The sequence below is a fragment of the Cannabis sativa genome, chromosome 9 (assembly GCF_029168945.1).
Source record: "Cannabis sativa cultivar Pink pepper isolate KNU-18-1 chromosome 9, ASM2916894v1, whole genome shotgun sequence".
In the NCBI taxonomy this organism is placed as follows: Eukaryota; Viridiplantae; Streptophyta; class Magnoliopsida; order Rosales; family Cannabaceae; genus Cannabis; species Cannabis sativa.
Window position 1 is genome coordinate 55,535,236 of NC_083609.1, and position 72,089 is coordinate 55,607,324.

Here is a 72,089-nt window from a genome sequence, read left to right on the forward strand (position 1 = left end):
TTTGCCTTAAGCTTTCCACTAATTTTGTTGGTTGTGTTTTTTCTGGTATTTTCTGATCTTGTAATTTTGCTGCCTATAATGTGGCTAGGTGGGCCTTTATCCATAAACAGTAGGGTTAATTTCACAAATGCACAAAAACAACAAAAAATTAACAAAAATACGGTTTCACGAAATTTTCAATATTTTTACGATTTTTTTGATTTTATTTACATAAAATATGGTCTTTTCATGTTGAAATTTTGTTCATTTGTTGTTAATTTTTTGTTATATGTATGTTATTTTTTGTTGTTCTTTTCATGTTACTTTTATGTTGTTTTCTTGTTGATTTTATGTTGTTTTCAAACCGTAAAAATGTAAAAAAAAAAAAAACAGTCTTTGAACGTAAAAATGTAAATATTTTACAAAAAACGGTGCCTTATGTAATTATTCCTAAACAGTATGGTAACTTGTCTATATCGTCAATTCCAACAAACTTATTTTGTAATGACCTTGAGGTCTAATTATAATCAAAAGAACGCTTTATTTAAAAAAAAAAAAAAAACTATTATCCTCTCCATTCTATTACACTATCCATCTTTTCAACAGTCCTTTCACGCAGGCTTAACCTTGGGTATAGGCGGGCTAGGCTTGTGCCTAGGGCCCACCTAGCCTAGAGGCCCAAAAAATTTTCTCTTTTTAAAATTACATAATTTTTTTTTACTAATTTTAAAAATTACCATATATATATTTTTTCTAATTTAGGGTCCGAAAATAGTTTCTTTGTTGGAATAATTACATAAGACATCATTTTTTGTAAAATATTTACATTTTTACGTTCAAAGAATATTTTTTTATATTTTTACGGTTTTTCAAAAAAAAAAAAACACAAAAACGACATAAAATCAACAAGAAAACAACATAAAAGTAACATGAAAATAACAGCAAAAAAATAACAAAAAATAACATACATATAACAAAAAATTAACAACAAATGAACAAAATTTCAATATAAAAAGACCGTATTTTATGTAAATAAAATCAAAAAATTCGTAAAAATGTTTAAAATTCCGTGAAACCGTATTTTTGTTGTTTTTGTGCATTTGTGAAATTAACCCTTTTTTTTTATGGTCCATTAAATTTTAGGACAGCCCTACTTTCACTGTACCAAACATAGCCTAAAAAAAGAACATTTTATATAGGTTAGGGTTATTCAATTGGGCTTTTTCTTAATAGCCCATTTAGTGTGACTTTATTATAACCAACTCAATTGAGGTTTGATTCACTAAACAATATATGTGTGTCCAAACTCTCATTACATGACAAATTATAATTATACAATATGATCATCCAAATTATGCATCAATACAATATATAATATTTTTATAGGGAATTAGCTATAAGTTTGCCAACATTATAATACACCTCTAGCTGTTGGATATGGTGGTTAGACTTAAAGACAAAGACTTTGACTATATCAACCGACCCAAGCCCAATGCCACATATATAATACACTACACTACTATACTACTATGGTTTAGTACTAAAAAAACCTAATAATATGCATGAAATATTAATGACCTAAAAGACTAACTTTGACTCCATAAAATCAGGTTCGTCCATTGCCTTGTACGTAAGACATATAAATATAATAATATTATGTATATATATGGCCCCCACGTATAAACATTATCATAATATATATTTGTAGTCCTTATATGAAAGATGGGTCCCACTAATCCACTTAAGGCAGCAAAATGTCTTTTTGAATTAGGACAGTATCTTTTGAGGAAGTTAGGATCCATTTTCCTTTGAGGGTTTGGAGACAATTTAAGTTTATTTTGGTTCTATATGTATGTTCCTTATTGTATTGCTCAACAATCAATCTATATATACGTACAACTAATACGTAAAAAATAAAAGAGGATGATTACAACTTTCTTTTTTTTTTTTTTTTGGGATTAATAAAGAAGAAAAGGACTAACTATTAATTGAAGTTGACAGAGGAAGTATCAAAGAATTTGGGTTTCTAAAGCGAACAAGATTGTCTTCTTCACTTTGAAATAGTCAAGAAAATACACTTTGTATACATATAAAGACGAGACCTATGATCTCTTTTATTAATTATTTACTTTATCTATTTTGGTGGATTATAAAGCTATCTTATGAAGTTTCCTTTGCAGGTACGAATGTCGAACTATGGCTAGCTAGGTTAAATAAGGGTACTTCGTACGGATGGATATTAATATATAATTATTAATTTGATCATCACATCTTCATGATAAAATTAATTATTTGATCATTTTTAATAATTTATTTTGTGTCATTGAATGGTACATTGTTTTAACATTCATAAAAAATGGTGTGCTATATAGTACTTGATTTATAGCTTAATTGGTCATTAACTAATTTAATTTCGTGATAGAAGTAATATATATATTAAATCGGGTTTATACTTTTAGACCATTTATATGGTCCACATTATTAATATTAGTTTGGACTTTGTGCTTTTAAAAATTAATGTTTATATTTTTTGTATACCAAAATTAAGATTTAGTTAAAATACATATTCCGACAGTTGAAAAAAGTTGATGAGCTCTAAATTCGACAAAATATTTTGATAAAAATCGGGTCTACAATTTTACGAAATTGATTTCAAAAATTAATATTTTAATAAAACCTCTATTAATCTGTGGATTAAGATATTAATTAATTTTCCACAGCTCACTGATTTTTAGTAAGGAAATATAATTTCTAGCAATGCCTGTCAAATTAGTTAGAGTACGTAATTATATATAACCAACATTGATAATGACATCAATATAAAATTAAAATAATTATACGTCATTATTAATCAATAAAGGGATAGAACTTCAAGGGTGAGGTGTGATATCAATATATATAATAATAAATTATTTATTTATATATTGATTGGTATTATTTCTTTCTTTATATATTAAGTTACGTATGTTATATGCTTACTATATATATATACCATAAATATAACTTGCAAATGATCAGTGTTTCCATATATTAATGCTAATTTGTATTAGCAAGTAAAGTGTTTTTCTTTAGAAAAATATTATAAAAGTTTAATTAATATATATTAATTAACAGTACTAATGAGTAATTGGAGGTGAAATATTTTCCAACCAAATATCAATAAAATTGTATTAAGTTAATTTAATTAGTTAACATGCTTTAGTATAAATTACTAGATATTTAATTTAATCGCCAAATTTATTTAGCTCAATATTTGACACATGTACAGGTCTTTTTCTTTATAGTGGTTTTTTTTTTTTTGTTTCAAAAGTGTTACTTTTGGTAAAAAAAAAATCAAGATAAATTTGGTGAGGTAATATATAAAATGATTATATATATATATATAAATGTAACAGTAGGTGACAAATTATACGTTACTCAACTACTTATTGCCACTGAATGTTTTTGGTTTTAGCTCATTAATTAACTTTTTTCTTTTCACTTTTTTTTACAAAGAAATATGGAAAATAAAAAGGGCCTTATCACTAACCAAAAATGTGCAAGGCAATCTTTTTACCAGCTAATAAATAAATTCTGACCACAAATATTATAGAACACAACAAACAAGAGTCACAAGAGTTATATATACCTACCAAATTATTCCTATATAGCTATATATATAGACCATATAGCTAGCCTAATTAATTAGTTGAAATTAATTAATGCATGGTTAATAATATATATGATTTTATTACTTGGTTTAATTGGTGATATTAATTAAACCATTCATTTGCACATAAATAACATGTAATTACGAATGGAAGGCAAATGTTGTTGATACAATTTTGATGTTACTAATTTGGTGAGGAAAATGACTTGAAGAAAACTATACTATTAATTAATTACTCTGGAGTCTACTCACTAATTGCAATTTTCATTCTACAGATTGACCTACCTATAGCTATAAATATATATATGAATTTGTGAGTCAGATCTAAGCAATGTTTTACTTGAAAAAATTACAGGTATATATACATATATATCTTTTATTATATATATTGGGGTTTTACGTAAATATTTATTTATTATTTTTGCTATTTTTATATTTTTATTGTTATACTTTTTTTTTACTAATTGGTAAAATTAATAACTTAGTTTTAAGTTAGCTAGTTGGTAAGATTAATAATTAAGATTTAAAGCAGTTTATGATATTCTTTTAGTATTGCTACAAGACAGTAAGAAATCAGGCTGATTAGCACCACTTAGAAGTGGCGCTTTGCGATTGGTTAGTAATATTCTATAAAAGTTATATTATAAATTATATAAGACTCGATACTTAATTGTATCAGTAAAAAATATTAGCAAAAATTAGCAATTTAACATTTCTCTCTTTTTTGTTTGACTGTTTTTTCAGAAAAAAAAATTAGCAATTTATGGTATTTGCTAATTATAATAGATAGATATTATTTCATACAGTTCTGTAACAATTTGTTACAATTCAGTAAATATTGTTTTACAAAATTAGAATGTATTATTGTGTTATAATATAAACTTGTACATTTTTGTTAAAAAACATCCATTTCACAAAATTTGTAAAATTTTGTTATCAGCATAATAAGCATATATAATCTTTTTTTTTCTTTCTAAATTCTGTATTTTTGGTATTCTTTCTCAAAAGTTTTGATATTTTTAATAACCTTTCCATAATTATATATGCTTGTATATATAGTAACATATATTCATGAAGGAGAAGATATACATGCATTATAAATTGTGCTATGTTATGTATTTATGAAAGTACATGCAATAATTTATATATGCTAATTAATTAGTAGGGTATACTAATAAATAATATATATATTAACCTCTCTTAGGTGCTTCTTGTATATAAATACTGGAAATTACAATATTACTATAGAGGAATATATATATAATATCCTAATTAATAATAACCTATTTCTTCATTAGTTTATGTTATCTTTTCAATATTTTCATGTGATATCTACAGAACACTACACATGCACACTATACCATATATATCTTACTGCAATATTTAAAAAAAAAATTATGAATACACAAAAACACACATTGATATATCTATACTTATAATATATAGATCTAGTAAACTCTTATATATAGGTAGAGTTATATAACAGACAAAAAGTCTTATCTATTATAAGGAATAATACATAACTTATAGGTGTTATAAATTCTTACTTATTTTAGGAGATAATTAATGATACATAGCAGTGGATTTTGGCTTTCTCTATACTCTTAATATTATATACATAAATATTAATTATTATTTATAAATTTGTATATATACATATATATCTGTATAAAGAATTTGTACCTCTCTTAATCACTAATTTGGAAATCCTGCAAAAGTGGTCATATCTAGAGTAAAATTAATGTGATATTTTAACATTTAGCTCATAGTCATGCATATGTAGATATATGTATAATGTATATATGCATATATATATATATAATAAAGTAAAAAATACGAATAATTTATTAACTATATATAATTATATATTATTGGAATCCTATACGATCATCATCATTCCTTGTATATATTAATTATTTTAGTTAAATGTTAGTTATTTGTGTAATTTTTCTTTAATTAATCAGAAATAATTATCAACCCTTCAAATTTAAGTTTGTCATTTTATTTTATTTTCTGTTTAAAAACTCGATTTGACTGTTAATTGCTATAATAGCAAGTTAATTATAAAGCATTCATAGTTAAAGTTCATGTAAAGATCATACATATAATTAAAGTATTAGTTCAGTAATTTTACAACTTTGAATATTTTAATTATATACATAACAGGACAGAAAATACGACAACAAATCAACATCGTAATTGCTAAGGTTAAACTGGACACTACTTGCATGTACATGAATATATATATACATATAAATTAATGTATTAGATATATTTATATAGATAAATTAAAGAAAAATGACCGATAAATATTTATAGATATATTAAGAAAAAAAAAGTGTAGAAGAGAGCATCTTATATCACAATCAAGACAGATTTTTATTTATATAAAAAACAATTATTATTATTATTATTACAACAAGTGTGTTGTGTGTGTAGAAGAGAGACCTTTATTTTCATATATAATTATCATAAGTAATAATTAATTAAAATAATGTGTGAAAGTACCAAAATACCCCTTGGGGCGCGTGCAAAGACGCGTTTGTGTATAGCATGGTGGGGGGGTGACGGGAGAGAAAGGGTTTGTATTGTCAGGACGTTAAAAAGAGAAGAAAAGTGGATACGAAATAAGAGAAGGAGAAATCAAAGTAATATATACTATAAGTTACAGTAACTAATTAAGTACTACTTTATCAGTTGCACTAACAGTAACATTGTATATTACACTCATATATACCTATCAAGTTTTAACCTTACAATAAGAATTTGGTAATTTATTTAACAGTATCTCTAATTTTACTTTCTAAACATACTTCTTAATTAAAATAAAAAGTTAAACTCAAAAAAAAAAAAAAAAATTAGATTCAACCATTAAAAAATTAGCTTTATAATATAATAGAGAATTAATAGGGAGTTTCTTATTTTTTTGCTAATATTTTAACTAAAAGTACTATTATTACTTTTCTATTATTTTATAAAATTAATTTATATTTAACAAATTTAAAATATAAAATATTATTAAAATAATTAAATATAAATTAAAGTAGGGAGTATAATTGCAGTAATAATAATAAAAATACTCTCTATTTTTAGTTAAAAAAATAGAGAGTAGAGATGCTCTAAGTGTGTAATTAAAATTTATTAAAAAAGTAAACGTGTGTGAGTGATTCATATAAAACTCATAATTACCTAGTCTTAACTTCATAATAAAATTTTGGTAATTCCATTAATAATTTTATGTGTGTAATTGAAATTTATTTTCTTTGTTTATATTTAAAAGAACTCAGTAATTGGAAAAGCAATAATAAAATGCTAAGAGAAATGCTATAGCAAATTAAGTATGATATCGTATATTTTAATTTAATAATTATTATAAAAACTATATCATTCGCTTAAAAGTGTCAATACAGATATTGGACATTATTAGTGGTTAATAACAATATTCAATATTGTAATAATATGATCTAACACTCAAAATGAAATTAAAAAAACAATTAATTTTTTTTCATTTCATTACCCCAATAAAACAAACCCTAATGCATTTGATTATTAGTTGTAAGTAACATTAGAATGGAAAAGAATCAAATTTCATTGCAATTCTTTTTCTCAAATGCAATGAAATTTAATATTCTATTTTGGCGGAAGATGACAAGAATTTATGGGGTTTCATTTCAAAACCAATTAATATTGAATGAAATCGCTCATGTTCTTATATATATAATATATAACTCAATATTTTTACAATTAGTCTATGTAGGACAATATTATTCAATAAAAGAGAGATTATTTCAATGCATATTATTATTATTTTTTTATCTATTTCATATAACCACATTAAATCAAATTGAATTTCATTCTATATTTTTTGCAATATAAATATAACATTTATGCTACATTGCACTATATTTCTACAACGTGAAAAAAACAAACAAACATTATTTTTCAAAAAAAAAATGTAAGAAAAATAATTGAAAATACAACATTCGTAGAAATGTAAAAAAATATGTAAAACTATACGATTAATTTGAGGTGATTTTGTGTAAAAATATCAAATGGTAATTGTATTATTAGAAGGAGTGGCCCCCAATTTGTGTAACGCAAATCCCATTTGGGTTGGGCTTCACATAACGACACATTAGGCTGCGTGAGATAGCTGCCTCAACAGCGACACCCAGCTAGCAGGCGCCTCCACCAATTTATATATATAGATATATTATAATGAATTATGACTATTATACTATTCGAAACAAAATAGGGAAGAAATATATAATAATAAAATAATATTTTGATTTAATATATATATCAAAAAAGAATTTTCACAAATTAACAGAGAGAAAAGAAAAAAAGAGAGATGGGTATGCATATGGTATAGACATGTATACATGCTGTGTATATACATGACATATATAAAAATGATTGATTATGAACCAAACAGCTAGCTAGCTAAGAAGAGAGAGCAAAGGAAAAAAAGAAAAAGAAAAACGCCTATATTATTGATTATTCTTATTTATAATTTTCTGAATTCTTGTTGTCTCTCTATATTTATTTATCTATCTCTCTTCTCTCTTACAAATGCTTTGATTTTTTTTTTTTTTGGAGCTTTTCCCATAGTTGTTTGGGAAAAATTTGAATTGATCTTATCTTATTATTATATATATATTCTTCATCTTCATCTTCTTCTTCTTCTTTTTTCATTCCCTAGAAGAAAAAAAAAATCAGGGAAAATTGAGATGGCGGCTGGTTCATCATCGGTGAGTTTTTATGGAAGTAGTAGTTTTAGATCAGAACAAGAAAATCAAAATAACCAAATATTGTTACAACAACAACAGCCTAATTCATCAACTACTTTCACTACTGCTACTACTACAACAACTTCTTCAATTGCTTCAACCACAGCTCCTCCAAAGAAGAGAAGAAATCAATCAGCTTCAAGCAAGTCATCTCTCTCTTACCTTTATTATTATTTGTTTTATTATTATTGGCGAATTAAATAAAGAAAAAAAGAAAACCCTAATTTTAAAAATATATGTGTGTGTGTGTGTATAGATTCTGATGCGGAAGTGGTGGCGTTATCTCCAAAGACTCTAATGGCGACAAACAGGTTTATATGTGAGGTTTGTAACAAAGGGTTTCAAAGGGAACAAAATCTTCAGTTACACAGAAGAGGACACAATCTTCCATGGAAGCTTAAGCAGAAGAACAACAAAGATCCACCTAAAAGAAAAGTTTTTCTTTGCCCTGAACCTACTTGTGTTCACCACGACCCGTCTCGGGCTTTGGGAGATCTCACCGGAATTAAAAAACACTATTCCAGAAAACATGGTGAGAAGAAATGGAAGTGTGAGAAATGTTCTAAACGCTATGCTGTTCAGTCTGATTGGAAAGCTCATTCTAAGACATGTGGTACTAGAGAATACAGATGTGAATGTGGCACTCTCTTCTCCAGGTAATAATTATTTTAATAATATTTACATATACATTTCAACCCAGAATTTGTTTGATGAAATATTTGTATTTTATTTTGAATTACGGTTACAAGTGTAGTTTTTTGTTTTTTAAAAAACATTTGAGAGTTATTTTTCGAATTACAAAGTGGGAAAAGGAAGTAGTGATAATAAGAAAAACAAGAAAGGTTATTATTATTATTATTATTAGGTTTTTAATTTTGTTACCTCGAAAACACCGCTCTCTTTTGATGTTTTCTGAGGTTCACGTGTAGTTTTACACAGATATATATATAAATTAAAAAGAGAGAAAGCATATTGTTGCTGGCTTTTGTTCTCATATGGATTGGACTTGTTCTTGTGGGGCTTTGTTTCTTTCTGGGTTGCCTATACACATATATACATATATCTATATATATAAATATATAGACTGGACTTGATCAGGAACTCTTTCAGTTACAACCTCATCTATCTTCACACACAACATTAATTAACCTCATCATCTCACTCTATAAAAATATATGACATGCTTTTCATCCATGACAGTTCTATTATCTCTCTCTCTCTCATGTGATAAATCTTATTTTTTTTTTCCTTTTTTTCTGGGTGAAGTGATAAGCCACTCTGTGTGAGTAGTTACTAGGTAAATATTCTTAATTGGTACGATAAAGGCCAATGATTTTACTACTAGCTTTTGAAGTCACTTTTTGAAGTCATCACCATTAGCAAATTGTAATGATTGACTTTTGAAATTTTACACTGTTTTCCTTTGTAGATATTAACTGCATAGTTACCTAGTCCGTGCTATGGGAAATAGTACTAGTACTACTACTGCTACTTTTTTTTTAATTTATAAAGACAAAAAATAATGTGATGAGTTGGACTATTCATGGTTCTCACCTAATTATAACTCAGTGTTAAATTCTAAAATTAGCCTTGGGTTATTATCTAGAGTTCATATATGTCAATGTTTCGAAATTAATATTTGTTACATGCAAATATATAATATTATATTTATCAGTAAGTACGTACATTTTATAATTAGCTATATATATATACTCTTTTTAAGTAAGACTTAGCTAGTTTTTTTTATTTTGATGAGTAAATTTTCAACGACCACATGCATGGTATACTTTATTATATATGTTGTACAATTAAAACAAAAGAAGAAAATTCCTTTTAGTATTTATTAATATTAGAATATATGTTATAGTAACAATATAATTGTTAAGAATTTGCGTTATGTTATAACAGGCGTGACAGTCTAATTACTCATCGAGCTTTCTGTGATGCATTGGCTCAAGAAACTGCAAGGCATCCGACGAGTTTGAACACCATTGGTGGTCACCAGCTCTACGGTAACAGCCATGTGAATTTAGGACTGTCACAGATGGGATCCCAATTTTCAAGCCTACAAAATCACCCATCTGCCAATAACATGTTAAGGTTGGGACATAATATTACTACTCCAAAAATAGAAAACCTCATTTCATTATCCTCATCAAACCCTAATAATAATAATAATAATAATAATTCTTTTGGGAACCCTACTCAGAATTATTCTCCTTCCACATTTTTCCTCCAAGATCATCATCATAATAATCAAGCTTATCATCCATTTTTGAACAAACCATCTCATTCCCTTACCCAACTTCCAGATCTTCAATCCAACAATAACAACAACAACAATTCATCCGACATTTTCAACCTAGGATTTTTCTCCAACAATAATGGAAACATAAGATCTGATCAGTTCAACCTTGATCATGGTGGTGGTAATAACACAAATGGAATGCCAACAATGTTCTCTAGCATAGCCGATCATATGGCGGCCGGTCATGGTGGTGCCGCCATGTCATCTCTTTACGGGGGCGGTGGAAACAGGCAAGATAACAGCAACAACAACAACAACAACAACAGCCTCTCCCCTCATATGTCAGCCACCGCATTGCTTCAGAAAGCCGCTCAAATCGACTCGACTACTTCTAGTCTAGTCGACGCGCCTTCTTTGCTTAGAAGCTTGAGAAATTCGGCAGCTAGGGTTTCAAATAATAATCATGATCATCACGATGATCATGATCATGATCACCAACTTGAAGGGTTAATGAACTCTTTAGCCAACAATAATGGTGGTGGTGGCGGCGGCTCGTCCAATCTTAATGTTTTCGGAGGATTTATGAATGCCCTAGGTGGTGGTTCAACTACTACATCGCTTGATGTTGATGATCAACATGGAAATTTGTGTGATGATCAGCTGGATCATCATCATCACCATCAAACCAACAATTACAATAAGTTTCATCAGAATAATTTGGGGGTGAGTTTTGGATCGGGTTCGGATAAATTAACGTTGGATTTTCTTGGTGTTGGAGAAATTGTGAGGAACATGCATGGTGGTGGGATTAGTAGTAATGGTAACAACAATACTATTACTGCTTCTCTTGACGCTCAGTTGAAGTCAACGCAGCAAAGTCAACTATTTGGTGGGACAACTTCGACCTTGCATTAACAAGAACTATATATATATTTATAAATAATTATAATAATAATAGTAATAAAGTAATATTTATATCATAAACTTTAGATAAATTAATCAGACTGTTTGTTTAAATATTAAGGTGAGTATACATGAACTTGGGAAACTAGCTAGTCTAGCCAGCTTAATTCATTTTTAATGTTTTATGATCATTTGTGCAAGCCTTAAGGCTTACATGTTTAGATCCATTAATTTCATATTCAGTTATAATAATTACTTGAGTGATGATCATATATATATATATATATTGATTAAAGTATGGATTGAATTTGAGGCATATATTCTTTGTTCTATGTGCATTATTGATAAGTTGATGATCAAGATAAAATATCGAGAAAACATATAGTAAGATATTTTAAAATAAATAATATTATATAATATTTATATATGCATGCAGATTTTATTGAAGTAACTTATAATTATATATATCATGAAGTAAGCCATGTTCGAAAGAATCAAAACGTCATATATATAGACATGGATCGATGCAGAGCCATACTTGAAAAGATTCTTCTCAATCACTACATTCCAACATGTTCGACAAGCAAAGCTTTATAATTTATTATTATTTGTCTCGACCTGACCCTATATATACCTCCATATATTATATTAATTCTGGTTATTAGTTGAACAAGATATATATAAATATATAGATATATATATATTAATATATATATTTTGCATAACCTAGAGAGGCAGGGGAAGAAATGTACGTGTTGTAAATAATTCTTTTTAAGTATAAATTAATGAAGAGATGTTTGGTCTCCTCCAAATTTAATAATATTAATACTTGGAATTAATTTTATGATTTGCAAGTTTGATTTTGTTCCCAAATTTTCACAATAAATATATTAGAAATATATTAATGTTTTGTACTCTACCATATATAGATTTAGTTATTCTAACTCCAGAATGAAAAGCTTGTGTGTATAATTTATAAACTATATATGATCATTTCTCTTTTGCACATGCATTGAATAAATACATTGCATGAAAAAACATTCTATATATATATTGACTTTTTAGACTTGCAATTGACTTTCTAGACTTATATGCATTGGATTATACCTACATATATATTATTTTTTTTAACATCAATATTGAATTAATTTTTGATAAATTTTTCCTACTAACAATTAACACCACACGGCCAATACAGAGTCTACTTTTATAAGTAACCAGATTTGAGATCATTTATATCTTAATTAATTAAAGCTAGCTGAGAAGCTTGCAATTAAAATGGAGATGTGTTGTGTTGACAACTACCTTAAACTTGATCAGTAAACCTAAAAAGATTACAAACATACAAAACGAACCAAGAACAGTACATGGAATTAATGAAAAAAAATGATCAATAAATGTAAGTGCAGAAAATTTAAAGTAAATTATATAACACAGAAATTTTCCAATTTGGAGCTACTCCTCTCGAATGGGGATTCCATATATCTTCACTATATTAATGGTATGTTACAATATGAACTGGACTTTTGATGAATTACACATAACAAACTTTTCCCTTAAACAAAGTCTTTGAATGAATGAATTGGTGGAGAACACCTTGGAAATCCATTGAATAAGCACAGCCCATCTTCCCTTGATCAATAACTTTCTTCTTCCTCTCACTCAATTATCTCTTCGATCCTTTCATCAATGCAGTATATTGAATGCCATGTCATCAATCCGTATAAATATTTAGGATTTACTTAAGATCTGATACAACAAATTCCCCAAAAACCAGTATTAATTCTAAGTTCTAACACTTTAGCCTTCATCAATAAATTCCAAGCATAGCACAAAATTAACTTGCTAAGTGTTAGAAGTTTGGTTCCCATTACATAAATTAATTTTTGTAAACTACCCAAACCAAGTTGAAAAAATCATGATAAAAAATGCAAACAAAAAAAAAAGGACAAACCCAATTTTTATATATATACCTATATATATATATATTTATACTAGATGAGAGTTACGTGGCGAGCTACGTAAATATTAGTTTTATATAAGTTCTAGTAATTTTTGTTTAAGAATTCAGTAACTAATTGTAAATTATTTTATAAACGATATGTTTTATATAACTAATTGTTAATAATGTCATAATTGTGTATATAAACCTATAATATACACATTGTTATTCAAATGTTATAATGGGGATTTCAATCCATCCCGCTATACATCTCCCACACATTCACACACCCAATCAATTGAGATATCTCCAAGTAACTACACACTTAATTATTGTACTCAAAAGTCAAGTAATTATAGATTGGACATTATAATTAAAGAGAGAGCACAAAAGAAGAAAATACCAGATACAAATAGATATAGCTTATTAATTATATCTTTAGAATTTCAAGCTTTATTTTACTTTCTAATTAAGCAACAAGTTATTGTTATTAATGAGTATCTAATTAATTAATTACCAGGTAGTAGCTTTCGAATGTCTATATGTTTTATGCATATAAATATTCTATTAGTATCTATTTATATCTCTTGTCTTTATCGCTTTAATTCCTCTTTTGTGTGTTTTTTGTTTTTCAAATATTTACTTGGTTATAGATATGTGTGTGTTCAATGAGATGACATGAAGCTTGAGACTTGAGTTAGCCAATTAAATGAAAAGAAAATAAAGCAAAAAGGATCAGCTGATTAATATGTTTTATACATTAATTATAAATAAATAAGCAAACAATACAATTACCATACTTGGATTTAGACTATAAAGATCAGATTTTTTTTTTCTTTTTTTCGTTTTAAGCTAATAGTAAAATGTACATGTTTTTGGAATCAATTTCGTACAACAAATTAAACCCCACTTCTAGCAAATAATAATAATAATAATAATAATAATTAAACTTCACTCTGATAATTCACAACTGAAATTGAATAGTCGATATATGATAAAAACATTCTCTGGCTTTCATCTCAAACACTACTTTCAATAATTTACAGACTAAAAAATTAAATAAACAATTTTATTATTATTATTATTATTATTATTATTATTATTATTATTATTATTATTATTATTATTGAAAAGGAAAGAGCAAAAGGTTACCTTTAACGAGTTAGTGAATTTCTCGTGTCCAATCTAGTTGAGCTACCTTTGACTTAGAATTCTCCCAGTTATGTTCTCGCGAAAGAAATTAAAACCCAGAAAAAACAGATCCTAAACATTGGCTAATCCACATCCGAATTCATCCCAACTCAGTGAAATTATCAAATATGCTCGAGATTCCTCCAGTTATTAATTTGAAACATATCCATCCAATCACAAATCAACACAAATACACACACGCAGAGAATAAACTTTGCACCGATGGGTTGGTCGAAACGTAGCTCACCTGAACCCAATATAGCCACCCGAGCTGAGTTTGTCGCCAGTATTAGAGCTTAGCTTGATCTGAAACCTTAACCGCCAATTCTGCGGAGAATATCGGGTTTGTTAGAGAAATATGTGGTTAAGATGATTTTTTTTAATTTAAAAAAAAAAGATTGTTTAATTTTTTGGTTTAATTATTGGGTTTATTTATTTGTTAACGGAGATCAAACCTATTAACATCGTTAAATTTAACAAAATATTCTTAAGTATATTCCGTTAAACCAAGAATTGCCGTTAAATAGGCACTTTTAATATATAAAGATATATGCGGATGAAAAATAAAACCAATCCACATAACAAACCCGAACGACTAACTTAATTAAGAGCTTTCTTTTTATATTTTTATTATACATAATTATATATTATATATTATATATAGAGATTTTTTGGTCTGCTAACAAAGCTGCGGAGTGTATGGCACGTGATGCTTGTTATTGGTCAGGTCGTCTATTTACTGAGAGTGAGGTCCCCCTTGCTCTTCAACGCCCTTTGTTTTAGAGGATATTTCTGTCTAATAAAAATTATTTTCATTCAAAAAAAAAATATAGATTTATATATAAAAAACCATTTAAATTCATTAATTTAAATTTTAGATTAAACCTATATTTTTTACATTACCAAATTGAACCAAAAAAAATAACTATTGGTGGTTGGTTTGAAAGGATTAATCCAACTAAATCGACCAACTCATTAGACGGGTTACTATTTTTTTTTTTTTTTGACAGGTTATAGTGTTAAAGTTTTTTAACCCGCTCTTTATATTAGATTGAATAAAATATAGTTGCTACTACAAAAAGTACTACTCTTGTCGACCCTCAAATCAGTTTTTTTAAGAACCGTCGTTAATAAAAGTACGTGAGTGTTTAAAACAGTCGGCTATAGTTGAGTATTTCTAACAATTTTAAACTATCGTTTAGTATTTCTGACGGTTAAAATAGCTACATTATTGAAATAGGGTACTTCTAAAAATGAAATCTCTGACAGTTTTAAAATGTCAGTTATACTATAGCCGACAATTTTAAATTATCCGCTTTAGTACAATCGATATTTTAAAATTATCCCCTATTCCCTATTCACATGTTATATAAAATCTAAAAATCTCATATTTGATATTTAATTGATCATTCCAATATCGGTCTCTCTCACTCCTCTCTCTCTCTCTCTCTCTCTCTCTCTCTCTCTCTCTCTCTCTCTCTCTCTCTCTCTCTCAGGCAAACCGGTACCAAAGCTCCACCACCTCCAATGACTCGAGCCACCACCACCATCTTCTCTCTCTCTCTCTCTCTCTCTCTATCTCTCACCTCGTTGACGACCACCCCACCTCCTCCCTCTGTCTCGTCTTTCTCTCCCTCTCATCGAAGACCACCCACCACCTTGTCTCCCTTTCATCTCATCTGATCAAAGCCCACGACGAATTCAAACTCGAAGGTTTTTCTCTCTTGTTTCTTTATTTATTATTATAATGATAATTATTTTTTTTATTTTACAGATCAGCTCCGATGAGCTATTAGTTAAGGCGGGTGGTCTCAATTTGAGGGTTTTTTTTTATATAAATCTATGGTTATTTAGCGTAAATTTTATGGTAATTTTTAGTGTATTATTTAAAGATTATTTTGAATATGTTGTTTTTATATATTGCGGGATCGTATACTGCTATTTATTTTGATCTGAAATTGTAGTTATTTCTTTGGGCTTAGATTTAAAATGGCCGAATATATCAAAAAATTGATTTTTTTTTAAATTTTTTTACTCTTTCAGGAATTGTGCAAAACCATCGACAATTCTTCCTATTAATGCCGACGACTTTTAACTGTCAGTAAATCTTGTTACTGACTATTTTCCACGGATACCTATTACACTCCTAGTTCCTAGGGGTGAACATCGAACAGGTGGACCAAGTTTAGGGTTAGTGAATTTTAGATTCACAGGTTTCGAATGAAAAAAAGTGAACTCGCATCAGCCCGTTCACGTGTGGCGGGCTGCAGGTTTGCAAGTTTGCGGGTCCTAATTGGGCAGGTTGATCATGTCAACAAATTAGACATACATAAATATAAACGTACAACTAAACTCGAAACACTTACCTAATTATATATAAATATATAATTAAACCATTAGATTTAATAAAATATATAGATATATAAATTTTCAATACTATGGTTTATAATATTTTATGAATAATTAATATTCTTATATTAGAGGTCCAATGTATGTGTTAGGTTTTTATTAGCACTCACTACAAGAAAAGGGCTTTTTGCCGGCGCATTTGGTGACATGCGCCGGCAAAAGTTGTCGACACAAACAAATATATGGAATCCCAATTTTTTTTTGGGTTTACTTTTGCCGGCGCATATGTGCGCCGGCAAAACATATCTATACCGGCGCTATCAAGTTAAATGCGCCGGTAAAACTTGAAAACATTAGGCGCGAGAATTTGCCGCCTTTGATTTCATTTTTGGGGCGCATTTATACTTTTGCCGGCGCACATTTGCGCCGGTAAAAGTAACCAAATTTATTGGAGGAGAAATTCCCGCGTGGGTTTTATGTGGTAGGTGGGGCCACTTTTGCCGGCGCACTTATGCGCCGGCAAAAGTGTTAAGTGAAACGCACGTTTTGGGTTTAGGTTTACAAATATTTTTTTAATACTTTTACCAGCGCAATTGGATGCGCCGGTAAAAGTATTAATATGTATCAGGGGCTACGAAGCCCCCCCTTTCTTCCCCCCACTTCATTTTCTGGAAAACAGCCGCCCACTTCATTTGCAGCAAACTTAGACAAAAATGTCAATTTGGATACGGGCAAGATTTCCGGGCTCAAATCACATGATTGTCATGTCTTGTTACAACGTTTACTACCGGCAGGTATCCGTAAGTTCTTGAAAAAAGAAATTCGGGACACAATCATTGAGCTGTGTGTGTATTTTAAACAATTATGCTCAAGAACACTTCATGTTTCGGATTTAGAAAAAATGCAAACAAATATTCTAACTATTTTGTGCAAGTTAGAAACAATTTTTCCACCGGCCTTCTTCGACATAATGGTTCACGTAGTTATGCATCTCCCTAAAGAAGCTATACTAGGTGGACCAGTGCAGTACAGGTGGATGTATCCCATTGAGCGCTCAATGTCTGTGTACAAGCAATATGTCAGGAATCGTGCCCGTCCGGAAGGCTCTATTGCTGAATCTTTTGTGGTTAATGAGGCATTAACCTTTTGCTCAATGTACTTTCGGGAAGTGGAAACTCGATTCAACCGTCCTGACCGGAACAATGACATTGTCCAAAACATGCCAACTCGACAATTTTCTGTATTCAAGCATGTTGGCCGACCCCTCGGTATGAGGACAGTCGACACCTTACCCATGCAAAGCAAGCGTAAGGCGGAGTGGTACATTTTGAACAATTGCACAGAGGTTGAACCGTATATCAAGTAAGTATAAATTCCATAAACACAAACACACAATAGTTGACTTCATCTAAAAAATTCTTAACTTACTAATAAGTGGATTACATTATATAGTGAGCACAAGGAGTTGCTTCAAGCAAGGGGTGTAGGCAATATTGAGACAGTGCAAGAGACTGAGTTCCCTGAATGGTTCAAAACTCAAGTAAGCCTTGTTGCCTCTCAATACTGTTAATCTTGTTCTCAATAACTGTTCAACTTTTCTTAATTTAATATTTTCCCTGATATGTAGATTAATGAACTACGGTTGAGCAACCAGGGTGCAGTGTCAGATGAGTTGTATGCTATCGCTAACCCAGCGAATACAGCAATTTATTTTTATCCAGGGTGCATAGTGAACGGTATTAAATTTTTGGTCAAGGAAAGGGATGATAACCGCAAAACACAGAATAGCGGTGTCATGGTCCCCGGTGAAGATGGCCAAAATTTTTACGGCACACTTGAAAAAATTATGGAGTTCACTTATTTGAAATATTGCAGTGTTCTCTTATTTTTTTGTAAGTGGTTTGACACTAACGGGAGTAGAATGGATAGTGACGGTGTTATTACTAGCATCTGCGTCAACCGACAGTGGTACCAAAATGAACCGTTCATACTTGCATCTCAAGCAAAATTGATCTACTACATTCCTGATTTAAAGAACGGTAAAGACTGGCTGATTGTAAATGAGTACATACCGCGCAATGTTTGGGACTTCCCGGACACGGATGGGGAGACACCCTTTGTACAGGAAAACAATTCAATTGAAACCGAGTTCGTTGTTCAACTTCCACTGTTGGATGATGTTGACTATGTTTGCCATGATGTCGACCCAACTGAAGTTGCAAACATCCATCGTGTGAATTCACAGCCTCAACAATTAGATGATTTCATTGTCGATGATGACAACGAGGGTCTAAATACCGAAGAAGACAACTCCTTAGAATTAGAGAGTGACAGTGATGATAATGCTGTATATGTAACTGATGATGAGGATGATGAATTGTAATTGACATAGTGTTTTAAATAAAATAAAAATTACAACCCTTCTTCTTTAATATGTTTGCAATATGTTAGTTTATTTTAAATAAACAATATGTGTTGTATATGTAGTATGTCTACACCAGGTGGCAGCAGTTCGAAAAAGAAAGGCGTCAGAGGTAAATACAAGGGCAAGAATGTTGAGGAGGAGCTCTCCAAAACACAATCTGCCAAGTTACCGATTGAGGTGCACGCAGAGACTGGCACCCCCGTAGGCAAGAACGGAAAAAAATTCAACAATATGGCCAAATGGATGACTCGGATGTCTATCCCCATTAATAAATTCAAATGGGAAGATGTCAGTAGAGCTGACATCAACGCACTGTGGGATAGACTTGAGGTATGCCTTACTAATTTTTTTAATTTCTAAATTACTATACTCTTATTAAATTGTAATTAATGTATTAATGTGTAACTTTTTGCAGACCAAGTTTATCCTCCCACGAGATAACCCTACATTCGTAGACTACGGTGAGTACGAGATGTCAAAGGGTTTACGTATTTGGAGGGCAGGCTGCAAGAAGAAGTGGATACAAAACATTGAGGAGCTTGGACGGAGAGGGCCGACATGTCACCTCACGAGGGAGTAACTCAAGAGGTGTGGAGTGACTGCATCGCTTATTGGAGCACAGACAAACAAAAGGTACATTTTTTAAAATTTTAAATTTTGGTAATGTTTAATTTATATAGTCAATAATAAATAATTAATTGTTAGAAAAATTATTAATTTCAGGCGAGAGCAGCGAAAAATAAAGAAAGACGGGGTAAGATGAAATTTTTAGGAGGCTGGGGCTCCAAGCCCATTGTTTCACATGTTGTTGAAGGGGTAAGTTTATATTTAACTATCATTCATTTAACTTTTTCTATTAAAATAACACTACTAATATATTTTCTCTTGAAAATAGGCTAACCCCGACATAGGAGAACTGCCAACTGCGGTGGAAACTTTTCAAAAGTTTCACCATAAAGGCAACGATTGGCGCAACGAGTTCGCGCAACAAGCTTACGTAAGTTTACGTTTTAATTCAATTTTTATTTATTTCTTTCAATTTATTTTGTGTTAAAATTAACCATTTAACTTACTTGTTTAATTGTTTTAGGAGCAAATGGTTGAAATAGCGGCAACTCAACCAGCGCCCACTGCAGATGAGCCCGAAGTGCCTGCTGTCAATCCTACACAGTAACCCCCACACTAAGCTGTTATGACGCAAGTACTCGGGGAACGATCTCGGCATCTTAGAGGCTTTGGTCATCTCCCAGGGCCCGAAGGGAGTTGGGGCCAAAAGAGCACCTGCCACGCATCCTTCAGCCCAACCGACTGTTACAATGGAACAGTACGAGGCTTTACAGAAAAAAGTGGAGGAAGCGGAGCAGACAACTCAACATACGAGGCGAAGATGAGACACAACAACTCTACCTCGGACGATTCCAAGATCGGTTTGAGTATCTTTCTCGAGCCGTGCGGGTTTCAACTTGCCTCCCATGGATCTTCCACCATTGCCCACTCTGGTGCTTTGGATCATCGAGCTCGCTGGCAGGTGTTTGGATCGTCATCGCGGCCTCCCAAGACTCAGAGAAACAACGATGACGACATTACCCGCCTATAGAACTGTACTTTTTTTATTATCCAGTTCGAACATTTAACATTTTGTTTATATACTGATTTTAATAGTAATTAATGTTGGTTTATCTTGTAATGTAAATTATGTTGGTTTATTTTGTTAATATAATATTATAATTATTTAAAAAAATATAATTAATTATATTTAATTAATTAATATTAAAATTAATTAAATATAATTAATTAAATTTTTTTAAAAATAAAATTTAATACTTTTGCCGGCGCAATAGTGCGCCGGTAAAAAGTGGCAAAAACAATTGGCGCCAACAGCCAGATTGGCGCCAATAGTTTTGCGGCGCCTACATGCGCCGGCAAAACTATTGGCGCCAATCTGGCTGTTGGCGCCAATTGTTTTGCCGGCGCACTATTCCGCCGGCAAAACCTAATCATAGCAGGTTCAAGGCGGATAAGGGCATTTTTTAACACCGGCGCTTATTTATTGCCGGCGTTATTCCTCGCCGGTAAAAGGACGTTTTACCGGCGCAGTTAATGTACGCACCGGTAAAAAGTCCTTTACCGACCAAGCTTCCCAGATAAGCTTTGCCGGCGCACAACTGCGCCGGCAAAGCTTTACCGGCGCATTCAGTGTACTTTTGCCGACGCAACAATGCGCCGGTAAAAGCTGGATTTCTTGTAGTGACTATTTTTAGGTTGATTTTAGTGTATTTTTAAACAAATTTTTCTCTAGTTTTGTACAATTTTACGTTTTTGGTAGATGTTATATTAAAGGTTTAAAATAGAATCTAAATGGAGTAATATTGAAAAAAATATGAGAACATGGTCAAACAAATCAACTCTGGGGGCAAGAGCATCTGAAAATTAATTCGAGGAAAAAATTCAGAAATTTTGGTGCGATTAGAGCTCTTGAGGCGAAGAAATTACAAAACTTGGTGGAGCGCCTCAACACTAAAAATCCATGCCAAGGAATTAAGGGCTAAAAATGGCAGAGAAGGTCGAACTGGAACAAGGCATGGGCGTGCCTCAACACTAGATCTTAGTGTTGATGCAAAAACTCGTAAAGAGCTCATAGCCCAAATTTAGGGGCGTTATGCCTCGACACTAGCTTTTAAAGTTAAGGCCCATGTTTAAAAAATATCAAGGGAATATCTTATTCGAGCACATGGGTCGCAACACTAAGAATTCAGTGCCGCAGCCCGCCCCCCTAAAAGCTGATATTTTTCCATTTGTTTTATCTTTTTTGGGCAATGAAAAGAGGTGGATTTTCATATTTTTCAGGAAGCAATCAGAGAGTACAAAAATTAGAGAGCAGAAAGGACCGAGAAGGCTTTTTTGATGGAGTTTTCAATATTCTCTTCTTTTCTGCTTTTTTTCTTTTGTTCTTAATTGATATGAGTCGAGTTGTTATGATGAACAAGAGTAGCTAAACAGTTTATTAGAGTATTGATGGATATTGTTTGACATCGATTTATAATTTTTAGTGTGATTTAATTCTTCCCCAATTTTCTATGTATTCTATTTTATTCGTACTTAATTACTTTAATTGTCTAATCACTAATTAAATATTAAGTATTTTCATACGAGATATGAGAAGTAAGTGTCAATTATGCTATACTGAAGTAGGAACAAATTTCTATCTAGGATGAGAGTACTTATGTGGTTTGGATAGCTTATAGGATTTTTGTGTTTAATATCTTTTACATGTTTAATTTATCACGAAAGTAAAAAATTTGCATGTAATTGAGATTTATATATCTGAGAAGACTATAAATTACTTGAGTAAACCTGCTATTACATAGAATTAAGTATAAGAATTGAATCATGTTAGACCATAATAGATAGATACAATTGAAATCAATAACCCTAACTTTTAATCATCGTTAATTTTCATATATCAATTTACTTGCATCTTGTTTCCTTATTCTATTGTCTTTATTGCTTTTCGTTCTAGAGTTAATCTTTTCTTAATTTTGAACAACCAAATAGAATTATAAATTTTATTTTAAAGTACTTAACTACAATCCTTGTGGGATCGATTTCACTCTTTGTGAGTCTATAACTTGTTAACGATACGTATACTTGCATTAAAAAATATCACATCAAGTTTTTGTTCTACCTAATAACTTAACAGGGGTTAGATCATGTATAAGGCAATCTGCAATTGAAGCCAATAATTTTGAGATCAAGCCAGCCATATTATGTTCAGTCCACAATCCAGTTTAGGGGACTGCCATCAGAAGATCCCAATATGTATCTTGCATATTTTGAAGACTTATGCTAGACATTTATGATGAATGGGGTTACTGATGAAGCAATACGATTGAGGTTGTTCCCATTCTCATTAAGGGATCAAGCCAAGAGCTGGTTGACATCTTTGCCACCAAATTCTATCCACACTTGGGAGGAATTGGCCCTGAAATTTCTCTCCAAGTTCTTTTATCCTGCTAAGGAAGCAAGATTGAGATCAGAGATCAATAATTTCATGCAACATGACAACGAGTCTATATGTGATGTCTGGGAAAGATACAAGGACTTAATCAGAAAGTGTCCTCGTCATGGAATAGAGAAATGGATACAACTTTACAACTTCTATAATAGATTGACCAACACCAATCGTACCCTTGTTGATGTTGCATCTGGTGGAGCTTTCATGAGGAAGAGTGCAAATGAGGCATATGCTTTGCTAGAGGAGATGGCCTGAACAATCAAAAGTAGCCACCTGAAAGAAGTCAAGCAAAGAATGTAGCTGGTATATAAGAAGTGGATGCCATCACCAAACTAACAACCCAAGTGGAAGCATTGACAAAGATGATGACAACCCAAGTTAATTAGACTCAAGTGGTTTGTGAACTATGTGGTGGGCCTCACACCTATGAAACTTGCCAAGTAGATGTCAACAATCTTCCAATGGAGCAAGCTCAGGCCATTGGATATTCAAAAGATGATCCTTATCCCTACCCTGATGGACGTCGTCAGTATCATGATCCATAGCTATCGAGTTATAATCATCAAGGCTTCATCAACTAGAGATATAGGCCACCATTCCAAAAGAGTACTCAACAACCTGCCCAACAACAGAACAATAGTGGAGGATCTAACATTCAAGCAAATCTATTGCTCCAATTCATGATGGAGACTAGAGCTTCCATTAAAACCTTATTAGAGAACCAAGTGGGACAGTTAACTGCTCATATGGCCAACCAAAATTAAAATTAATAAGATAATTTGCCTAGTACTGCAAAGGTTAAATCAAAAGAACAGTGTCAAGAAATTTTCTTGAGAAGTGGAAAAGAATATGAGGGGACAAGGGTTGAGCAACAAGTAGTTAAAGAGAAGTAGGATCGACAGACATAGGCTGAAATAGATAAGAAGCAAGTTGAAGAGAAAGTTACTGATGACATGTCGGGTATTGAAGATACATTGCCTATAAGCACTGAGCACCATATAAAAATTACTTATCCTCAAAGGCTCCGCGAGAATAAGCTGGACAAATAATTTTTCAAAATTCTTGAAATATTGAAGAAGATGGACATCAATGTTCCATTCACGGAGGCCTTGGAACAAATGGCAACTTATTTAATGTTCATGAAAGATATTTTATCCAAGAAAAAGAATTTGGAAGAATTTGAAATGGTGCCACTTATTGAGGAGTGCAGTGCAATCCTGCAAAAGAAACTACCACCCAAGCTTAAAGATCTAGGTAGTTTTTATATTCCATGCTTAATGGGGGTTCGGTGAAAATGAAAACTCTATGTGATCTAGAGGCTAGTATCAACCTGATGCCTTTGTCAGTATTTTAAAAATTAAGATTGGAAGAAGTCAAGCCTACAACAGTTGTTGCGGCTGTAGTTCTACTTGCACCCCCCCCCCCCCCACTTTTTCAATGCGTGTACGCCTCCCTTAACCTTTTTCATGCATCCAACTGAAGCTACAAGTATTTCATGAAACACCATGAATTAACTCTTGAGATTCGATAGACGATGGATTGCGTAAAGCAAAGATCACCTCCAACTTGGAGAGTGAGGACCCACACTTAGCCAAATAATAATCTATGGAGAATGACATTGTGAGACGCCAATGGACTTGGGGAAGGTATGGGGGACCACTGTAAGCATGCCATATACTCCCTAAGCCATCGCACTCAAAAATCAATGTAATCAAAGGGTAGTACTGTTGGAATTTATTTTACCAGGATCTTAGATCTACTCACAAGTATGTTGTTTAACACCCTAAATATGAACTTTCTAAAACGATAATTAAACACATATAAAGTTAAGAAAACCTTACATTGATGGCAGCGGAATAATGTCTCCTTCCACTCAGATCTCTAACCCTTGTATCCTTTTTGTCGCAGAGTATTATCAAGATCTGAGCCCGAATGTCCTTCTCTTTGTGTGTGATCCTTCACAGTCTTCCAATCTATAATTGAGGTACCACTTGTTGTGTGTGGGCACTACTCTATCACTAAGGTTCGAAATTGAGAAGAGGAAAAGAGAGAGGAATAGGGTTGGCTATAGAGAGAGAAGTGGAAGGCTCAGTTTTTCTGAAAAGGCAATCTCTGATTTTCTAACCAAAAGGCATATGTTGAACTGAGCCATCACTTTCTATTTATAGGCAATTACTAGGTTTAGGTTAGCAATTATTTTGCATTAAAATAATGAAAATATCAGCTGAAAATATCTGCTTAAGTGGCCAGCCACAGGTGTTATTGGGCCCCACTTGGATTTTGCAGTTTTTCATAATTTTATTTCTATTTTCTCAAAAACGCCAATTTTCTAATTCTAACCTTTTAAATGTCAAAACTAATTATTTAATAACTAAAATAGATTATTAAATAATATTGTCATTTAATATAATTATTAATTAGACATATAGAGTCTCTTAATTAATAAATAAACCTAGAATCTCTTTTCTTTACAATTTCACCCCTGCTTAGTGAAAATTCACAAATTAGACATAGTCTAACTTTAGAATTAAAATTGATTAATTACAAATCAATTATTGAGTCTTACAAGCAGTATAGTCTCAACTAGAATGGGGACCATGGATCTATATGCTGAGCTTCCAATAAGTGAACCGAATTTACTAAGTAAATCCCTACTTATTAATTCCTCGTTGAATCCACTCTTAGAACTTAGAATTGCACTCTCAGACTTATATAGAGCATATTATATGTTCCACGATATAGATATGCTATCTCATTTAACCATTGTTATAATCTTATTGTGATCAAAGATCCTCTATATAGATGATTTACATCGAGATGGGATAATTTTACCGTTTTCACCCCTCAACGTATTTGGCCCCTTAAAACACTTAGCTACCTGTAAATGATGTTTTAGTGATCTAAGAAATAGTCACTTAAACAAGAGCTCATCCATTTACTTCTATTTAGCTAATCTCGAAGGGAATCATCACTTGATTTCTATACACCAGTAGAAACTATAGATTCCATATTTATGTTCAGCACTCCCACTCAATCATACTGTCATGTTCCCAAAATATACGTATCACTCTGACCCAAAAGTAGGCTTAATTAATAAATCAAAGAACATGAATAGTACTCATGAGTTGAGCCTTGTTAGGATATTTTTAGTATTAAATTTAGGTTAATTTTAGCACATTTTTCGGTTAAGTTTAAATTATGTTTGGAGCAGTTTTACGCTTTTATCTTTTAATTTTACAGATTTAAAATAGATGAAGAGTTGGAAAATACCAGTAGAAAAAGGATAAAACATCGCATAAAAATATCCCGGGGGAAAAGATCAAATTCGGATTCGGAAAAAAAAGATAAAAGCATGTGGAAGTTGGGTACAGAGAACCACACGGGCCGCGTCATGGTATTAGCATGCCACGGCCCGCCTACATGGAAAAAGTCGAAGGAGCCCCTCACTTGGCCACACGGGCCACGGCATGGGTTTAGCATGCCGCGGCCCGCCTCTTTGTCAACAGAGAAAAAATATCTGGCGTGAGGTTTCCCAAAAAAAAATCAAATTCGAATGGAATTTAAACATGTGCGGTTTTCCATCTTTTTAGGACCTGGATGCCTATATAAAGAGCAGAAGAGAGTTGATTTCAGCAAGCAATTTCAGAGAGAAAAAAAGTGAGAGTTCAGATACAGAGTAGAGAGATCAACTGCAATACTGGAGACATACTGCTCAAGGTTTTCAGCATTCTTCTTTTCTTCTTTTCTCTATTTTTCATCTCTTTTCTATCAGTTAATATGTGTATTTGTGCTTCAATGAACATGAGTAACTAAACACTTTATTAGGGTTAGATGGATATTGTTTTTATTGAATATGGCCTAATATGATTATTTTCCTAATATTAATTCCTATGCAATAGCAGGTTTACTAAGGTAATTTATAGTCTTCTCATATATATAAACCTCAATTACATGTAAACTTTCTACTCTCGTAATAAATTTAACATGCAACAGGCATTAAACACAGAAACCCTATAAGCTATCTAAACCATATAGGTACTCTCGTCCTATATCGAAATTCAGTTCTATTCTACTATAGCATATTTGACACTCACTTCTCAGATCTCGCATCAAAATCATAAACAGTTAGCATATCAAGATTTAGATTCTTTTAATCTTAAGATCAACTACTAATATTGACTTGGAAAGATACAACGGTAAGTTTATAATATCTTAACTAAGTTCAATATCGGTCCAGTCCAATGTATACTCCATACATTCGAAACTAGTATACTTTACTAATGTCCTGGAAAGAACATAACACTTACTCCAAAGTACACATCATCGCTGATTATCACATCACTGTATATCCAAAACACTGATGAAACAGGGATTTAGTCTTTTGAATCATATAATCACAATCACATTCCACTGTGTTGACAATACTGTAATTGTGAATAAACATATGATCTGGACTTAACAGATTTTGTGTATAAACATAATAAACATATTAAACCATAAGCATGTAAAATTCATGCAAACATAAATCACTTCAAATTTCTTGTATTGATAACTAATCAGATTGTAATGGGTTTTATTTAGGGCACAAAACCCAACAAACTCCCACTTGCACTAAAATAAAACAAATTGTGCAATTTAATCAATCTGTTGTCTTGATCTTCAGATCAAGTGTAGTATATTTGAATCCACCCAAACTTCTGGAAACAAGTTCATAAATACATTTACAAAACATCCTTTACTATATGCATTACTCATCAAGGGATACTGAAATCCTTTCTGTTTAAAGTACATCTGAATAAATAGAAGACATATCTCTCATATTTTAAAATATGGAATTAAGATAATACAGCGTAGAATTTTCTTCAGTAAAATAACTTTCTAGTAATTTTAAATTTACAAAGTTATAAATCTTCTCTGGTATAGCTTGAATTATTATAGAATAACTCCTCCACCCCCAGAGTAACCACCACCTCAAAATTTTGAATGAGTTTGGGTAGATATAAGGATAACTGATATACAGTTCCTTAATATCTAACATATAGATCCCTTTCATAAATCTTTCTTGAATATCTTCTGAAAGTCCTAATTACTACCAGTTCAAATTGATGATTCTTAGCAGATTATTTCTATGTTGTGAATTAGAAATTAAAAACAATGAACACAGAATTTACAAGCTTCCTCTGCATTGGAAACGCATTCCAACCGAGTAGTGCTTGGGTTCCCTTGAACCGGGTACAGTAACTTTCACTAAACAATCAATTCAATTACAATAACCAGTTCTGATTCTTCAAATCAAACAATGTAATCTAAATTGACTTTTATACAAAGTTACCAAGTGCTTGAACAACCTCAAGCTTTGAGATCTAAACACATTTAGATCTCAAACACAAGAAACACACAGCTGAACTACCTTCAGCAAAGAATCTGAACTCCCTTCAGATCAAGCAGATTTGAACTTCATCTTCAACCTCAGGAAGATCTCTCGAACTTCAATCTGCACAAACAAGAGCAAAAACAGAAAAATATGTTGCCCTAGCAGAGCAAGAATCAAGAAGAAGATTCTAACAGAAGAGAGTTAGTTAGTGCAACGGTTCTGATCGAATTTATATACTAAAGATAATAAACCAGACTAACTAACCAACCAGCAAAGTACAGCTGGCACACCCTAACAAACTAGCAGAAAGCTGACATGGCACTAAAATGATATTAGTGAAAACAGATGCAACTAACTACAGAACAGATGTTAGAGACAACAAATACTGAACAAAAGCAATATCTAATTTGCCACACCAAACATGACACTTACAATCTCCCCCTTGGCAAATTATGATCAACGACAAACCACATTGAAATCATCAACAGTTTAGACATACGCAATACTAAAACACAGCCAGTATCCACAATATTAACACAACCCCAAAGAAAACTGTGTACAAAGTTTATATCAAAAGGTAAGAACAAAGTTTATATTCAAAAGGTAAGAACAAAGTTTATATTCAAAAGGTAAAATAACTCCCCCTCGATGATCATAATCAATCACTGCTGGAATACGAGACCAGAGGAGCACCAAGAATCCTTGAGTCACCACCATCTGGAGCAGAGACCGGAGCCACATTGGAAGTCTCCCCCTGAACAGCTGCCACATTTGAGGGCTCCCCCTGGACTACAGCAGTGTGTGACGACTCCCCCTGAATACCAGTCCCAATATCCTCGCCTTGTTGAAACCATGAATCAATCTCTTTGTCAATGCCAGCTGATGAAGAAATACCCTGAGCACCTTGAACATCAGCAGATAAAGGGACGGGAGTGGCTGCAGACATTTGAGGCTGACTTTGATCAGCAGAGGGGTCTATGGCTGCAGGAGATGGAGAGAGACCAGGAGCAGGCTGATGCTGATCAGATTCATCTGCAGAAGAGCTAGACACAATCCCCTGAGAGTGAGCAGCTGGAGAAGCTTCAGATTCCTTGAGGACATTGGCCATAGCAGTGAGAACATCAATGACCGATTTTTCAAAGCGACGTTGCCTGAGTTGATCACGAGCATAGGAGGTGGCCAGATCAGTAACTGTGGTGAGCAATTGAGATTGCCAAGGAGTGGAAGCAGCACCATCTCGAGAGGAGGACGGACCAGTTGATGCAGATGGTAAATCTTCCATAAGTGATGCCCCAACAGCAGAGACATCCATTACTGATAAGGGAAGTGGTTTGCTATGCACTGGATTGAAGGATTTACCAATGGATGGGACAGGCAGGATTTTATCTTGTTCATACACAACTGGAGAACCTCGTTTAACTATTCTGTTGATCAAGCTGGGATAAGGCAGAGTATGTTTGATACTCTTGGCAGAGGCAGAGCTCATAATCCGATCATACATAAGAGTTGGGAGATCAATACTCACACCAGTTCCCAAGGCATACAAAAATCGAGCTGTGTTGTAGTTGATCGTGGAGATATGTGAATTAGCCCACCAGTTGGACATAGCTATTTTATGGAGGACTCTGTAAAATTCTGAAAGTACAGTGACAGGTAACTCCTTCCCATTCCAAACAAAATTAGGATTGCCAGTAATCTCAGCTCCTACAACCTTAAACTCTGGTTTATATTCATCATTAAATGTGGGATGGGTGATGGTTTTGATTTTCAGGACACAACTAATGGTGGAGGGAGCAAACCGAAACCTATTACCTCTAATATAAGCTAGATAAAGAAACTGACTCTTCCTATTGAGAATGCTTTCATCAAGGTTGGCATAAAACTCTCTCACCAGATTCTCATTTGGGGGTTGGAGATGAGTAACAGACAATGACCACCCACGAGACTCAATTAACTCCTTAATTCTAGGAAAATGCTTGAGCTTAACACGGTATTCAGGCCACAATGGGCGACGACATACATTTTCTTGAAATCTAAGCAGTTTATCATTAGAGTAAAATGGTGCATTGGACAGGTTTTGCTCAGACACACTAGGTTCAGGAATTTTGAATTTCTTAGGCACTGACGAAGGAGTAGCATCAGAGGAAACATGTTTCCTTTTTGGGTGAGACTTTGGCAGAGGGGGCGGAGACGAGTCAGACTCAGTGGGAGGCAGGGGTGAAGTGGTGGATGAGGGTGGAGCCTTAGTCGAGGCAAATGGAATTGACATTGACCTAGTAAACCTTCGTGGAAGACTTACAGAGGAAGAAGGCTTACCTGGGATTGGTGTGCATGGAGGCGATTCTGACCTAGTGGGGGACGAGTGGGGTTGCACCGGTGGGGAGAGAGACGACGAGCCATCGCCAGTTAACGCAGACGTTTTCACGAGACGCCCAGCCTTTTTGCCAATTGTTGCACAGCCAATACACCCCAGAAACAGTAAAACCCACAGAGAAGTTGAACTGAGCTTAAGAAGATGAATAGTTTGAGTTGACAAGTTTGGTGAAATCAAATGATGGTAAAAATAGATATTTATTACCATTTATTGAAAAAGACCAAAATCCCCTGATCATTATATAGAATGAAGCCCAAGCCCATTAACAATAGAACAAAAAACAACAGCCCAAACTCGAGATAGGCAATACGTACCAAAAAAAAAACGACAGGGAGGAAAAATTGTGAAAATTACCACATGTGAAAACAGACACTCAATTTTTTTAAAAAATATAGCTCTTCAGAAACAAACACCAATGCTTTGAGAGACAATCTGTAGAAGGACACCTACACAGGACAACAGCACTTAGAGCACAGGTAAGTTAGTCAATAAGATTTGAGAACAACAGGGATCAATATCATATGCATGAGAGGATAACAATTGACATATGAGCAAGGATGAATCACCCAACTACCATTTGTGTGTGTAGTGACCTCATGTGAAGCACCAAGAAGTTGATCAAGGCACTTCACTCATCTCAAATAAGACACTCAAAAGAGAAGAGAGAGGACTGTCCCCAGTTTTTTTGTTTGTTTTTTTTTTTTTAAAAGTTCTTTCCCTTTTTCTAATGATTGATAGACACACACTCTCTGGGTTTTTCCAACCAGTTGAGGCTTTCACTCTTTCAGGGAGATGTAGCCGTCATCCTTTAAATTTTTCTCTGAGAGTGACTCGAAAAGGAGCAAACTTTCCTAGGCACTCAAAGGTACAAGGATAGCTCTTCCCATTTCATCCAAGAAAGGTAGCCTTTGCAACTGGGGTAGTGAATGATTCTTCCCTAGACACAGCCAATTAATAATCCAAACACCATGTGAACTCCCTAGACTTAGAATATTGACCAACTTACCATAGCCAGAGGCAGTTGCCTCGTGTAAGATGCAACTTCCACAAGATCAGATGGTGCAAACTCCAATGGAGTTGCGAAGATGAGCAAAGGTGTGAGCATCCAGAGCCTTGGTGAATAAATCAGCAAGTTGAGCACCTGTAGACACATGAGTAATAGTCAACAATTTAGATTCAACCATATGTCGAATGAAATGATAACGTATGTCTATATGTTTTGTACGTGAGTGCTGAACTGGGTTTTTGGAAATGTTAATGGCACTTGTACTATCACAATAGAGGACCAATGAGTTCTGTGGAAACCCATAATCAGTAACCATTTTATTAAGCCAGATCAGTTGAGTACAACAGCTTCCAGCTGCGATATACTCAACTTCTGCAGTGGAGAGGGAAATGGAGTTTTGTTTTTTGCTTAACCATGACACAAGGTTATTTCCCAAGTAAAAACACCCCCCCCGACGTAGTTTTCCTATCATCTAAGCTCCCAGCCCAATCGGAGTCACTGTATCCAACAATGGACATGTTGGTATCTCTGGAGTACCACAAGCCAAACTCTGAAGTTCCAGATAGGTATTTAAAGATACGCTTAACAGCAGACAGATGAGACTGTTTGGGATTAGCTTGATAACGAGCACACAAGCCTACACTAAAGCAAATGTCAGGTCTACTGGCTGTCAAATATAGAAGACTACCTATCATGCCTCTATATAGTGTGGGATCAACAGACTCACCAGACTCGTCTCTGCTAAGTTTGGTAGTAGTACTTAAGGGAGTAGGGGCATGTTTAGTGTGATCTAAGCCAAACTTCTCAAGCATTTTTCTAACATATTTGGATTGTGAGATAAAAATACCTTGATCAGTTTGCTTAATCTGTAAACCTAAAAAGAAACTCAGATCCCCTATAAGACTCATTTCGAATTCACTAGTCATGAGATCAACAAATTTGACAACTTCCTTTTCACAAGTAGACCCAAAAATGATGTCATCAACATAAATTTGAGCTACAAAAATACCTGGTTGCAAGAGCTTAATAAAAAGAGTGTTATCAGCAGTACCTCTGGCAAACCCATTTGCAAGAAGGAAGGAGGTTAACCTGTCATACCAAGCTCTAGGAGCTTGTTTAAGCCCATATAGAGCTTTCTTGAGTTTATAGACATGGTCTGGGAACTTCGGGTCCTCAAATCCTTTGGGCTGTTTCACATAGACCTCCTCCTGTAGGACTCCATTGAGAAAGGCACTTTTGACATCCATTTGGTGAAGTTTGAATTTCAGGAAACATGCCACAGCTAACAGTAACCGGATAGACTCAAGTCTAGCCACGGGGGCAAAAGTTTCTTCAAAATCAACCCCTTCCACTTGATTGTAGCCTTGAGCAACTAACCTGGCCTTATTTCGAACCACTGTCCCGAACTCATCAGATTTGTTCTTGAAGAGCCATTTGGTGCCTATAATGTTTACTCCATCAGGTTTAGGAACTAGGATCCACACTCGGTTTCTTTTGAACTGCCCCATTTCATCCTGCATTGCATTGTTCCAGAATTCATCCAGAAGAGCCTCAGTTACATTTTGAGGTTCTACCAGAGACACATAGCAAGCAAATGCAATAACATTTAGCACCTTGCGACGAGTGACCATAGTGGCATTTGGGTCCCCAATGACAATTGTGGGAGGATGAGCTTTTTGAATCCACAACGGGGGACCCTTCTTATATAATCGAGAGTGAGGTGAGGACACTGCATCCTTGCTGATGGGCTGAGGTGCAGAGATGGCTTCATCTCCCATAGAATCAACAGATGAGGTACCATCATTCTCAGATGAGACTGGTTGGTTGTCAGATGGTGTTATCTCTGGTGTTTCTTGATTAAGTGTAACCAGAGGGAGTGATGGGATACATGGGATACATGGGTCATGGGAATCTTCCTCTCCAGATCCAGACCCATTGTCTGACACCTCCAAGTCGTCAAACTTTACATTCATTGATTCCATGACTGTAAAAGTTCGTTTGTTGTACACCCTATACGCACGGCTGTTAGTTGAGTATCCAAGGAAAATTCCTTCATCACTCCGAGCATCAAATTTTCCGAGATGATCACGATCATTGAGTATGTAACAGGTACACCCAAATATATGTACATGGCTCAGATTAGGAGTCTTGCCTTTCCACAGTTCGTAAGGAGTTTGAGATGCACCAGTTCTCAAATGAACTCGATTACAGATATAACATGCAGTATTCACAGCTTCGGCCCAAAACCAGATAGCCACACCCTTTGCACACAGCATGACCCGAGCCATCTCCTGAAGAGTTCTATTTTTGCGTTCCACGATCCCATTCTGCTGTGGAGTCTTAGGTGCAGAGAACTCATGGCTAATACCCATTTTATTACAGAATTGAGCAAATATGTCGTTTTCAAATTCCTTCCCATGATCGCTTCTGACCCGATAAATCTTGCCAATGGCGACACCCTTTTCATTTTGCAGCTGCAGACAAAGAGAGGAGAAGGCTCCAAAGGTATCTGACTTTTCTTTAAGGAAGTTTACCCAAGTGTATCTTGAGAAGTCATCTACACACACCATCACATACCGTTTCCCCGCAATGCTTGCAGTTTGCATTGGACCCATTAGATCAACATGAACTAATTCCAGTACTTTGGAAGTAAGTAGGGCATTTATAGGAGGATGAGAGGACTTAATTTGTTTACCTTCTTTGGCGGGGACCACACACCCTATCTCTTCCCAATCTGAATTCAGGGATCCCACGGACAGCTTTGATGGAGACAATCTTCTTCAAGTCTCTGTAGTTTAGATGTCCCAGTCTGTAGTGCCATAAATCAGGTTTATCCAAGAACACCCTGTGACATTTCACTTGATTGGTCAGAACATAGCAGTGATCAGCCGTTCTGTTCCCTGTGAGAACTGTTTTCCCTTCAGATGAGACTAAGCATTGTGTCTTGGTGAAGTTCACATCATAGTTAGCATCACATAGTTGACTGATGCTAATTAAGTTTGCTTTCAGTCCTTTCACGAATAGCACGCCTGTCAGAGAGAAGACATCGAAGAGATCTAGATCACCCTGCCCCATAATCTCCCCTTTATTTCCATCACCAAAGGTGACAAAACCTTCTTTGGATGAATGAAAGTTCTTAAGATCATTGCAGGAACCTGTCATGTGTCGTGAGCATCCACTATCAAAGTACCAGCAGTTATCTTTCATAGCTGACAGGGAGGTATGAGCAACAAGAGCCAGATTTTCACGTTTGGATTTCCTCTTCTTCTTAGTTCCTTGTTGAGGGGCAAAAGGGAAGTTACCGTGGCCAGATTTCCTATTGATAAGGTTTGTCAAGTAAGTTCGGAGTTTGTAACATCTTGGCCTGATGTGTCCTCTTTTATTGCAGAAGTGACACGTTGGAACAAATCGATCAACCTGTTTGTCTCTTGATTTTTCACTCATAGGACCTCTTTTGACAGAGTTGGGCTTAGATTCATCAGGTTTTATCTCTGGTTGATCATCCTTGATGGTAGTAGAGGCAGACACAAACTTTATTTTATCACCAGAGGATGAAGCTGAGTTATCTTCAATAGTCAAATCATTCCCTTGATTGTATAACAGTTTGTATCCAATAGATGTTCTGTCTCCATACGGCTTCTGATTTTGGAGAGCTTGATTCAGTGCAGCAGTGCCCGAGGGAACATGAGAAAGGGATTGCTTTGCTCTCACAAGTTCAGAAGTCAATTTGTATATCTCACTGTCTTTGGAACACAACTCCAATGTCATCTTCTTGAGCTTATCTTCTAGTTCACATTTACTATCATCAAGAGCTTTGTTCAGATCCTGTAGTTCCTTCACTCTCTTAGCCATATAGCCCCATTGTGCAAACATTTCCTCATAAGCCTTATTTTTCTCATCAACTGTTGATTCAGAATCAGACAAAGAGTCATCTCCCTTAACTTCTTCAGGGACAGATTCCCTGACCATAAATGCCATTACAGACTTATCATCCTTCGATTCATCACTAGCCTCTTCTTCTTCACTATCACTCCATGTGACAGCCAAGGCCTTCTTTTTCTTAAGTGTATTTGCACATTCTGCCTGTATGTGACCAAAACCTGAGCATTCGTGACACTGAATCCCTTTTCCTTTCTTTTCTGATTGTTGGGATTGTCGGTTAGGACCAGGGAAGTTCCTTCCAGCAGAATTTTCCTTATTACCAGGATTAGGTTTCTTGAAGTTCTTTTTTAAGAATCGGGCATAATTCTTTGCCAGAAGGGCCAGATTCGCATCTGTAAAAGATTCAGACAAATCAACTTCCTTAGAGTTTTCTTCCTTATGGATGAAAGCAACTCCCATTTCGATCTTCTCCTTCTCAGAACTCTTGGTTTTCTTCCCTTTCTCCCATCTCTCAAGAGTTAACTCATAATTTTGGAGTGACCCAATCAATTCGTCTAGATCAAGTGTTTCAATATCTCTGCTTTCTTCAATAGACGTTACTTTGGACATGAATCTTTTTGGAAGAACACCTAGTAGCTTTCTCACCAATTTCTTGTTGGAGTAAGTTTTGCCAAGAGCATAGGATTCATTGGAAATGTCACACAGCTTAGCATGAAATTCTGAGACGGATTCATCTTCCTCCATTGACAGATTCTCAAAGGATTTAGCTAGAGATCGAAGTCGAGCCTTTTTAACAGCATCAGTTCCCTCATTCTTGATTTTCAGCTTTTCCCAAGCATCTTTGGCAACTTCACAGTTCGAGATAACTTTCAGTTGATTAGTCGAGACAGCATTGAAGAGGGCATGAAGAGCTTTGGAATTGAAATTAGCTCGTTCCATTTCGTCAGTAGTCCATTCACTGGATTTCTTGATCTTGTCCCCTTCCTCGTCAGTAACAGTAGGAGGTGACCAACCTTCGGCAACTGCCATCCAGACTCGTTCATCCACAGCCTTCAAGAAAGCTCTCATCTTTGTCTTCCAATAGGGGTAGTTAGAACCTTCCAGCATGGGGGGTCTGGAAGTTGATCCTCCTTCTCTGAACATTTCCATTTCAGGTAGATCTGCACACACTCAGCAAAGAACTTTGTTGCACAACGAGATGAGACTCGTGGTGGGTTAGTTTTCCAGAAAATTACAGAATAAAGATTGACAGAGAAACTTAAGGATGTGCAGACAATAGGACAAATCCAAGATCGCAATTTCTTTACTTGAAAAAGTTAGATCTGATACCAAATGAAAGTCCTAATTACTACCAGTTCAAATTGATGATTCTTAGCAGATTATTTCTATGTTGTGAATTAGAAATTAAAAACAATGAACACAGAATTTACAAGCTTCCTCTGCATTGGAAACGCATTCCAACCGAGTAGTGCTTGGGTTCCCTTGAACCGGGTACAGTAACTTTCACTAAACAATCAATTCAATTACAATAACCAGTTCTGATTCTTCAAATCAAACAATGTAATCTAAATTGACTTTTATACAAAGTTACCAAGTGCTTGAACAACCTCAAGCTTTGAGATCTAAACACATTTAGATCTCAAACACAAGAAACACACAGCTGAACTACCTTCAGCAAAGAATCTGAACTCCCTTCAGATCAAGCAGATTTGAACTTCATCTTCAACCTCAGGAAGATCTCTCGAACTTCAATCTGCACAAACAAGAGCAAAAACAGAAAAATATGTTGCCCTAGCAGAGCAAGAATCAAGAAGAAGATTCTAACAGAAGAGAGTTAGTTAGTGCAACGGTTCTGATCGAATTTATATACTAAAGATAATAAACCAGACTAACTAACCAACCAGCAAAGTACAGCTGGCACACCCTAACAAACTAGCAGAAAGCTGACATGGCACTAAAATGATATTAGTGAAAACAGATGCAACTAACTACAGAACAGATGTTAGAGACAACAAATACTGAACAAAAGCAATATCTAATTTGCCACACCAAACATGACACTTACATCTTCTAACGTTCCTTATTTGATTACATCTCAGATAGCTCCCACTCAATATCAAATGTTTGATTAAATAATACTTTTAACCTCTTATTGCTTGGAGAGTTATCTAGTTGTGACTTATTATATTAGTCTGAAACTATAAGTTTCTTTTTAGACTAAATCATCAACATAGCAGACTAGTATTTGAAGTGAAAAATACTTGCTAGAGATTAAGTAATCAAAATTAAGATACCATAAAATGTTATGAGGATTAAGAAATCTTGGCTCAAGTCATTCGAATAGACTGTGCTATAATTCTTTTATCTTATTCTCATAATTCTGATAAGTTATTTCTATCCACATGAATGGTTAGATTTGCTTTTCAGTAGTGTTCTTAAGTTTCTATCACAAGTGTCAACCAAATGAAGATGGGTAAAGAATTTTAAAATTCTCCCACTCAATTAAGGTAGTGTGATACATTATCAAAGAACTTTTATACGTATCATTATTTACTACAACAGTAAAACTAAATTGGAACATACAATCAAGAACAAGGATTTATATTGATAATAGCTAATTCATTATATTACTTCCATGCATAAAGAAAATATGTGTTACATAGGGTATTGTGGATAAATTCCACTCCTAAGTATATAGAGATTATGATCCACCCCTAAAGGTTATAAAGATCATGATTCTCTAAGTGTTATAGAGATTATGTGGAGTTGAATACAATCCAGAGCTCATTAGATATAAAAGATCGTTGAACTGCATAGTTTTCTTAACTTTTCTCCACCCCTATCAGATCAAAAGATCCTTTTATTAAACAAATTCTCAATAATTGTATTAGAATTAACAATTATTTATAAACATAGAAATAATTTCTAGTGTTTATTTAATATAACTCTATGAAGAGTTGTAAATATGATAGAATTTGTACCAATAATAAGAACACTTACACATACAAACATATCAATATAATTTGGTAATTGTGGTTTAAGATAAAGTAAATGAAGTTCAATCTCATAAATTGTAATTTATTTGTAATAGAAAATAAAATTTATTATTAATAATAAAAAAATGTATTGCAACATTATGAGAAAAACACGGATAAAAACCCCAAACTAAAATTCGAAATGCAAATTATTTTTAAACTAAAACAATTAATTCAAAAAATAAATAAATGAGCTTCATCTTCATCTTGGACGATTTTCACCCTTTTGTCCAGCTTTCCGATCCAACTCACTAAGATAGCATCTGAGTTCAAGTAGCTTGGCCTATAAGAAGAAGAAACAAATAAACAAACTTAGTCCGGAATCAAAAATCCAATTGGATAATAATTCACTAAAACTTATCAAGTTTATAGAAAGAAATACCTTGTTTCTTTGCAAGAAGTTTAGGACATTGGGATTTCCAATGGCCTTTTTCATTACAGTAGAAACACTTTCCTTTTAGTGCATCACCAGTAGCAGCAGCCTTTTTTTTTTTTTTGAACTGTTTTCACAGCTTTGGCTCGCTTCTTGGTGTTTTTCCACTTCTTCTTAGATTTGGGTCTTGAAGTAGAGGCCACATGTGCCTCAGGTTTAACCGTCCCATTACTGTTGCCAGAATTGTGAGGTTTACCCCCTTTCTTCTTGGGTCCTCCAATCAAATTTTTATATGTCTGAAGGTCATTGACTAACTCATGAAAGTCTATTTCCTTTTTATTCATGACATAATTTGACGTATAGGGCAGAAATGATGGAGTCAGACTATTCAAGATAAGGCTTACTTGAGTAGTGTGATCCATTTCAGCACCATGATCCTGGGCTTCTTGGAAATAACTTGCCATAAGGAGAACATGATCACGCACATTCTGATGGGATTCCATTCGTGCATTGATGAACTTCTAAGTCGCGTCAGAGCGAGACTGAATAGATGCCATACCGAATAGCTCAGTTAACTTCGTCATAATTTCTGCAGCCGTTTCGGTTTTTGCAAACCGAGTTTTAAGGGTGTCAACCATGCAGGAAAGCATGAAGTATCGAGCTTTATTGTTAGCATTCTGCCAACGCTTGTACTTCTCTTTTACAACTTTGGTTGCATTGTCACCAACTGATCAGGAGACGGCTCAGTTAACACAAACAAGGCACTTTCTCCTATGAGAGAAATATTAATGTTCTCATTCCATTTTACAAAGTTAGATCCATTTAGCTTATTTTCAGTCAAGAGTGATAACATGGGATTCGACATGGTTATACAGGATACTACAAAATTAAATAATATTTAGAAATCAATAATGGTTTAACACAAAATCCAATTCAGAAATTATAACCACATAGCATGTAGGAATGATAAGAGAAAATACTAAAAAATACAATCCTAAATAATTTCCAAGGTTTTCAACAAACTGATATCAGTGTCCCGTTTAGGCGAGAGTCAAAGTTACCATCCATTGAATAGAGTTGTCAGCTCATCTAAAATGTTAAACATTCTAGCAACCTTTTATTCGATCAAGATTGGAATCCAGCGTTGTCCCGTTTAGGCGAGAGTCAAGACTATTCTATCTTATGAGCTTCTACCATTGTTTCATATTTTGTAAGTCAAATACAGTCGCCACCATTAGGGTGATCCATACCATATAAAACACTTACAAAGCTACTTATCTTTTGAGATTAAACGATGCTAACTTGCTAATGAACGTTCCTCCATTAGGGAGGATTACTCACTAAAACAAAAGCTATGTAAAACCAACAATGGTGATCGAATATCTTAATAATAATAATAAAGCTCATTATTTAAAATGTATTTTCTTTATTATTTATAATAAAATATGTTCATTAAATATCAGATTTAGAATAAATTCTAAATTAGAATTTAATTTAATATTTATAAAATTATACTTAGATGGTGATTAAAATAAATTGAATTATTTCCATCTTAGTAATAATTTTCCAATAAATATTAAGAAAATTATTTAATTTAAGTTGTATTATAATTTAAATTAATTTGCAATTCAAATTTAAATTTTCATGAGAATATATTTATTGTATTTTGAAAAAAAAAAGTATAATACTATACTATTTCGAAATACTTAAATAATAATTATTTAGAAAAAATACTTCAAGCGAAAATATCACCTATCTAGATTTTCTTTTGACTAATTAATTCAATTTCTAATAATATATTTCAATTCATTTATTTTAAATTAATCATTAAATGAAAAAATCATTGATTTAAGTGGGTCCAAAAATTAATTAAAATAAATAATTAATTTACAACTTAATCTATTTTTCAAGATAAATTCAAAATTATCTTGCATAATTAAATGTAATTTCGAAATTGATTAATAAAATAAAAATATATATTTTCAAAATTATTTAAATTTAAGTTGAAAAAATAAATTTCAACTAAAAATAATTTTCTATTTAATTAAGTGTCATGAAAAGGAAATATTTAAGTATCATGATGAAAATCAACTTAGATATTTAATTTTTCAATTTAATTAAATGTATTAAATTCAAGAAATAAATAAGTAAGTGTAGAGAAAGCTTCATTATTAATCTCTAGTTTAATACTAGGAAAAATATACTTAACTTAAATTGTACCAAAACTAATTATTTAAATAATTAATTTCACAATTTATAATATTTTCCTATTTATTATTAGAAATAATAAGTAGTTTAGAAATAACTATCTAGAAAATATCTTATTTCAAATAAGTATCTTTTCAAAAAAAATTTGAAAAATTATCTAATTTAAGTTGTTATAGAAAAAATCTAGAACTTAAGAATTTTCAAATTTAAATTTAATTAAATATCAAAAATTAAGTTGTAACCACTTAATTTGAAAAATATTTCATTTTAAGTTTAAAACTAACTTAAAAAATATCTTAAGAATCTTCAATAATTAATACCTAGAATTCCTCAACTTAATTTTAAATTTAAAAAATATTCAAATTTAAGTTAGATAAGAAAAATCAGTTAAAATAACTAATTTATAACTTAAATAGGAATATTTAATTAAATAAGCTTCAGAAAGAATCTAGTTAGTTAAAATTCTTTATTTAATTAAATACAAATAGTTTGTCCAGAAATAATATCTAAAACTAAGAGTGTTTTTCTTAAAATTAACTTTGAAATATGAAAATGAAAAATAAATTTCATATATTTTAAAAGTTGATTATGTTGCTAATCAATTTTATTAGGTTAAACTAATTTAATTAACCTAGCACAGTTATTCAAATCAGGCAAATGGGCCTTCACAATTGGGGTAGTTCATGTAAGGGGGAGTTGGGTTCAGTATGTCGTACCCACTACTATTGGCCCCCAACTCTGACACAAGGCCCAAAAGAGAGGAATTTAACCTTAAAATAAATAACTGTTATTAATTGAATAGGTCCAAAAACTAAATAGACCTAAATAAAATCTATCATGGTGTGATATTTTATTTAGCAACAACCTATATGCATCTATATAATAAAATAAACATATAGGCTCACACAGGCACACATTTGGATGGATCCTATCATGTTGCTAGGTCATACACAGATGAAAGAAGATTGTAAAATTTACCTGTTACAAATTATTTACTTGACCTATTGACAATTAACCATGGGTTAAAATCAGATCATTGGATCTGTCAACAAGTTAACCATGGCAATTTAGATCAAGCAATAATAGGTTTTATAAAACTTACACATAAGCTAAAACACATACTCCTGCAACAAGATGAACTGCATAGTTGGATGTAGGATTTATTTAATTAAATTTTAAATAATTAAATTTCGAAAAAAAATAATTAAATAATAAAAAAAATATATATTCGGATTTTAAAAAAAATAATAAAATAAAATAATATTTAAAATTAAACTTACAATTTTTAAAAAATTAAGTTTCAACTAACCTAAATATCATTTCAAAATTTGCTAACTACTTTTAAAAAATCATTGTTATTTTATAAATTAAATATTCAATAAAAATTAAAAAAGATAAATAAATATCTTTTTTAGATTTTATAATTTAATTTAAATAAATAAAATAACAAAATTTAAAAGTTAGCAAAATATCTTATTTCTATTCAAAATATCATGATTATAGTTATCTTATTTTAAATTTAAATAAGGTCAAATTATTTAAAAATATATTTAATTTAAAAAATTTAATATCTGACCTTAAATTTAAAAAATAAGATAAAATATAATCAAATTTAAAATAAGATAAAAAATCAAGCAAAAAGATAGATTTTTACTTGTTTTCAAATTCAAATTACACTAATATCTAAAATTAATTTTTAAAAAATTCAAATTAATTTATTTCTGATATTAGATTTGAAATTTGAAAAATAAAATCTAAGTACAAAACTACACAAAAAATCGGAAGTTAATTCCAAGAAATAGCATGAAAAATCGAAGAAAAACGAAAAAATTGCGAGCTATACAGACATTATGCATTGCATACTGTACGCGCGCGCTGGGGAGGGTGCACAGCCGAGAAAACTCGGCGCATAGGGACATCTGCAGCATATCCGCTCGCGGATGAGGGGTTTCAGACACCGTTGGGCGTGTTGCTCGGACAAAATCCTGTCCGAACACGCACCTGACCGAGGAACACTCGGTTCTGCGCGCGTGGGGAAGATGCATCACCCTGATATTTTTCGAAACTTCAAAAAATCATAACTAATTCAAATTAAATCGAAATTGAGTTCTGTAAACAAGTAAATTGCTTAATTTTTTTCATACTATCCAATAAAAATAATTTCAGAAACAAAATTTCAATTATTTTTCACGAAAATTCACAAACATCAATCAATCATCATATAACACACAAAACAATATGACACCATCCAAATCACAAATAAATCGTTTTAAGTCCAAATTTCTTGCAAGAAAATCAATTACCATGGCTCTGAGGCCATTTGTTGGAATTTATTTTACCAGGATCTTAGATCTACTCACAAGTATGTTGTTTAACACCCTAAATATGAACTTTCTAAAACGATAATTAAACACATATAAAGTTAAGAAAACCTTACATTGATGGCAGCGGAATAATGTCTCATTCCACTCAGAGATCTAACCCTTCTATCCTTTCTGTTGCAGAGTATTATTAAGATCTGAGCCCGAATGTCCTTCTCTTTGTGTGTGATCCTTCACAGTCTTCCAATCTATAATTGAGGTACCACTTTCTGTGTGTGGGCACTACTCTATCACTAAGGTTCGAAATTGAGAAGAGGAAAAGAGAGAGGGATAGGGTTGGCTATAGAGAGAGAAGTGGAAGGCTCAGTTTTTCTGAAAAGGCAATCTCTGATTTTCAAACCAAAAGGCATATGTTGAACTGAGCCATCACTTTCTATTTATAGGCAACTACTAGGTTTAGGTTAGCAATTATTTGGCATTAAAATAATGAAAATATCAACTAGAAATATCTGCTTAAGTGGCCGGCCACAGGTGTTATTGGGCCCCACTTGGATTTTGCAGTTTTTCACAATTTTATTTATATTTTCTCAAAAACGCCAATTTTCCAATTCTAACCTTTTAAATGCCAAAACTAATATTTAATAACTAAAATAGATTATTAAATAATATTGTCATTTAATATAATTATTAATTAGACATATAGAGTCTCTTAATTAATAAATAAACCTAGAATCTCTTTTCTTTACAATTTCACCCCTGCTTAGTGAAAATTCACAAATTAGACATAGTCTAACTTTAGATTTATAATTGATTAATTACAAATCAATTATTGAGTCTTACAAGCAGTATAGTCTCAACTAGAATGGGGACCATGGATCTATATGCTGAGCTTCCAATAAGTGAACCGAATTTACTAAGTAAATCCCTACTTATTAATTCCTCGTTGAATCCACTCTTAGAACTTAGAATTGCACTCTCAGACTTATATAGAGCATATTATATGTTTCACGATATAGATATGCTATCTCATTTAACCATTGTTATAATCTTATTGTGATCAAATATCCTCTATATAGATGATTTACATCGAGATGAGATAATTTTACCGTTTTCACCCCTCAACGTATTTGGCCCCTTAAAACACTTAGCTACCTGTAAATAATGTTTTAGTGATCTAAGAAATAGTGACTTAAACAAGAGTTCATCCATTTACTTCTATTTAGCTAAGCTCGAAGGGAATCATCACTTGACTTCTATACACCAGTAGAAGCTATAGATTCCATATTTATGTTCAGCACTCCCACTCAATCATACTATCATGTTCCCAAAATATACGTATCACCCTGACCCAAAAGTAGGCTTAACTAATAAATCAAAGAACATGAATAGTACTCCTGAGTTGAGCCTAAGCATATCAAGATTTAGATTCTTTTAATCTTAAGATTAACTACTGATATTGACTTGGAAAGATACAACGGTAAGTTTATAATATCTTAACTAAGTTCAATATCGGTCCAGTCCAATGTATACTCTATACATTCGAAACTAGTATACTTTACCAATGTCCTGGAAAGAACATAACACTTACTCCAAGTGTAAGTACACATCATCGCTGATTATCACATCACTGTAAATCCAAAACACTGATGAAACAGGGACTTAGTCTTTTGAATCATATAATCACAATCACATTCCACTCTGTTGACAATACTGTAATTGTGAATAAACATATGATCTGGACTTAATAGATTTTGTGTATAAACATAATAAACATATTAAACCATAAGCATGTAAAATTCATGCAAACATAAATCACTTCAAATTTCTTGTATTGATAACTAATCAGATTGTAATAGGTTTTATTTAGGGCACGAAACCCAACAAGTACAAGTAGTGGTATCGCCACCATCTATGAGCAACTGGCACCCGACCGTCAGTTGCGACTACTGTTAGGTTATTTTTAGTATTAATTTTAGATTAAGTTTGGTATATTTTTAATTGAGTTTTAATCGTGTTTGGAGCATTTTTACGCTTATTATCTTTTATTTGTGCAAATTTAAAATAGAAGAAGATTATAAAAATATCAGAGAAAAAGATGGAAAAAAGATAAAAATATCTCACAAAAAGATGATATTTAAAATAGAGAAAACTATGCAAGAAAATAAAGTTGCAACTTCAAGCTTGAATTCTACTATCTTCTGATTAGATTTTGGAAAACATCAAAACATAAAAGTTCTAGATCTATCTTTTATCTTTTCGGAACATCTTGAATCGTCCAATTCCGAGCAATATCGAGAGAATTATAACTAAAATACTATCAGTCAATGCAGCAGAAAAAAATATCTCGTCTGAGGTTTCCCAAAAATTTAAATCTGAATGGAAATTTAAATATGTGCGTTTTTTCCATCTTTTAAGGCCTTCAATGCCTATATAAAGGGAAGAAGGGAGTTATTTCATCAAGCCATTTCAGAGAGAAAAACGAAGAGAATACAGATGCAAAGTGGAGAGATCAACTACAATATTGGAGGCATTCCTCAGAGGGTTTTCAACATTCTTCTCTTCTCTATTTTCATATCTTTTCTTAAAGTTAATAAGTGTGATTGTGCTCTCATAAACATGAGAAGATAAATATTTAATTAGGGTTAGATGGAGATTGTTTGACATTGTTTTATGGTTTTAATATGATTTATTTTTCCCCCTAATTTCTATGTATTCTATTTCATTTGTGCTTAACTACTTTTAATTGCCTGATCACCAATTAACTGTATATGATTTTGATGCGAGATCTGAGAAGTCAGTGTCAATTATGCTATAGTGAAATAGAACTAAATTTTTATATAGGACGAGAGTACCTATATGGTTTAGATAGCTTATAGGTTTTCTGTGTTTAATGCCTGTTGCATGTTAAATTTATCACGAGAGTAGAAAGTTTGCATGTAATTGAGATTTATATATCTGAGAAGACTATATATTACCTTAGTAAATCTGTTATTGCATAGAAATTAACATTAGGAAAATAATCATATTAGGCCATAATCAATAGAAACAATTGAAATCGAAGCCCTAGTTTTTATTAACTGTCAATTTTCTTAAATAATTGTTTCTTACTAGTTTTCTTATTTTTAATTCTTTCTTAATTTTTATTTACCCAAATAGAAGTAAAAGTTTAATTTCAACGTACTTAACTACAATCCCTATGGGATCGACCTCACTCTTGGTGAGTTTACTACTTGTAACGATACGTACACTTGCGTGTGCAAAATATCACAACAACTACTACTTTACAGCACATGACTTGCAGGTGTACCTAGTACTACGTTGTCCCCTTGGGACTCTATGTAATATGAGCCATTATAGCTCATCTATAAAAAGGTGCCCACCCCTCATTCAAAGGGGTTGGAAACTTTGTGTAATAGCACATGAATTATCAGTACAATTGTTGCTCTACAAACAAGCTCAATTTCTTCTAAGCGTTTATCTCTTTTCTTCATCTCTATCATTCACTATACACGGTTTTTGACCTTCCTTGATGAGTTCTTACCATCGACAGTTTGGCTCCATCTGCAAAAACGAGAGTTCAAAATTTCATTTTTCCCAAGTGATTGACAATCATTCCAGTATGTTGAGGTATTTTCAAAGTCTCCATGACATTGAGGTCTACATGGACAACCATAACATAAGAAGAAATATACCACTTTCGACCACTGAATAACCCCATTGATGGCAAATACCCAACATCCTAGATGAAAATCTTCAATAAAGTACCTGCCGCCACTAGTTACACAAGACTCAAGCACCTCGATGCATAGACTTGGAAAAGAAAGTGTGCACTCAGTGAGTTTAAGATCCCGACCTCACTGCTATGAAGAGGGGATAAAATTCCTTTGTTGGAAGAACCGAAGGTTGGAGACAACAGTGGCTGACATGCAAAAGGTACTAAATGGTATACTCAAAGGAAAAGCTCATACCTCTCTCTCTCTCCAACTGTAAAAAGGACACGACAAAGATTAGCTTCAAACGAAAAAAAAAACTCCATGCTCTCTACTAGTTATACACCTCAAGATTAGCTTAGGAAACACCTGTCACTAGATTAGCATAGGAAACACCTGTCACTAGACAGGTGCCATACGGGTCAGTTAAGATAGCCTAAGTTGACCTTCCCTCATGAGGTCACATCAAATGGAACACCCCATAACCTAAAGGGGAAACTTCACCAAAGAGAAATGTATGGCCCTATATCCTTCAACTTTGGTTAAAAGTTACACAGAGAAGAAATAAGAGATGTACCTCACGTAGTGTAACATTCTCGCTTCAAGTCTTCATTGGGTCTTTCTTCATGAACTAATGACTCTTATACACGGGTACGTCACTCTTAGCTGCTTCATGGAATGATGACTGACCCTGCAGACCAACACGACTCTTTCCAATGTGTTATGTCCTCACTCACCCGCTTCCTAAGAAAATTTTCTAGGAGGTCACCCATCCCAAAATTACCCTAGGTCAAGCACACTTAAATTTAGAGTTTTTTCATGATAGGCTACCTGTTATCCTAATTTTTGTCCACCTGATGTGGTATGTCCGCATAGACAAAACTAAAGACACATGAAATACAACCTGTCAATAACCGGACAGGGTAATCTTGCGTTGTTCATCAATTGTCATGACTTCAAGACTATTAAGCAAGATCAAACAAGAAAAAAGTGACAAGTTAGGGAACCTGGGGAGCATTCCTGGCTGGCCAATAAAGCCTTACATGACGGCTGTCGGAATTTATTTTACCAGGATGTTAGATCTACTCACAAGTATGTTGATTTAACAACCTAAATATGAACTTCTAAAACGATAATAAATAAAACACATATAAAGTCAAGAAACCTTACAGTGGGTGCAGCAGAATAATGTGTCTCCTTCCACTCAGATCTCTAACCCTTGATTCCTTTCTGTCGCAGAGTATAATATAGATCTGAGCCCGAATGTCCTTTAGTTGGATGTGATCCTTCACAGTCTTCCAATCTATGATTGAGGTACTGTTTGCTGTGTGTGGGCACTACTCTCTCACTAGGGATTTTGAAATTCTCTCTCTCTCTCTCTCTCTCTCTCTCTCTCTCTCTCTCTCTCTCTCTCTCTCTCTCTCTCTCTCTCTCTCTCTCTCTCTCTCTCTCTCTCTCTCTCTCTCTCTCTCTCTCTCTCTCTCTCTCTCTCTCTCTCTCTCTCTCTCTCTCTCTTGTGTATTGTGTTGATCGTGTGGTACAAGAGGAAGAGAAGAGAGCAGCTATATATAGAGAAAAGGGAAGCTCAACTTTCTAAAATAAACAGTTTCCTTAAAAATTGAGTAATTGATTAACTGCCTTATTTGGTGTGATCCACCACTTTCTTTTAATAGATAGCTGCTAGGTTTAGGTTAGTAATTACTTGGAAATTAAAAAATTAAAAAAAAAATAATTGGGAAACACAAATAAGTGGCCGGCCATAGGTGTAATGGGCCTCACTTGGATTTTGCAGTTTCCACAATTTTATTTCTATTTTCCCAAAGTGCCAATTTTCCAATTCTAACCATTTAAATGCCAAAACTAATTATTTAATAACTAAATAGATTATTAAATAATATTGTCATTTAATATAATTATTAAAAAGACAAATAGAGTCTCTTAATTAATAATTAAACCTAGAATCTCTTTTCTTTACAATTTAATCCCTGCTTAGTGAAAATTCACAAATTATACATAATCTAACTTTTAGAATTATAATTGATTAAGCATAAATCAATAACTGAGTCTTACAAATAGTACGGTCTCAACTAGAATGGGGACCATGGATCTATATTGCTGAGCTTCCAATAAGTTGAACCGAATTTACCAAGTAAATTCCTAACTTATTAATTCCTTGTTGAATCCACTCTTAGAACTTAGAATTGCACTCTCAGACTTATATAGAGCATTCTATATGTTCCACGATATAGACATGGTATCTCATTTAACTATTGTTATAATCTTAATGTGATCAAAGATCCTCTATATAGATGATTTACATCGAGATGGGATAAATTTACCGTTTTCACCCCTCAATGTATTTGGCCCCTTAAAACACTTAGCTACCTGTAAATGATGTTTTAGTGATCTAAGATATAGTCACTGAAACAAGAGCTCATCCATTTACTTCTATTTAACTAAGCTCGAAGGGAATCATCACTTGACTTCTATACACCAGTAGAAGCTATAGATTCCATATTTATGTTCAGCACTCCCACTCAGTCATGCTATCATGTTCCCAAAATATACGTATCACCCTGACCCAAAAGTAAGCTTAACTAATAAATCAAAGAACATGAATAACACTCTTGAGATTGAGCCTAAGCATATCAGGATTTAAATTCTTTTAATCTAAGATCAACTACTGATATTGACTTGGAAAGATACAACGATAAGTTTATAATATCTTGACCAAGTTCAATATCGGTCCAGTCCAATGTATACTCCATACATTCGAAACTAGTATACTTTACCAATGTCCTGGAAAGAACATAACACTTACTCCAAGTGTAAGTATACTTCATCGCTGATTATCACATCAGTGTAAATCCAAAACACTGATGAACAGGGACTTAGTCTTTTGAATCATATAATCACAATCACATTCCATTGTGTTGACAATGCTGTAATTGTGAATGAATATATGTTCTGGACTTAACTGATTTTGTGCATATATATTAAACCATGAACATGAAAAATACATGTTAACATAAACCACTTCTATTTCTTAAATTGATATCTAATCAGATTGTAATGGGTTTTATTTATGGCACAAAATCCAACAGGCTAGGCCCTAAAAATAAGGCTGGCTAGCCAACATGTGCAGACAGTGCCCTACAGGCTGCATGAATTGCAGGGTCCACAACGACCCTTCTAGAATTCTCAAGTTGAACTACAATTTCGGGATAGATCCAACCGCCCATGAAAATAGAGATATTCGCTCTAGATATTAATCCTATATTCTAAAGATTTTATTATCCTTTTTTGTATTTTAAATAAAAGATAGAAAAGATTGTTAATATTTATTTTAAAGTTATATCTTTTCCTATTTGTATTAGGATATCTTGTTAGTCTTATAGGGCATTAATTATTTTCATATGATTATCTTGTTGTTTTCTTGTGTTTTTATAAAATATTGTAAAAAAAAAAATGAACGTAAAAATATAAAATAAAAAATTGAACGTAAAAATATAAAAATTAGTGTTTTATGTAATTATGCCTAAGCCTAATCAATTACAAGAATACCCAATTAATTAAACTCAATTCATTTTTGCCATGCAAGGTGACTATATTTCTATATTATAACTACAAATCGAAATCTACCTACCAATAATATAAGACAAGCATTTTCCAAATTTTACGATGTTATATTTTCCGAAATCAATCACTCAAATTTGATGACAATAAAAACAAGAAGCATAAACAAATTGAATCTCAAAGTGACATTCTCCTGTTTAATGGTGAATTCCTCTTTGTACCATTGCTGCCTTTTTTTCTTCTCTGATCTGAAAGTGGTATGTATATCATCATTACAGAATGTAATTAATTACTTATATGGCAAAGTTATAATACTATATGAAACAAAAGTAATAGACACAAAAACAAACGGTCAAACATGTATGGCCTAAGAAAACATGAGACATATATAAGACATACCATCATATATACACGATACAAAACGTGCCTGAAGATGATACAAGAAGAGCCACATGCAAAGTGTGGCCTAGCTATACTTGGAATATCCTCACATTAATTACAATCGTTACCACTACATATGTCCGATGTTGTCTAAAACAATTCACGTTTATCTCAAGTCTTAATTTCAAATTAAAAGTAATTTGTGTCATAAATATTTAAGTTTAACTCTTAATTTTTAACAGTAATAATATACTTAAATTATATTTCTGAAACTTTCGTAAGTACTTTATTATTTATGTGTCATTTTCTTATTAGTATATTTAAATTAGTTTTTAAATAAAAAATAATTATTTAATGACCTAGATCAATCAAAGATTATCGTGTAGCAATTTATTTAACACTTAACAGCTAAATAACTATAAAAGTTCCGAAATTATATTATAATTCTATTTTTGTTATTCCATCCTACTAAAATTTTAAATGACAGGTGTTATATAATAACGTTCCATGCAGGACTATAGCTCTGAAATTTAGTGAGCTATAAAAAAAATATTAATTTTGGACTCCTATTTATAAAAAAAAAAATGTGGTATCTTTGAAAATTAGTAAAAATATATACATATTTGTTTAAATGGGGGAATTTTTTCGGGCTCTTAAATTAAGTAAGTCCTAAATACAAGCCTAATCTGCTTATGCCTAAGGCCAGACATGCTTCCACACATAAATGTTCTATTATTTCAACTTCAAAAAGAAGAGAAGAGATAAAAATAAGGCTTAAGGATAGTTATTAAATTTATAAATGACACAAATTAATAATTTTTTTAACAAAAAAAATAATTACCCAAAGATATATATTAAAATTATAGTTTGGTTAGTCCTCTAACTCAAAGATATATTTTAGTAGCTGACTAGGATGACGCGTAAAAATTTAGGTGGCGTTTGGTTGGGAGGAATAAAAATATGGGAATAGGAATAAGAATGGAATGGAATAAAATTTAAATTGCATAAAAGAAATTAATAAAAAAAATCATTAAATTTTTTCTCATGTTACATTGTAATAGTTTTTTCTTCTATTTCAAAATGGAATAGTCATTCTACCAAAATGGTGGAAAGGACATTCCAATACTTTAAAATGCAATCAAACAAAGGAATGGAATGAAAATTATTTCATTTTCATTCCATTACAATTTCATTACTTCCAACCAAACGCCAATAGGTATTTTGGACTGTAACGTATTGAAATGGTTGATATCTGAAAATTCCATGTTGGAATAAATTATTAGGAGAAAAATATAGAATGTTTTTCAATTTCAAGACAAGAAAATAGACTATAATCCTAAACATAGAATTATATTGGATATGGAGATAAATAGTAAAAATAACTTCAATTTCAATTGAAGGACTCCTATATGTATAATTAATATAATTATACAAAATTCACATAACACTAAATTCTTTCATAAATACTCAAAAATAGCAAAAAAAATTTACGCTTTTATAGATTTATATAATCAAATCATATTATTTCTATTTTACAAAAATATATACTATTATTTTTTTTGTTCTAAAAAATATTATTTTCCATCTAAAATAAACAATATTTCGTAAAAGTATATTTTATTTAAATTTCCAAAAATAATAATAATAGTTGTATGTAGAAAACCAAAAATGGGATTAATAATGAACAATGTTCATTTTTGATTGGAGCATTATTTGGTAAAGATATTGAATACTCGAATAAATCAAAACATCACCATCAGGTCCATCACCATGAAAGACGATCTCCTCGTGATTGGAGAGATTTTACATATTCCGAATTTTACAAATCTCATATATTTAATATTTGTTTTAAAAAAATATATTGTATATTTGAAAAAATAATTAACTTACAAACAACTAATTGGTTTTAGGCTAATTAATATTTTTGTCCATGAATTTTGACATTTGACATGTACCAAATCATGTTCTTTGAATTTTTAAGGTTGTTAAAAATACTCCCTGAACTATTGAGATTGTTGGATTTAAGGATTTTTTATCTAATTTCATTCAAGTTTACAATTTCAGTAATTCTTTATGTCCTAAACCATGCTCTCCGAACTTTGATATCTACTAAATTATGTTCTTCGAACTTTGACATGTACTAAATTATACCTCCTGAACTTTCATCCACATTAGACTTTTTTACTAAAATTAGAAAAAAGTTATTAAATCCAAAAATCTCAATAGTTCAAGGAGCATTTTTAATGAATTTAAATGTTCAAAATGTATAATTTAGTATATATTAAAGTTCATGGGGCAAAAATCTTAATTAACCTTCATTTTATTAGCTGGAGATATATATCTAAACAATAATATTTATAACAATATTATTTTTGTTTTTACTTTTAAGCCCATTTTGTTTGGAATTAGCTACTTCCTGTTTACTCAGCAAATGACTAATCTTTTTTCAAAAGAATTCAATATTAAGATAAGTTTTTGTTTTTTCCTTACAATAAATTGGTCTTTTAAAAAAAAATCAATCATGAGATCTTTTAGACCGTGTAAATTCTTTTGAAACTTATTTAAACACTTTTTAAATAAACTATATATATATTTTTTTTTGAAATGAAATAAACTATATTTAAGCATTTATAATGACTTATGAGATATATTTCATTGGATTAAGAAAAATCAGATATAATAATAACACTCAGATAAGTTCTAATTTTCATCATAAAATTATGCCAGATATTTTTTAATATTAAAGTTATCATTAAATATATATGATTCTAGCTAGTAGTTAATTCACTTCTTTTCATTATTTTTTTGTAAATGTTTCTCTTGGTAGGACGAAAAGGCATTGAGGGTGTTTTTTTTTTCTTCAGATCTTTCACATTGTAAGTTAATTATAATTTTAACATTGTATTCCTTGAGCATGCCTTTAGATTGATAATGAATTTTTTTAAATAGAAAAAACTCTTCTCTACTTATTGAATAATTATGTAATTATATTTTTATTATTTTAATATTTATCGGTTAACCTAATAAAATATATATATATATAACACAATATAATATAATTGACTATATTTAGTTTTCCTTCCGTTAGTATTGACCACACTTACTATAAACTAAATATATAATCTCATTTTTCGAGAGGATTAAAATTTGCATTGATTAACAAATAAGTTATTGTTATTAAGATTAAAATAAACATCCTCGATCGTGAAGTAAAGGCTCATGAAAATGTTCCAAGTTGGGTAATATATTTTGAAAATCAAAGTAACGTAGTAAAACAGAAATATATATGTATGTCTATATATATATATATATGAGAGAACACTATAAGGAATGTTTGAATAAAATGTCAACAACAACTACACTCGAAATGTGTGACCCATCACTACTGTACTGTTCCTATAGATAATGAAACATTATAATTTACATTTCTAAAAAGATATATATTAATTAGGAAAATAAATGTAGATAGCATTATTTCTCCATAATATTTTTTGAGCCCATATATAGTTTAGTTGTTAGCTATTTATTTATAATTTGCTTAGAAGAGACTCAAATTATTTATATATAAGAAGTCCAACACATGCATAAATTAATTACACTATGCCCTATACATATATATTAATTAATTAATTAATTAGGCAAATATATTGGTCTGTATAATATTATAATATATTTATAAATACGTGTGATTGGAAAACAAAGGAAATCAGAGACAAAGGGTCCACAAATTATACTCTTGTTAGCTAATTATATATATATATTGAGCTCCATACATTCAATTCAATACTACTTTTTAATATTAATAATTTGGGGACGATCGATCTACTTTTAATATTTATTTTTTATAAAAATAAAAAATGTAGCACGATTAAATTTACTTGTCTTGTCAATTATTCCTTGTCTGTTGGTACGTACTCTCTTATTCCAACTCAATAATGGTATATGTTCTTCATAAAAAAACTCTGTACGTATATATAATTATCCGATCGAAGGGATAAAAAAATAGATATATCGATGGGTATATAATACTAATAATTACATAATTTAATTTTTGATGAGTTTTAGCTCTATATGTATATATGTGTACAGTTACATGTCATTTTAGAAGATTCAATGCCTGTAGAGCAATGCTGGAGCAAAGTACCAATGTAATTAATAAACTATTGAATCGTAGGGCCAAAAACTTAATTAAACGATGTGATTGCAAGAGTCCAAGAATATATATCGCTTATATATATATAAAAAATATATATATATATATTTATATATCTACCCATGTACAGTGTATAATTGGAACAAAATAATACATATACATTAGGAGGCGTTTGGTTGGGAGGAATAAAAATATAGGAATAGGAATGGGAATGGGAATGGGAATAGGAATGGAATGGAATAAAATTTAAAATGGATAAAAAAAATTGATAAAAAAATAATTAAATTTTTTTTCTTGTTACATTGGAATGGTCATTCCTTCCTTTTTAAAATGAAATAGTCATTCCACCAAAATGGTGGAAAGAGCATTCCATTGGAATGCCATTCTAATACTTTAAAATGCAACCAAACAAAGGAATGGAATGAAAATTATTTCCTTTCCATTCCATTCCATTTCATTACCTCCAACCAAACGCCACCTAAGAGGCATTTTAATCACACATTTTGATTAAATAAACAACAGAAATATACGGTATAAATGCTTAAGTTTAACTTCTAATTGTAAATAAAATTTAATTTTTTACGGTAATGTGTAAGTTATAATTCTAAAACTTCTATTGGTACACACTGCAAGAAATGTCACTTTTACTGACAAATGTTGGTATTGCGCTGATAAAATAGAATTTACTTGTCATGTGTTGGCAAAATGGGATTGGCAAATCAATGTTAGTATTAGAACTTTTACCAGCATAAAATGAAAAGCGCTGGTAAAAGTTAGACTTTAGCAACTGCAAATGTACGCTGGTAAAACTTTAACCTCTTTGCCAGTGCAGTTTGCGAAATGTGCTTGTAAAAGTTACTTTTACCAGCACAGTAACGAACTGTACTGGTAAAAGTGACATTTCTTATAGTGACATGGCTGCTAAATATCAAATAAATTGTCACGTGACAATCTTTAATTGGTTCAGGTCATTAATTTTTGGCTAATTAAGATTTTTTCTCCCTAAACTTTAACATGTACCAAATCATGTCCACTGAACTTTTTTGGCCGTTAAAAATTCCTCCTGAATATTGAGATTGTTAGATTTAAGGACTTTTGTCTAATTTCATTCAATTTTACTATTTCAGTAATTATTTATGTACTAAATCATGCTCCCTGGACTTTAATATCTACCAAATATGTCCCTCGAACTTTGACATGTACTAAATCATGTTCCCTGAACTTTCATCTATGTTAGACTTTTTTTAATAAAATTGGACAGAAGTCCTTAAATCTAACAATCTCAATAGTTCAGGGGGCATTTTTAATAACCTTAAAAGTTCATGGGGCATAATTTGTTACATATCAAAGTACGGGGAAAAAAATCCCAATTAGTCTTAATTTTTATTTTTTATTTAAAAACTAATTAAAATATATATACTAATAAAATGATATAAGGATAATGGCTTTACACTTAATGATCAAGTACCTACGGAAATTTTAAAAATATAATTTAAGTATTATTACCATTAAAAATTAAATTTAAGTATTTATCAACAATATAATACTTAACATAGGGAGGTAATAATAATGCTCATATATATATATATATTAGTATATCTGATAATAAAATGATACTACTAATTTTTTCTAGAAATTAAATAGATTTGACTAATGTCACACTATTCATCCGATGAGAACAAATATATATTGAGAAAGTTATTATTAGTTAATTTAGAGATTATAGTAGTTCATTATATATAAATGGTGTATGGAATATATAATCATCTCTTTATATCTACATATATATATAGTCTTAGTTTATTAATTAACAATAGTATATACATAATGTTTATAACGTACGTTAAATAATTAAACATCCTAATCTATATAATTTATTCATTTATTAAAATAAAAAGAAACATGTAAATATATAATATAGTAGTGAATTAGGTCATGAATCTAAAAAAAAAAAAAGCAAAGATTATTAGAGACCTGCCATTATTCTTCATTGAATTAGGTTTGTCCCTTAGTTGTTGGATTTCTAGGAGTACTTGCTGGCAGGAAACATGTACAAACAAATAATTGTTGTGTTTAATTTCATTCTTTAAAATGTACTCAACTCTATATGGTATCCAAAGAAGTAATAATAATAGTATATATATATATAGTCCTGCAAATTGCATATATATTATTTTGATATAAATTATTGATACAGACTGCATATGTTGAAGGAATGGGATCTCATGATTCATGCATTTATTAATTATACATATGAATTTTTTTTTACATCTCTAGATCATGACAACTTGACAAGTAAGTATTATAGGATCAAATAATATATATCTTCATTATTGTGTACGGTTAAAATTTATATACCTTATAAGAACAATTTACTCTTTATTTTTTTTCTTTTTTGTGTGAGGTAAATTAATTATTAATTCATTTCTGACTGTATATTTATTTTGACAAAAACTTGTGATGAGTCTATTCAAAATAATGAGACATTTGGATATGTTTGGAATAATTTAAGAAACTTCCTATCTGCTTGGATTTTAGCTGTAACAAACTAGTGCATAATAAAGTAACACCAATTCTCAATGAAACCTTAAAAAAAAAATTATATGAAGAAAAAAAAAAGTTGTTCTCTAACAAAAAAGAAAAAAAGTTAAACTACAAAGAGTTGTAGGTAGCTAGCTGCCAATGTTCAAAACCTCCAATTTTCAGAGTTGATGATGATGATGATGATGATGATGATGAGGGGTGGTATAGCAAGAAAGATACGACGTCGTCACAGCTTAAAGGGAAGCTTTTTTAAATTTGTGTTCCAAAATATTTCTGATTAGACACATTTTTTCAAAAACTACTCCTTAGGGCTTCAGACAATATTTCTTCTTTTGTTGTAGTACTTGTCAGAAAGAAATTGAGATGAAAAATCAGATTTTGATTTAACAAATCAGAGTTCCTGCAAAAACAATAATAATAAAAATAATCTATATTTAGAAAATTAAAGTAGAAGAAAATAACTTAACAAAAATAGCAAAAACTCTAATTTATAATTTTTCTGATATTTAATTGTTGATTTTTTTTTTTCCTACCAAGTCAAAGCACTCGTGACTCTCCCAATACCAAAACAAAAAGAAAAAAATAAATGTGAAAATTTAAAAAAGTTAAAACAAGAAAGAAAATTAAAATTAATAAAACTAAAAAACAAACGAAACCCTACATGTACTCCAGGTCATAAACCGTGACTGTCCCAATGTAGGACAATGTGTCAGATTAAAACTTTTTTATTTTAAAAATAAAATAAAAAATAAAAAAAAAATCATAAGAAAACAGTAAAAGAATTATTGCACATTTACCAAAGAAAACTAACTTACTTACTTTTATCACAAAAATATAATCATTTTATTTTAACTACGTCACTAATTTTCACGTACTCATTTCTGAAGTGGTAGTAGTAGTAATCAATCTAGTAGAATAAGTAGTAGTAGTAGAAATAGTACCTTTTTTTTTCTTTTATTTTCTTTTTCTCTTTCTTTATTCTTTCTTATTTTCTTGCTTTTCCTTTCATCCCCAAATCTAACTACTGAAAATTCCCAGGTGAGCCTCCAAAGGATTGGGCTGATGACGGCGGCGGCGGCGCATTGTTTTCCGAATCCAACGAACCCATTTCGATAATTCCACGCTGTTTATTAGAAAACCCTCCGCTTACGCTTCTCACAATCTGTCCCACTCCAAGAAAGTCCCTCGTAAGCCTATCCGAACCACCGCTACCACCACCGCCACCGCCCATACTATTGTTCATTGCGGCCATAGAACCGCCACCACCGCCACTACTATTGGCCTGATGTAACTTCTGATCTTGATGATCGTAGCCGCCGCCTCCAACAAAGGTGTTTCCGCCGAACATTGAGTTGTTTCCACCGGCGGCGGCAAACGAGTTCATTAGATCTTGAAGATGGTTCTGATCGTTTTGATCAGAACCGAATAGTCCTCCAGTAGTACTACTACTGCTCCCGCCGAAAGAGGCGGGAGCCATGGTTGAGGGTTTATTTTGCGCTGATGATGAGGAAGAGGTACCGAATGTTCGGAGGAGTGAAGCTGTGTTGTTTGTTGTGGATGTTGAGCCCATTTGAGCCGCTTTTTGGAGTAAAGCCGTGGCTGACATGTGAGCCGCCGCCGCAACTGCGTGGTTGTTCTGGACTGAATTGCTGTAGAGTGATGAGACTGGACTTGAGTTTATTTGATCGCCTGTCACAATTTGTCCCGAGAATATATTTGTTCCCTGATCACCACCACTTCCGCCGCCACTACCACTTCCGCCGCCGCCAGATGTGCCGTTTTCGGTATTGAAATGATTGGAAATCAATAGACCTGAATAATATAATTACACAATTATAAAACTACAGCAATAAAAAAAAATCAGTAATATAATTAGGAGTGGTGCCTAATGCTCTACAAAATAATACCATATATGATCATATTAAATTGCATTTAAGTAATTGGATATAGTTTTGGTAATTGGATTAATGTATTATTGAAATCAATTAAATAAAATAATAAGTAACAATATATATGTCCATTCAAAATAAATTATATTTACTAAATTTAAACTTATTATTAAAAATAAAGATAAGAGAAGTAAATAATATATAATTACCACCTGAAGAAGGGTTGACGTTGTTTGCATTAGATTGAATTTCAGAGAACTGCATAAGACCATGAAAAGGCTTATTAGGCAAGAAACCATGCTGAGATTGATGATGATGATGATGGCTATGATGATGATCATCTTGATGATGGTAATGCTGCTGTTGCTGCTGTTGGTTCGGTTCAGCAGTCATAAAGAACCCACCCGGTGTCTGTTGCTGCTGTTGCTGAGCCCGAAACGAAGTAGGCGAGAGAATGTGGCCGTGTTCGAATTGCCCCGAAGACGGGGCCTGAGGTAAATGAGCCGACCGATGATGGGAGGCGCCTGCCCCACCGCCTCCGAGGCGTAACATATCTCCTGTAGTTTGGTGAGTTTGGTCTTGTAAAGCTGAGAATTGATGATGAGGACCAAGTTGTGATAATCCCAAACTTGTTGCATTGCTTCCTCCGTACAAATTAGCACTTATTGCGCTCAAATTTGGAGGGTGTCTCGCGCTCTCTTGCGCCAGTGCGTCGCAGAAAGCCCTATGTGTGATGAAGCTGTCTCTCCTATAATATTAAAACAAAAATATCACATAATTCAATTTTAATATCATTATTAATAATAATAATAATAATAAGTATGAACTAAAGAAAATTGACACATAAAAGTTGTATTGATAGAAGGACAATTATTAGAGTATATAGAGATAAGAAAGAACAGCTTTGCTTTGCTCATCTCGTGATCGAATATTATTTATAGGAAACGATTGAAATAATAATAATAATAATAATAATCTCATCAGAAAATTTCTGGCCCCCACATTATTCTAAAATTCAATAGAACACAATATGCAATTTAAATTATTATTTTTTGTAATGAATGTGATGAAGGAAAAATAAGGACGTATATATATAGTGTGAAAATTTTCAAATGTTTCATTGATTAATTTGGACAACTTCACCGACAAATGTAAAAGAAAATATAAATCGAAAAGTTGGAAAAAAGAAAAAAATACAAGTATATGTACGTACGTATTACATTTAATGCAGACGATTAATGAAACAAAGGTTATAGTGAGTTTTTGGTAACACGTGAATATATATATTTGAGGAAACAATAAATATGTATTGAGGAGAAATTTTGTGAAAGATAGGAAGAATTAATAAGAGAAATGTGATTGGAATTAATGACTAGTCTAAATCATGATGCATAGAATTTAATAACAAGATTCAATCAACGAAATATAGCTTACCATTTTCAGGAACTGTAAGTTGTTCAATAAATGCAATAATAAGAGAAATGTAGTATATATATATATCTGTATATCAAATGCAAAGAAACGTGAACAATCAAGCCCAAAAATACACACATGAAAATTAAAAGCTATAGCCATTTCATTATTAATTACAGTCTAAATGCATTGAATGCAAAAGAAGTAATATTGAAACGCCTGATTATACAATTTGTTTTTTCAGAAATATTTGACCAAAACATTAATGAAAATTCCCACTTTTGTTTCTCCTCTTTAATTTTCCAAAATAAAAATAAAGTTAATTCCCAAAAACTTTAATTGGTTCCCCACTGATACTACCAAAAATGAGAGTAGTAGTAGTAGTGTTATATAGTACTATTATTATTATTATTATTACTTGACGAACTGTATGACCACGGGCTTGAGAGAAAGAAGAGAGAGAAAGAGAGAGTAATTAGCTTAACGTTATCATGAAAAGGAACACAGAGGTTCTGATCACATCTAGCCAACCCATAAGAGAACAAACCTGTTAAGAACGCCCCCCAGTACACTCCCACCATCTCTAAATGGCATACCAACACGTGAATATGAGAAACAAATATATATATATAATTTTTATTTTCAAAAAAGAAAAAAAAAAAGAAGGCGTTGTTCCCGAGGAAATACAAAATTAGGAATTGTTTTTGAATAAATTTTTATTATTTATTTTAATTTCTGAAACCTCTCTCTCTATATACGACCATGGCAGTTTCCAGAGATTATTCACGTGGGAGCATGTTTTCTGCATATTTCCTTCTCAAACCGTACACACACCCAAAAAAAAGAGAGAAAGAAAACAATATAGAGAAGAGAAAGATTATAGAGAAGAAAAACAAGAGATATATGATATGAGACCCATTTTATTAGAAGAAGTAGTAGTAGTAAAGCAAAAGAGAAATCATCCCCATTAAAAAGCTACAAAAACTCTTTTTGTAGTACTACTCTAACACTAATATGCTTACTACTGCTACTGCTACTGTGTAGTACTGAAACAAAACTAAAAATTCTTCAATTAACATAATAATAATAATAATAATAATAATGATAATGGGGTGATTATAAATTGATTAATTAAATAATTACCTGGAGAAAAGAGTGCCACAGTCACATCTGTACTCTCTAGTACCACAAGTCTTAGAATGGGCTTTCCAATCAGACTGAACAGCATAGCGTTTTGAACACTTTTCACACTTCCATTTCTTCTCACCGTGTTTTCTAGAATAGTGTTTTTTGATTCCGGTGAGGTCTCCCAAGGCACGAGATGGGTCGTGATGAACGCAAGTGGGTTCTGGACAGAGATAGACTTTGCGTTTCGGTTCTTTGTTTGTTTTCTGCTTAAGTTTCCATGGAAGATTGTGTCCTCTTCTGTGTAACTGAAGATTTTGTTCCCTTTGAAACCCTTTGTTGCATACCTCACATATGAACCTGTTTGTTGCCATTAGAGTCTTTGGAGATAACGCTATCACTTCCGCATCTGGATCTGTAACAAAAACAAATAAATTAAAAGAGGGGAAATTAATTAATGGGTTTTTGTATTTCAAAATTGAGTTAATATATAGATCTTCGATTAATTTCAAAATGGGTTTAGGAATACTTGCTTGGTGTTCCTGGTTGATTTCTCTTTTTCTTCTGAGCTGGAATAGGAGGAGGTGGATTAGGTTGTTGTAGAGGTAGAGAAGATGAATTAGTTGGAGTTGATGAAGAATGTTGTTTCATCATCATCTGATTATTATTTGGGTCTTCTTCTCTGTTGCTATTGATTCCAAAACCTGGTATCGAAGATGAAGAAGCAGCCGCCATAATATATATATATATATCTCTTCTTTACTTTCTGGGTTTCTTAGGATTTTCTCTCCTTTTTCTTTCGAATCACTTTACTTTTAGCTCCCAAAAGCAAATTATATTATATATAAAAAAAAAAACTGAATTTCTAGAAACAAGCTGTTTGTTGCTGCACAATCCCACATGCAAGTTTTTTTTTCAGTCTTTCATTTCTAAAAATTTTATCTCAAAACACAAAAATATATATAAAAGGTGAATGAAAAAAGGTATAGCTATAGAGCTATATAAACCCCAAAAGCCGGCAGAACCTCAATATCCTAAGATTATATATATTTATATTATAGTAATAATATAATAAGAAGAAGATGAAGATGAAGATGAAGATAATAACCTAAAGATGAGAAGAGATTTCAAAAGCAAAATTGATGATGATGATGATGAGCTAGAACAACATCAACCAAAGAAGGAGGTGTAAATATTATAGGGCATAATAATAATAATAATAATAATAATAACTCCATAGACAGAAAGAGAACTAGCTTTGAAAATCATCAGCTGGTGCTGCTATAGTGGTGGTAGTACTCAGCTTCTTTCTTTCTCTCTATTCTCTCTGTGTGTGTGCCTTTTTTGTTTTTTTTTTCTTATTTGTTTTTGAGTGAAATAGCACAAAAATTCATATATATTTGCTCTTTGTTTTGTGATTTGGTGTCATGCAGTTACATTAACACATATACACAACCATATAATATATTTTTATTATTTATTAATTCTCACATAGAATTCTTTTTCATCCCTTCAATTATATTTAATTAAGTAATTTTCAAAATAATATTGAAAAATTATAAATATGTATTAATTAATTTAAATTAATATATATATTTTTAGCTAGGTAAGGGCCTCAGGTCGGTGGACCCAATCCTATGCACTTAACGACATGGAATGGTGCGTGAGAGCAGCGCTAGCATGAACAGCTACCTCTCTCTCTCTCTCTCTCTCTCTCTCTCTCTTCTTTCTCTCTCTTCTTTCTCTCTCCTCTCTTTCTCTTTCTCTTTCTCTTTCTCTCTCTTTCTTATTCGTATCTTCTCATCACTTGAGGACAAACCTTGCTGCATCACCGTTCCCAAGTGGGCCCCAACTCTCACAGTAAATAATTAAATTAGAAAAAGAAAAACTATATTTATATTTATTATAATAATAATAATAAGGAGAAGGAGAAGAAGAAGATTTTGACTCTTGGGTGTTAAAAAGAAAAAAGAAACACCTGAATATATATTGTAGCTGTAAAAATGGTTGGTTTTTTTTTTGTATATTAGCTTAGCCTTTTAGCTAAGAGTTTAGTTCTCTCTTTTGGGTCAGTATATAGTGTGATGACACAAACAATATATATATAGATATAGAGAGAGAAGAAGAGAACAGGGCCTTCTTCCTTTGCTGGGACTATTAGCTTAGTTTGGTTTTGGTTCAGTTACATGCAATATATATATATATATATATATATATTATGTGTTGGAGTCACATCAGGGTATGAATTAAATGGCAATTTTAATTTTATATTATATATATATGAGAGTTATGATGTAATATTTCTTCTTCTTATTATTGTTATTATAAGTGTTTTAATAACACAATCAAAAGACCTAATCCAACAACTATGAATAAACTATATCATTCTTGAATTTTTAAGATTTTGAAGAAATATATATATACATATATAAATACATAACGTCACCTACCTTATATTATATGACAGACAAGTCTTAACCAATTACCATACACATAAAAATTAGAAACCACACTGTCAAAATTATTCTAAATAATATATATCTATAAAGATTAAATTAATTTAAAGAAATTGTGTCATAATTAAGTTAACATTAGTGTTTGTTTATATATGTACGAATTGGCATTAATTATTGATTGAGACAGTTTTTTTATTCTTAATTTCTTGTACATTAATTTCCTCTCTATTTATGAAAATTTTCCTCTTTTTGCATTTCAAACTTTGAATGACAGTTTTTATTCCATTCCAGCTCAAGAATTTTTTTCTTTTTTTTCAACAAGGGAAGAACTCAGTTCAGCTATTACATAGCACCACATAAGTAGTGTATAGTCATTCTTTCAACAATGACAGCCTAACTATATATCATATATATATAAATATTCCTCTTAAAACAACTATAACCACTATCATATATGCATTATCCATACATACATACATACATGTATGACATATATACATAAAATTATGAACTATTATACATATATATTGGAAATTAGTTCGGACACTACATTATTTTTATCGGTTTAAGTTCTATATTAAATAAATTATAATTTAAATTTTGTTATATAGTGTATTTTATAATTATAGCTTAACATTATCACATTTGAAAAATAAAATTCAAATAATTCAACGTTGCAAGCATGTTAATTTTTTAATCGCGCCATATATATAATTAATTACTTATGAATAATATTTTTAGTAATGTAAATTATTTATAATTTTAAAAAAATCGGTAAGAACAAATTTAATTGATTTATATATTCTTCAAATACCAAAAACGAAAACGCTTCACCCCTAGAAGAAAAATGAATAGGGCCCCCTACTCATGGTGGTTTTTTTTTTAATTTTTGCCATTGTTTGGAGTTAATTATTATATGATTAGCTAATTACACTTTTTTAAGTGTTCCCTGCACCTGCCTTTATATAATCTGCAATGTCCTAATTGGAATTTATGTTTGGAAAGACAACCAAAGAAAAAAGATACTTTTTTGATGCATAATTGAGTTGTGTCTAGACATCTTTTCAATCATTTACAAGATAATTTTTTGGATATTCATATATATTGTATTCCAAATTTTTAGTCTCTTTTATTTCCACACCACTAATTATTACATAAATTATTATTATTATTATTATTATTATTATTATTATTATTATTATTATACTAGAAAAATGATTTTAATTATACCAAAATTATATACATATAATATGAACAGTAAAAAGTCTATATACTTTTTACTGTGTTATATTTATATTTGCTGATGTCGTAATCAGAAAGAAAAGGATAAGAATATACATTATGATGATGATGATGATGATGAAAACTATATAGTCTAGCTGGGATTTTTCAAAGGTAGTGGTGAAAAAATTTCAGTTACTAAGAGAAATTAATTAATTGTCAAAAAAACAAACTCAAATATTATAGAGTTGAAAGTTAGTGAGAAAGTATTTGAAAATTGTAAAAAGAGTTAATGAATAGTAATAATAATAAATTGGACCAATGAATATCAAGAGTGACAACAAAGCAAATTCTTTATATTCTTTACACGAAGACGATGATATATCTGTTTAGACATCGCCACGATATGCGTTTTCAACAACGGCGGCAATTTTTCATTCTTTTCAATTAAACCCCTCAACTTTTACTAAATTACCAAATAACCCCTTTTTCTTTTTCTTTTTCTTTTGCTATCCAACAAAGTTTTCATTTTTATTATTAACTATTTGTTTTTAACTTGATCTCATGTCTTTTTTTGGCTCATAAAAATTCCCATGAGTTAGGAGCAAATATATGTATGTGTGTGAGTGGGACATATTGAAAAGGTTAACCCCTTTTTTACTATACCTCAAAACCCTAATTAATTAATAAATATTGGTTATAGAGTGAATTTTTATTTATTTTCTTAAAAAAAAAGGTTTGGAAAAAAGGTAAAATTAAAAAGAAAAATGGTTCTGAGCAAAAGGAATCTAATAGCCTGATGAGATGAGAGGAGAGGAGGATCTTAAAAGATTGTGGTCCAAGGAGTATTTTGGCAACTTCGGGGAAGCTAGCCCTCATGTTAATAATATTGGTACGTACTATAAAAGAAAATAAATATATATGTAAAAATAAAGATGTTATATATATATAAGGACAAAATATTAAACAGGGATTTTAACCATTCACGGGTACCATATAATATTTGGATGAGGTGATGAGTTTTCAAGATATGTATTTTGATTTAGAGAGGCTACTACTCAATATTGTGGATATGGATGTATATATATAGTAATAGAAACCACATCATCATCATCATGTACGTACTAAGAAAAGAATATATATTGCCCCAATATATATAATTATTGTATAAATAAATGTAGTCTGAGAAAATGCATTGGTTGAGTAACTTAAACCTACTCAAGAGTGGACTATATTATATATAATTATGGAGAATTATTTTATATATTATTTAAATTTTTTTGTTTAAATTTACCGTTTGAGTTGTTTTAGTAATTTTTATGTGGATTGTTATGTGTATTTTAATTACGATTTAGGTTGTTTCCTTAATTGCAATGTGTTGTTTCTCTATGAATATCGGTAAAAATGTAAAAAAAAAAACAAAACCAATTTTAGAAATGTAAAAATGAAAAGACCCTTATAATTAATTAATTGTATTGACTAATATACTATATGCGATAATTAATTAATTAGTGCCTCCGTTATTGCTATGTTATATTACAATATATACATGTAAATTGTAAAATTCCATGTATAAGAAATTTCAAAATACTATTTTGAGTGTGAAACTATTTACTTGTAAGTTACTTATACATATATATATATTGTTGTTAGAGCACAGGAGACTCCGGTTGACAATGACAGAAGAAAACTAAAATCTTGTTTTGCTCAACAAAAGCACATATATATATATATATATATATATATATTTATATAGAAGGCATATTGATCATAATATGAATGGCAGAAGAGACCATGAACAAGAAATATTAATTGATGTGTATATAGAAAGAAACATAACGATACTAATATATAAGGTAGGTGAGAAGGAATTAACATCCATATATATGCTTGGCTTGTTCGTAAAAGATAAATTAAAGTGTATATAAATTATTATATATTGAATTCTTCTTGTTACTATAATTTTTTAATTTTTTCTTTATTGCTGAGACACATATATAAAGAACGTAAAAAGAAAGGCATGAAATTATTTCAAATAATACACTGTACTGTATATAATAATATATAACTCCCGTGGATCATATAAAATATGAGTTTTATGCCATAATTTTAGGGATTTTGTGTCTCATCACAATAAATTAATAAAAGGAAACCAAAAACCCATTTCATGGGAGACATAATTCTTCGTTTTCTCTCAATAGTATCTTATCTTCTTAACAAAATATTAAAATTTTGGATTAAATTTTACAAAAATTAAAAAAATTCGAAAATAATGTGTTTTTATAAAATAACAGTGAAATACAAAATAGAATAACTAAAAACAACAGTGAAACAACTAAAAAAAAAAAAACTATAGTAAAAACTTAACACATACACAATATAAAATTTACACAGTATTTTCGAAAAAAATTCTGCTCACTTGTACAATAGTAAAAAAAATTAGAAATTATTAATTTCAATTTTTATTGGGCTATAATGAAGGCCCATTAATTTAAAGCCCATTTGGAAGTTTACCATTTTATTGAAAGCCCGTGTCATGTGGGGTTTATTATGGTAGTTTTAACATATTAAAGAAAAAAAAAATATCACGTTAACTTACAAACAACATGAATAATATAATATGAAAAAAGAACATGTATATAAAAAAACAACATTATAATAACATTGAAAAAATATATAAAAAAAGAATAAAAGAATTACAGCAATGTTAAAATAACAGTCCATATTTAAAATAAAAAATAAAAAAAATGCCAAAAATTATAATCTGTAAAAATATTTATAAATTGGCATAAATCGTATTTTTATAATTTTTGATTGATTATATATGACATAATCTCTTTATTGTTATAAAAGATTACTGATTTAATGAAAAATTATAATCACTTTTATTTAATTTAGTGGAGGCTTAATTGCTTACTCATTATGATCGGTATGCTAATTTCATAGCTCATAATTTGACTAAATTTGCTCTATCTCTTGATGATACATAGTTTGGTAGCTTGAGACTACCCAACGTATTTGAATATTTGCTCTTCTTTACAAAAATTTCTGTTTAACGAGGATTCATTATTATCCCTTATGTGTTTTTTTATATGCTTAACTCTTTTATTTTTTTTAGTAGTAAAACTCCTTCAAATTTACTTTTCTTTATAAATGTAAGGTGTCAGTTAGATATTACCGTTAAATACCAACTGGATTACTACTGCATCAACTTCAAGGTTTTACTGTTACATATATACATGTGTATACAGTTGTCATCCAGTTGATATTTAACGGTAATATTTAACTGGCGTATCAAATTTGAAAATAAAAATAAACTTAAGAGGATTTTACCACAAAAAAAAAAATAAAGGAGTTAAATGTATAAATAAAACATAAGGAAATTTTACCGCAAATTACTTAAATATATATATATAATTTATTTATAAAAAATTTTAATTTATTTATACCAAAAATCATTAATTTTTCAACTTTATTTATTTATTTATGTTGGAAAAGCACAAAAACATATCACAATGTCAATTTTAACATTTTAACAAACAAATGTTTGGTCTGAAAAATAACCAAGTATATCTTCGAATTCACACATGAACATATAAACAAAACCAAATTTAACTTAACCAAATCGAACAAGAATAGAATTGATCATGTTCTATTCTTATCAACAAGAAAGTAGATCTATGTTAGCATGCAAAGCAAAATTAATAGTGTGAATGGTGATGAATTATGCAAATGCTAGAAGGAGAAGAAGATAAAAAATCAAACACAAGAATATATAGAGGTTCCCCCTAAGTTGATAGGATACTTCATCTTTGAACTCGCCTCAGGAATGAATTTGCCCTTGCACTAATTCAATCCAAGTTTCAGTACAAACAATGGAGCTTCCAACTAAAGAGCAACCGGTAAGACTCGAAACACCACATTGTGACAGTCAGTAGTCCCGTGATCCGTAAGGGGAAACACCGGGTAAGCTGTGCAATCCCACACCGCCTGGGGAAGGTCAAGTGGGATGATTCTGAGACTGTGTAGGTATGGGACTACACAGTTGAAGAGAGCTTAAATGGATTGATTGGTACTACCTATGTCAACAAGGTGCATCTTGTTTTTCGGTAGCCCATCTCGAAAGAACTCCACAGTTAAGCGTGCTTGGCTTGGGGTAATTTAAGGATGGGTGACCTCCTGGGAAGTTTTCCCAGGAAGTGTGTGAGTGAGGACAAAGCATGCTGGAAACACTCGTGTTGGTACCGTAGGGTCGGTCGTCGGTCCGTAGACGACGGAGTGACGTACTCGTGTATAAGAGCCATTCATTCCGTGGGTGTAAAGACCTAATGGAGGCTTGAAGCGGGGATGTTACAAATGGTATCAGAGCCTTGACCCAGCCGGAAGTGTGGTCGACGAGGACGTCGGACCCCGTAAGGGGGGGTGATTGTGACAGTCAGTAGTCCCGTGATCCGTAAGGGGAAACACCGGGTAAGCTGTGCAATCCCACACCGCACAGGGGAAGGTCAAGTGGGATGATTCGAGACTGTGTAGGTATGGGACTACACAGTTGAAGAGAGCTTAAATTGATTGATTGGTACTACCTATGTCAACAAGGTGCATCTTGTTTTTCGGTAGCCCATCTCGAAAGAACTCCACAGTTAAGCGTGCTTGGCTTGGGGTAATTTAAGGATGGGTGACCTCCTGGGAAGTTTTCCCAGGAAGTGTGTGAGTGAGGACAAAGCATGCTGGAAACACTCGTGTTGGTCTGTAGGGTCAGTCGTCAGTCCATGAAGCAGCCAGAGTGACGTACTCGTGTATAAGAGCCATTCATTCCGTGGGTGTAAAGACCTAATGGAGGCTTGAAGCGGGGATGTTACACACATGCTCTTTCTTCTCTCTGTACTTTCTCTCAACACTCTTTTTCTTTTACTTGTAACTAACTTTTCATATTTTTTCTCAACTCTGAGTTCCTATCTTGAGACTCAAAGTAATTACAGGATTCTCTCAAAAAATTAGATCAAACTCAAAATTTGGATAAGGAGCTTCTAATTCTAGAGGAGAAGTTGTTTGGAGAAGGTTGGTGCAGATTGCTGAGATGACATGTATAAGATCATCCTCCAACTTTTAATTCTTTTTGTTAGTTATTTTTGTTGGAAATTTATTTTACCAGGATCTTAGATCTACACACAAGTATGTTGTTTAAACACCCTAAATATGAACTTTCTAAAACGATAAATTAAACAAATATAAAGTTAAGAAAACCTTACATTGATGCAGCGGAATTAATGTCTCCTTCCACTCAGATCTCTAACCCTTGTATCCTTTCTGTAGCAGAGTATAATCAAGATCTGAGCCCGAATGTCCTTCTTCTTCAAGTTTGATCCTTCACAGTCTTCCAATCTATGATTGAGTTACTGCTTGCTGTGTGTGGGCACTTACTCTTTCACTAGGGTCGAAATAGATGAAGGAGATCAAAAGAGGAGAGAGGGTTTCGGCCAGGTATAGAAAGTGGGGAAGGCTCAGTTTGTCTGAAGAGAGAAATTTCTGTCGGAAGATGATATTCAAAGATATATAT

General features: G+C 31.8%; 4 protein-coding genes and 1 non-coding gene across 6 annotated transcripts; 2 read left to right on the forward strand and 3 right to left on the reverse strand.

Annotated features, from left to right (window-relative positions):
• Positions 1-7,876: 7,876 nt before the first annotated feature.
• On the forward strand, positions 7,877-11,760 carry LOC115723093 (protein indeterminate-domain 4, chloroplastic). The gene is made up of 3 exons (XM_030652511.2): positions 7,877-8,560; positions 8,675-9,074; positions 10,327-11,760. The coding sequence occupies exons 1-3, from the start codon at positions 8,359-8,361 to the stop codon at positions 11,579-11,581; spliced, it is 1,857 nt and encodes a 618-aa protein (XP_030508371.2). The 5' UTR covers positions 7,877-8,358; the 3' UTR covers positions 11,582-11,760.
• A 7,492-nt stretch (positions 11,761-19,252) lies between these two features.
• Positions 19,253-20,056, forward strand: LOC133031513 (uncharacterized). Its single transcript, XM_061105031.1, has 2 exons — positions 19,253-19,806; positions 19,892-20,056. The coding sequence occupies exons 1-2, from the start codon at positions 19,522-19,524 to the stop codon at positions 20,054-20,056; spliced, it is 450 nt and encodes a 149-aa protein (XP_060961014.1). The 5' UTR covers positions 19,253-19,521.
• Positions 20,057-23,500: 3,444 nt separating this feature from the next.
• Positions 23,501-23,607, reverse strand: LOC115724320 (small nucleolar RNA R71). The gene has a single exon (XR_004013117.2). It is a non-coding gene; the product is annotated as a small nucleolar RNA R71 (small nucleolar RNA).
• Positions 23,608-34,936: 11,329 nt separating this feature from the next.
• LOC133031514 (uncharacterized) lies at positions 34,937-37,276 on the reverse strand. Its single transcript, XM_061105032.1, has one exon. The coding sequence runs from the start codon at positions 37,274-37,276 to the stop codon at positions 34,937-34,939; it is 2,340 nt and encodes a 779-aa protein (XP_060961015.1).
• Positions 37,277-58,416: 21,140 nt separating this feature from the next.
• Positions 58,417-64,343, reverse strand: LOC115722487 (protein indeterminate-domain 5, chloroplastic). Of its 2 annotated transcripts, XR_009684557.1 has the most exons (5): positions 63,389-64,343; positions 62,874-63,270; positions 60,530-61,065; positions 59,370-60,240; positions 58,417-58,828 (listed from the first exon to the last, which is right to left on the reverse strand). XR_009684557.1 is itself a non-coding variant. In XM_061104241.1 (4 exons), exons 1-4 carry the CDS (start codon positions 63,588-63,590, stop codon positions 59,450-59,452), a joined length of 1,926 nt encoding a protein of 641 aa, XP_060960224.1. In that variant the 5' UTR covers positions 63,591-64,343; the 3' UTR covers positions 58,752-59,449. The 2 variants fall into 2 exon arrangements, 1 of the variants encoding a protein (XP_060960224.1); XM_061104241.1 differs by having other exon boundaries at positions 58,752-60,240.
• Between the last annotated feature and the right edge of the window lie 7,746 nt (positions 64,344-72,089).

Excerpts from the sequence above, each read along its gene's own strand:
- LOC115723093 (XM_030652511.2), top strand. The coding sequence starts at position 8,359 with ATGGCGGCTGGTTCATCATCGGTGAGTTTTTATGGAAGTAGTAGTTTT. Across the intron at positions 8,561-8,674 it reads AAGAAATCAATCAGCTTCAA|ATTCTGATGCGGAAGTGGTG; the intron begins GCAAGTCATCTC and ends GTGTGTGTATAG. Across the intron at positions 9,075-10,326 it reads TGTGGCACTCTCTTCTCCAG|GCGTGACAGTCTAATTACTC; the intron begins GTAATAATTATT and ends ATGTTATAACAG.
- LOC133031513 (XM_061105031.1), top strand. The coding sequence starts at position 19,522 with ATGTGTTGTATATGTAGTATGTCTACACCAGGTGGCAGCAGTTCGAAA. Across the intron at positions 19,807-19,891 it reads CACTGTGGGATAGACTTGAG|ACCAAGTTTATCCTCCCACG; the intron begins GTATGCCTTACT and ends AACTTTTTGCAG.
- LOC133031514 (XM_061105032.1), bottom strand. The coding sequence starts at position 37,276 with ATGGAAATGTTCAGAGAAGGAGGATCAACTTCCAGACCCCCCATGCTG.
- LOC115722487 (XM_061104241.1), bottom strand. The coding sequence starts at position 63,590 with ATGGCGGCTGCTTCTTCATCTTCGATACCAGGTTTTGGAATCAATAGC. Across the intron at positions 63,271-63,388 it reads AAATCAACCAGGAACACCAA|ATCCAGATGCGGAAGTGATA; the intron begins GCAAGTATTCCT and ends TTTTTGTTACAG. Across the intron at positions 60,241-60,529 it reads CAACGTCAACCCTTCTTCAG|GTCTATTGATTTCCAATCAT; the intron begins GTGGTAATTATA and ends TATATTATTCAG.